The following is a 72089-nucleotide window of genomic DNA, read 5'->3' as shown; positions in this document are numbered from 1 at the left end:
AACTACTACCTTCATCCTGACACAACTACTACCTTCATCCTGACACAACTACTACCTTCATCCTGACACAACTACTACCTTCATCCTGACACAACTACTACCTTCATCCTGACACAACTACTACCACCTTCATCCTGACACTGACACAACTACTACCTTCATCCTGACACAACTACTACCTTCATCCTGACACTGACACAACTACTACCATCATCCTGACACAACTACTACCTTCATCCTGACACAACTACTACCTTCATCCTGACACAACTACTACCTTCATCCTGACACAACTACTACCTTCATCCTGACACAACTACTACCTTCATCCTGACACAACTACCACCTTCATCCTGACACAACTACCACCTTCATCCTGACACTGACACAACTACTACCTTCATCCTGACACAACTACTACCTTCATCCTGACACAACTACTACCTTCATCCTGACACAACTACTACCTTCATCCTGACACAACTACTACCTTCATCCTGACACAACTACTACCTTCATCCTGACACAACTACTACCTTCATCCTGACACAACTACTACCTTCATCCTGACACAACTACTACCTTCATCCTGACACAACTACCAACTTCATCCTGACACAACTACCACCTTCATCCTGACACTGACACAACTACTACCTTCATCCTGACACAACTACTACCTTCATCCTGACACAACTACTACCTTCATCCTGACACAACTACTACCTTCATCCTGACACAACTACTACCTTCATCCTGACACAACTACCACCTTCATCCTGACACAACTACTACCATCATCCTGACACAACTACCACCTTCATCCTGACACAACTACTACCATCATCCTGACACAACTACTACCATCATCCTGACACAACTACTACCTTCATCCTGACAGTGACACAACTACTACCTTCATCCTGACACAACTACTACCTTCATCCTGACACAACTACTACCTTCATCCTGACACAACTACTACCTTCATCCTGACACAACTACTACCTTCATCCTGACACAACTACCACCTTCATCCTGACACAACTACTACCTTCATCCTGACACAACTACTACCTTCATCCTGACACAACTACTACCTTCATTCTGACACAACTACCACCTTCATCCTGACACAACTACTACCTTCATCCTGACACAACTACTACCTTCATCCTGACACAACTACTACCATCATCCTGACACAACTACTACCTTCATCCTGACACTGACACAACTACTACCTTCATCCTGACACAACTACTACCTTCATCCTGACACTGACACAACTACTACCATCATCCTGACACAACTACTACCTTCATCCTGACACTGACACAACTACTACCTTCATCCTGACACAACTACTACCTTCATCCTGACACAACTACCACCTTCATCCTGACACAACTACTACCATCATCCTGACACAACTACTACCTTCATCCTGACACAACTACTACCTTCATCCTGACACAACTACTACCTTCATCCTGACACAACTACTACCATCATCCTGACACAACTACTACCTTCATCCTGACACTGACACAACTACTACCTTCATCCTGACACAACTACTACCTTCATCCTGACACTGACACAACTACTACCATCATCCTGACACAACTACTACCTTCATCCTGACACTGACACAACTACTACCTTCATCCTGACACAACTACTACCTTCATCCTGACACTGACACAACTACTACCTTCATCCTGACACAACTACTACCTTCATCCTGACACAACTACCACCTTCATCCTGACACAACTACTACCTTCATCCTGACACAACTACTACCTTCATCCTGACACAACTACTACCTTCATCCTGACACAACTACTACCTTCATCCTGACACAACTACTACCTTCATCCTGACACAACTACCACCTTCATCCTGACACAACTACTACCTTCATCCTGACACAACTACTACCTTCATCCTGACACAACTACTACCTTCATCCTGACACAACTACTACCTTCATCCTGACACAACTACTACCTTCATCCTGACACAACTACTACCTTCATCCTGACACAACTACTACCTTCATCCTGACACAACTACTACCTTCATCCTGACACAACTACTACCTTCATCCTGACACAACTACTACCTTCATCCTGACACTGACACAACTACTACCTTCATCCTGACCAGTGTTGGGACTAACGCGTTACAAAGTAACGCGTTACAGAAACGAAGTTACTTTTTGCCGCAACTAGTACTCTAACGCATTACTTTTGAAATTCAGTAACGCTACTTACGTTACTGAATGGTTCGTCACTGCGTTATTTGCGTTATATACGGCGTAGATTGATAGCGAGCGGTAGTGATTATTATTATTATCCTCATCCCCACCCGCGTAGAATGATACGAGGCGAGTCTGGCCACTGGCCAATCAGAAGTGCGCAAAAAATGCGGCTACGGAAAGAAATAGACCCTCTCTATTGTAAACAAAACAAACGCTCGCTATGAATCGACATAAAAAGAACGCAGTAACAAACTAACAAACCATTTAGCAACTACTTGGAGAGATAATTAATATACAACATGGAAACGAGATAAAGAACATGTTTGAGGCGCTGCTGGAGTCAACTGGACTAACGTAACGTTACTACATCTCAACCACCGCAGACTTTGGTGAGTCAGTGCAATGTGTTCACTGAAACTCAAGTTGATCAACGGATTTTGACTGTACGAAATCTGCCAGGGAATCTCATAATACTAATCAAACAATATAAATATAGTCCTTTCATGCACAATTGATATCCTAACTATTCTAACGTTGCAATGCTTTGATTGATATCTTAAACAACGTTGCAACTTGCAAGATGGTGAATGAATGAATGAATGAAAACTTTATTTAACAGATTGCAGAATGGGTACAATACAGTACGGCTCAATACATACAATTGTTAAGGGGATGCAGACCTGAGAAAGACGTTTGTCTTGTTTCCATCAGGGTCCCCCATTTTCAATTCATATAGACATTTATGACATACACAACATACATGACATTTATGGCATAGGGACATATAGGTATTTAGTACTGATACATTTGTGACATAAACGGTATTCAAATATACAGTACTGTTATGTTACCCCTAGCTTTGGGTAGGGCGTTCCACATTGTTGTGGCATAATTGCGAAACGTTAGTCCCTTGTTTGAGCCGAATCTGGGTTTTACATGATTTGTTGAGCTTCCTCTGGTGTAGTGGTTGTGGTATTCACTGACCTTTGGGAAGTATTTTGACATGTACATGGGTACCCCGGTCGTATAGTGTATCTTGTAGACCAGGCCCATTGCAAGTTGCTGTACTCTGTCGTCTACTCTAAGCCATCATAGGTTGTCAAAGTGGGCAGGGGTGAGGTGGGTTCTGGGGTTCAGGTCAAGTAGTAGTCTGACCAGTTTGTTTTGTGATGTTTGTAATTTTGTTTTAAGCGCCTTTGAGGTGCTTTGGTACCATGAGGTGCAAGCATAGTCGTAGTACCCTTGAATTATAATGGTTATAATGAAACGCTCCGGCGACATCAAGGCTGTTCCTTCAACCGGCGCACTTCTTATTATATGACTCGGGACAACATTTGTTTGTGTCAGATTTGTGTTTGTATCTAGACCACATTGCTTAGCAGAGTTCGGTGATGTGAATGGAAACTGTCAAGTTGATCAACCGATTTTGAGTACTATAGGGCATGGGACTCGGGAGCAATCTTTTTTTTTTATCTTTTTTTTTAAATAACTAAATAGTTACTTTTCACAGTAACTCATTACTTTTGGGTGTAAGTAACTAGTACAGTAACGAAGTTACTTTGAAATGAAGTAACTAGTAAAGTAACTGAGTTACTATTTTTCAGTAACTAGCACAACACTGATCCTGACACAACTACTACCTTCATCCTGACACAACTACTACCTTCATCCTGACACAACTACTACCTTCATCCTGACACAACTACTACCTTCATCCTGACACTGACACAACTACTACCTTCATCCTGACACTGACACAACTACTACCATCATCCTGACACAACTACTACCTTCATCCTGACACAACTACTACCTTCATCCTGACACAACTACCACCTTCATCCTGACACAACTACTACCTTCATCCTGACACAACTACTACCTTCATCCTGACACAACTACTACCTTCATCCTGACACAACTACTACCTTCATCCTGACACAACTACTACCTTCATCCTGACACAACTACTACCATCATCCTGACACAACTACTACCTTCATCCTGACACAACTACTACCTTCATCCTGACACAACTACTACCTTCATCCTGACACAACTACTACCTTCATCCTGACACAACTACTACCTTCATCCTGACACAACTACCACCTTCATCCTGACACAACTACTACCTTCATCCTGACACAACTACTACCTTCATCCTGACACAACTACTACCTTCATCCTGACACTGACACAACTACTACCTTCATCCTGACACTGACACAACTACTACCTTCATCCTGACACAACTACCACCTTCATCCTGACACAACTACTACCTTCATCCTGACACAACTACTACCTTCATCCTGACCAGTGTTGTGCTAGTTACTGAAAAATAGTAACTCAGTTACTTTACTAGTTACTTCATTTCAAAGTAACTTCGTTACTGTACTAGTTACTTACACCCAAAAGTAATGAGTTACTGTGAAAAGTAACTATTTAGTTATTTAAAAAAAAAGATAAAAAAAAAAGATTGCTCCCGAGTCCCATGCCCTATAGTACTCAAAATCGGTTGATCAACTTGACAGTTTCCATTCACATCACCGAACTCTGCTAAGCAATGTGGTCTAGATACAAACACAAATCTGACACAAACAAATGTTGTCCCGAGTCATATAATAAGAAGTGCGCCGGTTGAAGGAACAGCCTTGATGTCGCCGGAGCGTTTCATTATAACCATTATAATTCAAGGGTACTACGACTATGCTTGCACCTCATGGTACCAAAGCACCTCAAAGGCGCTTAAAACAAAATTACAAACATCACAAAACAAACTGGTCAGACTACTACTTGACCTGAACCCCAGAACCCACCTCACCCCTGCCCACTTTGACAACCTATGATGGCTTAGAGTAGACGACAGAGTACAGCAACTTGCAATGGGCCTGGTCTACAAGATACACTATACGACCGGGGTACCCATGTACATGTCAAAATACTTCCCAAAGGTCAGTGAATACCACAACCACTACACCAGAGGAAGCTCAACAAATCATGTAAAACCCAGATTCGGCTCAAACAAGGGACTAACGTTTCGCAATTATGCCACAACAATGTGGAACGCCCTACCCAAAGCTAGGGGTAACATAACAGTACTGTATATTTGAATACCGTTTATGTCACAAATGTATCAGTACTAAATACCTATATGTCCCTATGCCATAAATGTCATGTATGTTGTGTATGTCATAAATGTCTATATGAATTGAAAATGGGGGACCCTGATGGAAACAAGACAAACGTCTTTCTCAGGTCTGCATCCCCTTAACAATTGTATGTATTGAGCCGTACTGTATTGTACCCATTCTGCAATCTGTTAAATAAAGTTTTCATTCATTCATTCATTCACCATCTTGCAAGTTGCAACGTTGTTTAAGATATCAATCAAAGCATTGCAACGTTAGAATAGTTAGGATATCAATTGTGCATGAAAGGACTATATTTATATTGTTTGATTAGTATTATGAGATTCCCTGGCAGATTTCGTACAGTCAAAATCCGTTGATCAACTTGAGTTTCAGTGAACACATTGCACTGACTCACCAAAGTCTGCGGTGGTTGAGATGTAGTAACGTTACGTTAGTCCAGTTGACTCCAGCAGCGCCTCAAACATGTTCTTTATCTCGTTTCCATGTTGTATATTAATTATCTCTCCAAGTAGTTGCTAAATGGTTTGTTAGTTTGTTACTGCGTTCTTTTTATGTCGATTCATAGCGAGCGTTTGTTTTGTTTACAATAGAGAGGGTCTATTTCTTTCCGTAGCCGCATTTTTTGCGCACTTCTGATTGGCCAGTGGCCAGACTCGCCTCGTATCATTCTACGCGGGTGGGGATGAGGATAATAATAATAATCACTACCGCTCGCTATCAATCTACGCCGTATATAACGCAAATAACGCAGTGACGAACCATTCAGTAACGTAAGTAGCGTTACTGAATTTCAAAAGTAATGCGTTAGAGTACTAGTTGCGGCAAAAAGTAACTTCGTTTCTGTAACGCGTTACTTTGTAACGCGTTAGTCCCAACACTGATCCTGACACAACTACTACCTTCATCCTGACACAACTACTACCTTCATCCTGACACAACTACCACCTTCATCCTGACACAACTACCACCTTCATCCTGACACAACTACCACCTTCATCCTGACACAACTACTACCTTCATCCTGACACAACTATTACCTTCATCCTGACACTGACACAACTACTACCTTCATCCTGACACAACTACTACCTTCATCCTGACACTGACACAACTACTACCTTCATCCTGACACAACTACTACCTTCATCCTGACACAACTACTACCTTCATCCTGACACAACTACCACCTTCATCCTGACACAACTACTACCTTCATCCTGACACAACTACCACCTTCATCCTGACACAACTACTACCTTCATCCTGACACAACTACTACCTTCATCCTGACACAACTACCACCTTCATCCTGACACAACTACTACCTTCATCCTGACACAACTACTACCTTCATCCTGACACAATTACTACCTTCATCCTGACACAACTACCACCTTCATCCTGACACAACTACTACCTTCATCCTGACACAACTACTACCTTCATCCTGACACAACTACTACCTTCATCCTGACACAACTACCACCTTCATCCTGACACAACTACTACCTTCATCCTGACACAACTACCACCTTCATCCTGACACAACTACTACCTTCATCCTGACACAACTACTACCTTCATCCTGACACAACTACTACCTTCATCCTGACACAACTACTACCTTCACCCTGACACAACTACTACCTTCATCCTGACACAACTACTACCTTCATCCTGACACAACTACCACCTTCATCCTGACACTGACACAACTACTACCATCATCCTGACACAACTACTACCTTCATCCTGACACTGACACAACTACTACCTTCATCCTGACACAACTACTACCTTCATCCTGACACAACTACCACCTTCATCCTGACACAACTACTACCTTCATCCTGACACAACTACTACCTTCATCCTGACACAACTACTACCTTCATCCTGACACAACTACTACCTTCATCCTGACACAACTACTACCATCATCCTGACACAACTACTACCTTCATCCCTGACACAACTACTATCTTCATCCTGACACAACTACTACCTTCATCCTGACACAACTACCACCTTCATCCTGACACAACTACCACCTTCATCCTGACACAACTACCACCTTCATCCTGACACTGACACAACTACCACCTTCATCCTGACACAACTACCACCTTCATCCTGACACAACTACCACCTTCATCCTAACACAACTACTACCTTCATCCTGACACTGACACAACTACTACCTTCATCCTGACACAACTACTACCTTCATCCTGACACAACTACCACCTTCATCCTGACACAACTACTACCTTCATCCTGACACAACTACTACCTTCATCCTGACACAACTACTACCTTCATCCTGACACAACTACTACCTTCATCCTGATACAACTACCACCTTCATCCTGACACAACTACTACCTTCATCCTGACACAACTACTACCTTCATCCTGACACTGACACAACTACTACCTTCATCCTGACACAACTACTACCTTCATCCTGACACTGACACAACTACTACCATCATCCTGACACAACTACTACCTTCATCCTGACACAACTACCACCTTCATCCTGACACAACTACTACCTTCATCCTGACACAACTACTACCTTCATCCTGACACAACTACTACCTTCATCCTGACACAACTACTACCTTCATCCTGACACAACTACTACCATCATCCTGACACAACTACTACCTTCATCCTGACACAACTACTACCATCATCCTGACACAACTACTACCTTCATCCTGACACAACTACTACCATCATCCTGACACAACTACTACCTTCATCCTGACACAACTACTACCTTCATCCTGACACAACTACTACCATCATCCTGACACAACTACTACCTTCATCCTGACACAACTACTACCTTCATCCTGACACAACTACTACCTTCATCCTGACACAACTACTACCTTCATCCTGACACAACTACTACCTTCATCCTGACACAACTACTACCTTCATCCTGACACAACTACCACCTTCATCCTGACACAACTACTACCTTCATCCTGACACAACTACTACCTTCATCCTGACACAACTACTACCTTCATCCTGACACAACTACCACCTTCATCCTGACACTGACACAACTACCACCTTCATCCTGACACAACTACTACCTTCATCCTGACACTGACACAACTACCACCTTCATCCTGACACAACTACTACCTTCATCCTGACACAACTACTACCTTCATCCTGACACAACTACCACCTTCATCCTGACACAACTACTACCTTCATCCTGACACAACTACTACCTTCATCCTGACACAACTACTACCTTCATCCTGACACAACTACTACCTTCATCCTGACACTGACACAACTACCACCTTCATCCTGACACAACTACTACCTTCATCCTGACACAACTACTACCTTCATCCTGACACAACTACCACCTTCATCCTGACACAACTACTACCTTCATCCTGACACAACTACTACCTTCATCCTGACACAACTACTACCTTCATCCTGACACAACTACTACCTTCATCCTGACACAACTACCACCTTCATCCTGACACAACTACTACCTTCATCCTGACACAACTACTACCTTCATACTGACACAACTACTACCTTCATCCTGACACAACTACTACCTTCATCCTGACACAACTACTACCTTCATCCTGACACAACTACCACCTTCATCCTGACACAACTACTACCTTCATCCTGACACAACTACTACCTTCATCCTGACACAACTACTACCTTCATCCTGACACAACTACTACCATCATCCTGACACAACTACTACCTTCATCCTGACACAACTACTACCTTCATCCTGACACAACTACTACCTTCATCCTGACACAACTACTACCTTCATCCTGACACTGACACAACTACTACCTTCATCCTGACACAACTACTACCATCATCCTGACACAACTACTACCTTCATCCTGCCAGTGCAATGTGTGCAGATGGTGCTTAATGCCCATAGTGGCTACTAAATACAAATACAAACAAATGCAAAAAATAACAAATAATAACAATAATTATAAATAATCAAAGTAATAACCAACTAAATAGATGCTACATGCCCTTTTAAAGTGTATACTTCTTCCTACTCCTTTTTCGAACAAGGTAAACTATGATTTGTTTATGTTTCTCTTTTTGTTGTCTTTTTTATTATCTTTTGTATTATGTCAAATTAACAGATATATTTTAGTTATTATACTTGTTCGGGGAAAAAAAGCTTTCATTCATTCATGTATCTGATTCAAAGAGTGTGCATATGTCTTAATATTTACTCTCCCTCAAATACACACACACAGACACACAAACACACAGGACTGTAATATAATGCTGCAGTTTTCTGGAGACCTCCCACCTCTTTGTTTAGTCATTAGGAGCTGTGAGGCTGATGTGTGTTTACATATTTGCTCATCCCTCCTCTCTTTTCCAGTGACTATATGGCTGCTGGCTCGTGGTGTGCACCGGTGTGTGTTTCTGTATGTGTGTGTCTGTGTGTGCATCTGTGTGTGTGTGTGTGTGTGTGTGTGTGTGTGTGTTTGATTATGTCTTTGTGCATGTGTGTGTGTCTGTTTATGTCTTTGTGCATCTGTATGTGTGTGTGTCTTTGTGCATGTGTGTGTGCATGTGTGTCTTTGTGTTTGTGTATCTTTGTGCATATGTGTGTGTGTGTGTGTGTGTGTGTGTGTGGTATGTGTGTATGTGTGTGTGTGTGTGTGTGTGTGTGTGTGTGTGTGTGTGTGTGTGTGTGTGTGTGTGTGTGTGTGGTATGTGTGTGTGTGTGTGTGTGTGTGTGTGTGTGTGTGTGTGTGTGTGTGTGTGTGTGTGTGTGTGTGTGTGTGTGTGTGTGTGTGTGTGTGTGTGTGTGTGTGTGTGTGTGTTCTTCCCACTGCAGAGTTACACAACTCTTTCCACCAGAGGGTCTGAGAACTGGTCTGAGGCCACCTGATGATTTTATTGCTGCAACAGATATATTGAGCTGACTCTCTCTCTCTCTCCCTCTCTCTCTCTCTCTCTCTCTCTCTCTCTCTCTCTCTCTCTCTCTCTCTCTCTCTCTCAACCCCCCTCTCTCTCACGCCCTCTCTTTCTCAACCCCCTCTCTCTCTCTTTCTCAACCAACTCTCTCAACCCCCTCTTTCTCTCAACCCCTCTCTCTCACTTCTCCCTCCCCCTCTCCTCTCTCACCTCTCACCCTCAATCCCCCCTCTCATCTCTCTCTCACCTCTCCCTCTCTCCTCCTAGATCCCCCTTCTCTCTCTATCTTTCTCTCTTTCTCAACCCCCTCTCTCTCTCTTTCTCAACCCCCCTCTCTCACCCCCTCTCTTTCTCTCAACCCCACTCTCTCTCACTTTGCCCTCCCCCTCCTCTCTCTCACCTCTCCCTCTCCCCCTCAATCCCACCTCTCATCTCTCTCACCTCTCCCTCTCTCCCCCTAGATCCCTTCTCTCTCTCTCCCTCTCTCTCTCTCTCTCTCTCTCTCTCTCTCTCTCTCTCTCTCTCTCTCTCTCTCTCTCTCTCTCTCTCTCTCTCTCCCTCAACATCTGTTAATCTGCTCAGGGAATAGCAGTAGACAGAGTTTTCCAGCCCTCTGTGTTTACGTGTCACGCAATTCATCATTTGGTGAGTCTTGGAAGTGTGCAAAAACTCTGGGAGTTAAAGACACAAACCCAGAAATGGACCCCGAACCAGACTTGCTTTTCTCATCCAACAGCCAGCGGTTGGAAATAAATGCATTGCAGGTTGTGGGGTGGAGGTGGTTGGTAGGGGTGGTTGATGGAGGTGGTTGGTGGGGATGGTTGGTGGGGATGGTTGGTGGGGATGGTTGGTGGAGGTGGTTGGTGGAGGTGGTTGGTCATGGTGGTTGGTGGAGGTGGTTGGTGGAGGTGGTTGGTGGGGATGGTTGGTGGAGGTGGTTGGTGGAGGTGGTTGGTGGAGGTGGTTGGTGGGGATGGTTGGTGGAGGTGGTTAGTGGGGATGGTTGGTGGAGGTGGTTGGTGGAGGTGGTTGGTGGAGGTGGTTGGTGGAGGTGGTTGGTGGAGGTGGTTAGTGGGGATGGTTGGTGGAGGTGGTTGGTGGAGGTGGTTGGTGGAGGTGGTTGGTGGAGGTGGTTGATGGATGTGGTTGATGGAGGTGGTTGGTGGATGTGATTGGTGGGGATGGTTGGTGGAGGTGGTTGGTGGAGGTGGTTGATGGAGGTGGTTGGTGGAGGTGGTTAGTGGGGATGGTTGGTGGAGGTGGTTGGTGGAGGTGGTTAGTGGGGATGGTTGGTGGAGGTGGTTAGTGGGGATGGTTGGTGGAGGTGGTTGTTGTGGATGGTTGGTGGAGGTGGTTGGTGGAGGTGGTTGTTGTGGATGGTTGGTGGAGGTGGTTGGTGGAGGTGGTTGGTGGAGGTGGTTAGTGGGGATGGTTGGTGGAGGTGGTTAGTGGGGATGGTTGGTGGAGGTGGTTGGTGGAGGTGGTTGTTGTGGAGGTGGTTGGTGGAGGTGGTTAGTGGATGTGATTGGTGGGGATGGTTGGTGGAGGTGATTAGTGGGGATGGTTGGTGGAGGTGGTTGGTGGAGGTGGTTGTTGTGGATGGTTGGTGGAGGTGGTTGGTGGATGTGATTGGTGGGGATGGTTGGTGGAGGTGGTTGTTGTGGATGGTTGGTGGAGGTGGTTGTTGTGGATGGTTGGTCATGGTGGTCATCAGCTTCTACAAACCCCAGGCCTCAGAGGTTTCTTTCAGCTATTGATGAAAATGCAAAAAATATTCCATTGACTTCCCTTCGAATGCACTAAAACGCGTTGCCCAGTTCAGGGGGGAAAGAGGGTGGGCGGGGCCTGGGCAGAGTCAGTACTACTGGGCGTTTTAGGGCAGAGGCAAATGGGAGGGGGAACCGCGCAGGGAACGTAAGTGGACCTCATCGGCTAAATGGGACTGGATTTTCCTTGGGCAAAGTACAAGGTCGGTCATGCGTATGGTTGCTCTTTACCAGTTCAATGTGCTTGTTAGTACAGAGCTGTCTGTCCCCCTCCCTCCCCCCTCCCTCAGCTCTTATGAAACCAGCTCAGGGCCTTTGTGTTCCTGTCACGGTGCATCTCTGACTCGTCCTGACAGGAGGCGATGGCGAGCCCACAGCGAGGGGACATTCTCTGTGTCCAACCGTCAGTGTGAATTAACCCACATTAGCTTTAACTCTATCTATGTTCATTCACACCTATCGTCTATCCATCATGCCCGTTACAATTCAGTAAGACTTTCCCCCCCACCTCAGGTTTACTGTAAAATAATTTTTTACAACAAACAAAACACGTAAAGAGATTTCCGCACCTTATAGATAGTAACTGCCTGTTCTGGGAAAACTGTTAAAAGTGTGATCCCTGAGAGAGAAAAAAAAAAAGATGACCTCTGTATTCATGCGCCCAGAAAGAACGCAGGTAGGCCCAGAGGGACTCCAGTAAGCAAAGTCATGCTTGTGGAGAACCAAAACATAATGGAACAATATTGCCTTTTAAAGACGTCTGGTCAGGGTTTCTGAGGCTGTTATTAGGACTTTTCAGTGTAGTGGATTAGATGGTATAAAGTACTTATACTATCCCACACATTTCTTCTCCAACCCTGATCATTCAAAAATATGAGGTACAACAGAAGAGTCTTGTAAGTCCATACAAGTTGTACACCATCATGCCTTAAATAGTCTTTTTCAATTGTGTGCATCAAACTGTCGCACTGCTGCTTCTCGCTCACCTTGAATGTTACGGGTGCACTCATTAAGGTCAACCGCGTACACTTCATCTCTTTCTCAATGCTAGCTCACTTTACATAGTGTTCTTCTACCACTGCATTCGAGTACCATAGACCTCTCACTTCAGTGTTTTCCTTCCACTGCATTCGAGTACCATAGACCTCTCACTTTATATAGTGCTTTGGTCCCATTGTATTAGAGTACCATAGACCTCTAAAGTGTAAATAATTACGACACACGTGGCACTGGAAGAGTATGGTATGTTTTTTTCCCCCTTTACTCCACTTTCTAGAACATGCCGTCAGTTTATCTCGTCACTACAGTCCTCTCCAACAACTACAACTGCTCCATAACAGAAAGGGGTCGACACAGCGGCACGGTGGTGTAGTGGTTAACACTGTCGCCTCACAGCAAGAAGGTCCAGGGTTCGATTCCCGCTTGGGGACCAGGTTTATGCGCTGCCAGGCACCCAGGTGGGGGGTATCTCCCGGGCCTTTCTGTGTGGAGTTTGCATGTTCTCCCCCCCGTGCTCGCAAGGGTTCCCCCTCCCGAATAAGAGAAACCCAATGGAAAAACATGCACAACCAACAGATCGCTGCCGCTGTCGCGTCCTTGACGAAGACGGGCAGGAGCACTTGGATTGGTCCCCGGGCACGGCCCCTCGTGGACGCCCTGTCTGCTCCCGGCTGCCCTTAGGGGGGAAGGACGACGGGACGGGAGGGGTTAAGAGCAGAGACTCAATCGCATCGGCGACTGAGAAAAAGACAATGCGTGTGTGCCGCTCCCATTGCATGTCCAGTTCGTTGCATGCCGAATAAAGACCTCTAGTGAGGTCCTGCATTATTATTATTATTATTATTATTATTATTATTATTATTAATTATTATTATTATTATTATTATTATTATTATTATTATTATTATTATTATTATTATTATTATTATTATTATCATTATCATTATCATTATCATTATCATTATCATTATTATTATTATTATTATTATTATTATTATTATTATTATTATTATTATTATTATTATTATTATTATTATTATTATTATTATTATTATTATTATTATTATTATTATTATTATTATTATTATTATTATTATTATTATTATTATTATTATTATTATATGTCCAGCACAACAGCAGGTGTACAGCAGGAAACCCAGAGGCGTTTCAAAAGGAGACCAACTAAGTCGTTTTCACTTCCTGTAATGTGTCACATGAGTAGACCACACACACACACACACACAAACACGCACACTCACACCGCCATCCCCCTCTTAATTCTTCTCTCTCTTCATGTTCCATCAGGTTTCACACTGTAAAAGAGCACCAAAACAAACAATAAACGACGCGCAGGGAATGAAAGACCTCAGTGTTTTTTAAGGAGCACAAACACTGTAGACCTCCTGACTGCACTTAGAATTCCTTGTCAGCTGGCAGGAGTGGAGGTGGCTGTATAGTAGTGGTGTTGATGGGGCTCATATTCCCCTCAGTATGACGACTAACACTGTGGTATTACAAATTCCATTACACAACATTCCCGTTTGTTATCGTCGCCGTGAAGAAGTTAAATGCAGCGGAGAAAATACGTTTTACGCTGATAATCTGATACTATACTAGTCCTATACTGTAGGTTTTGATAGAGGTTTTTTATTTACTCTTTTTCTGTGTTATAAAGTGTTACAGAAGATCCTCAAGCACATGTTGTGTGACGACAGCAGCTCAAACTGAGTGTTACAGCAGCTCAAACATGTACAAAGAATTGCCCTGCGTTATTTAAACTCACAAGATAATCTATGTAACAATACCATAGTTTAATATAAAAAAAAGGGTTTTCCAACAAGGCTAATACAGATACACAATGTCATTTTTTTCACTATACAACACAAGCTGCATAACAGACCAAATCTGCTATTAATATGAAATAAATCATAACGGTTGTTCTTTTCCAGCATATTCTTTGATGTCCCAAAAAAATACATTTGAACCTCAAAAAGGAGATGAGATCACCCTCTTTTCCTCCTTAATAATCAAGCACCTTAGTCTAGTGGTTCTCAACCCGTTCGGTCTGTGACCCCTAAAAACAGAGGGATGCCTGTTCGCGAACCCCCCCCCCCCCCCCCCCCTACATAGTCGAGTATTGACAGAACGGTGAAATTTGACACACAACATAATGATTTTTTTTATTTGCCTTTTTGGCTATTTAATTTGATTAATGATCGATCGTATGAGTGCTTTAGACATCAAATATTCACCATTCTTTCACGAGGAATAAGTGAATAAAAAGTGAAAAATGTATAAAGTATATCTTTTTAACCCCCCCCCCCCCAATAAAATAAATAAAAGGAAATTATTTAAATAAAATAAAATTAAAATGGTGGCGGGGGGCTTGAGACCCAGGTTGAGAACCACTGCAAACACCTATTTCCTCTCTTCTGTAATCATTTGAACCTGTCTTCCCTGACAGGTTCAAATGACTGGCTTCCAGTGAAACGGTAGTAACTCCGGCACAGCGCTTCCCTCTTCCATACAGGTTACTTTCCTCTTCTTCTTCTTCTTCTTCTTCTTCAGTCCGTTCTCATAGAGGCAACCCGAGAAGAAGAGAAAAAGGTCACTGCTGCCGGCTCGGGCCAAGAGAGAGAGAGAGAGAAAAAGCTTGGCTCAACGTCTCTGCTCCTTCTCTTTCCATTGCAAATCCGACAGGCATTCTCTCAGCCCTCCGCTCCTCTGACCACAACTATGGCTTTGGATACAGCAGCGTGTCTGTCCTTTCTCTTTTGTGTTTGAAGATAATGCCCACTGTTTGAAGGGAAGAGATTGTGAGGCAGTTAAAAAAAATTAAAAAGAAGGAAAATCCAGCTTAAAGCTTAAAAAAATGCCCAATCACTGATCCAAACGTAAACAAATGGGTAGCTCTGCCACCAAAAATAGGAAATAGCAATACATGGAGACATATTTTCACTCTATGGTTGATTGACTGAGCTCTTGATACAAGGACTTACACTAAACAACAGGTAAAGAGGGATTTTTAAATAGTACTTGTAGTATTTTGTGGCTATAAAATGGTTTGTATAATGTTGGCAGTGTTTGACACTGGAGTAAAACAGAGCTACTTTATATTCAGGATTTTACAATGGCTTAAGAATGTTCCAAAGAATCTCTATCAAAGTCTTGATGTGTATGTCGTGAATACACCCCACATGCATCTATGTGGCAAAAACAAAATTGAGGATTTAACAGTTCAGGACAAATCAGTCTATAGATCTGTGTATGAGAACCAGTCTCTTCCCAGGCTAAACACGAGGAAAGTTATAGAACTCAATAACTTCCAATGGGCAGCAGTAGCCACTGTTACATTGTACCGTAATTAGAATGTTCAGTTGTCAAAATTCCATCTCACGTGTGACCACCGAAAGGTTTAACAACGTCAAAGAAACGTCTTGGGTCTTCCTCATCTCTGACCTTCAGGAGAGCCTTGTCCATGACACAAACTATTTGGGTTAAAGATCATTGAAATAACACAACTTCTGTTTTGGGATGGATTTGACCTTTTAGGAAAGGTCTAAAACAATATTACTTGGGGGGTAACAACACTTTACTTCAGGGGGCAAAATTACCAAGTACTTAGGAGGTATTGAGGAACTATCAAGTCTCAGACCTGATGTCTCAGAGCAGAGACCTCCTTCTGGGACGGTGTCTAACTTCGCCACATTCAGTACAGAACCATCTATTTGACTCTGCCCGTGTTCTACGTGTCCATTTATTGATCCACAACATGTGTTCCTGCTCTTCTTTAACACAGGGTTCCCACAGACATTGCAAAATGAAATTCAAGGACTTTCAAGTACCTTCCTAAGCACTATTTTTCATTTTAAACAGGCATTTCAAATTTCACTTTTAAATGCTGTTTTTTATAGAAAGAAAATGTTGTCCAATATTTATGGCTTAAAACCCATTTCCGGCAATTATTTACACTTTAAATAATAAAAAAATAATCTTGATTCAGAACAATTGTATCATGGATGAAAAAGACTTTCAATGTGAATGGTTGATTTGAATTTCAATTACTTTTTAAGCACCTTGTTAACAAATTTGCTGTTTTCAAGGAATTCCAGGCCTTGACTTTCTTTGGTAAAAAAAATCAAGCACTTTAAGCACTTCAAGGACCTTGTGTGAACCCTGTTAACACCATATAGTTCCTCATTAGCTCCTCTGTACATACTCATTATTTGTACCCCCTAAGATAAAGTGGTACCCTACTTGGCATCCTTAACTGAACAAATGGAAAAACAAGAAAAAGGGAGACCAAAGAAAAAAGAAATAGGAACCCCCCTCCCCAGACATCCTTAACAAAAACAGGGGGGGGGTCCTTTGGAGTGGTGTTGTTGAAATCTCAGCCGCATACGGCCACAAGGTCCGTTTTGAAATGGAAAAAATGGATCGGCGGGTGCGGTAATTGTCGGTAATCGGGGGTTCTGAGTCCAAAAGCGACACAAGCCAACTCTATTAGGCCCGTGGGCTCCGCCTCCCTCCCGAGTGTCCCGCCTCCTCCACCTGCTCTCCGCTCCACGCGGGGGTCCCCTCAGCTGCACTTGCAGGACTTGACGATCATGTTGGAGAGCTGCTCCACCTTGGGGGTGCGTCCGGAGTAGTACAGGATGGTGAGGGGCTCTAGGTCCTGCGGGACGCAGCAGGGGGAGGCGGACGCCTCTGGGTTCAGAGTGTTGTACAGACTCAGCAGCTGGACGGGGAGGAAGAAGAAAGGGACAACGTTTTATTTATGATTTCATTAGAATATTCCCATTAGCTGGTGCAGAACATCAGCCGCTCTTCTTGGGGTCAAACGCATAACATTGTAAACATGACAATAGGTGAGACGTTTACAGATCGAGCAGCCAAGTGGTATTAAAATCAGAAAATTACAATTATACTCATTGTCATTTTACTATATTACATATAAAACATATTACTATACATACCATATTCTTAATCATGTGGAATCATACATAGTACAATATTATGTTTGTGATGGATCCATGCAGCCCTAACCCAGCCCTGGTGTATACCGGTCCTCCCTACCTGGCTGTGTGTGTTTTGTGATGGATCCATGCAGCCCTAACCCAGCCCTGGTGTATACCGGTCCTCCCTACCTGGCTGTGTGTGTTTTGTGATGGATCCATGCAGCCCTAACCCAGCCCTGGTGTATACCGGTCCTCCCTACCTGGCTGTGTGTGTTTTGTGATGGATCCATGCAGCCCTAACCCAGCCCTGGTGTATACCGGTCCTCCCTACCTGGCTGTGTGTGTTTTGTGATGGATCCATGCAGCCCTAACCCAGCCCTGGTGTATATACCGGTCCTCCCTACCTGGCTGTGTGTGTTTTGTGATGGATCCATGCAGCCCTAACCCAGCCCTGGTGTATACCGGTCCTCCCTACCTGGCTGTGTGTGGTGTCGGAGCTCCTCAGGTAAGGGCAGGGCCCGGAGCAGTAGTTGGCGAAGTAACCCTTAGGCTCATGTATCCACTTCCAGTCAAGGTCACGACGGAAATCAATGTAGAGCTGGCGGACACAGCAGTTCTCCTCCATGTTCCTGTTGGCGAGGGAACACAACACGAGTCTCCGTCAGTACCCTCCGACACAAAGTGTCAAGACTCGAAGGTTTCATCTTGCAGATGGATGTGTTCATCTTTACATAATGTTTCTATTATTCAAAGAGTTCACAAGATCCATGATCTTCAAGTGCCAGTTGAGACATAGCAAAGGGTTTTGCATTCTGTTTCATCAGGCTCATCGGCGAGGTTGAAGGTTGAAAGGGGTTATTATTAATAAAGTTGTGAAATGTAAAAAATGGGGAAATGTTCAAACCCGGCACATCAGCTATTGGTTGAAGCTGTGCACCAGTGCCATTGGTTTGATAAGTAATGACGATGCTGAAACCTGGGTTAAAGGCAAAACCGCCAAAGCGCAAACATAAGCACATCGCAGAGCCCTCTGTTGTAAGTGGGACTCCCTAAAAACTTGGTATGTGAGGTATAGACCTTACCTTAACTCTAACCTTAACCTCAGTGGACCTCACAGCCCTTACCTTAACTCTAACCTTAACCTCAGTGGACCTCATGTCCCTTACCTTAACTCTAAGTCGAGTTAGACCGCGCTCACAATGTCTGACACTGGGTGCTGAAATCCCGAAGATTAAGTAGAAGAAAGCAGGAAGCCGGACCAGCACTCTCAGATTCAAAGTTTTAATTGCAGCCTGGAACATGTTTCGGAACCAATGTGTTCCTTCGTCAGTGTTGATGGCTAGCTGTGGACCTCACGCCCCTTACCTTAACTCTAACCTTAACCCCAGTGGACCTCACGGCCCTTACCTTAACTCTAACCTTAACCCCAGTGGACCTCACGGCCCTTACCTTAACTCTAACCTTAACCCCAGGGGACCTCACGCCCCTTACCTTAACTCTAACCTTAACCCCAGTAGACCTCACGCCCCTTACCTTAACTCTAACCTTAACCCCAGTGGACCTCACGCCCCTTACCTTAACTCTAACCTTAACCCCAGTGGACCTCACGCCCCTTACCTTAACTCTAACCTTAACCCCAGTGGACCTCACGCCCCTTACCTTAACTCTAACCTTAACCCCAGTGGACCTCACGGCCCTTACCTTAACTCTAACCTTAACCCCAGTGGACCTCACGGCCCTTACCTTAACTCTAACCTTAACCCCAGGGGACCTCACGCCCCTTACCTTAACTCTAACCTTAACCCCAGTAGACCTCACGCCCCTTACCTTAACTCTAACCTTAACCCCAGTGGACCTCACGCCCCTTACCTTAACTCTAACCTTGACCCCAGTGGACCTCACAGCCCTTACCTTAACTCTAACCTTGACCCCAGTGGACCTCACGCCCCTTACCTTAACTCTAACCTTGACCCCAGTGGACCTCACGCCCCTTACCTTAACTCTAACCTTAACCCCAGTGGACCTCACGCCCCTTACCTTAACTCTAACCTTGACCCCAGTGGACCTCACGCCCCTTACCTTAACTCTAACCTTGACCCCAGTGGACCTCACGGCCCTTACCTTAACCCTAACCTTAACCCCAGTGGACCTCACGCCCCTTACCTTAACTCTAACCTTAACCCCAGTGGACCTCACGCCCCTTACCTTAACTCTAACCTTGACCCCAGTGGACCTCGCGGCCCTTACCTTAACTCTAACCCTAACCCCAGTGGACCTCACGGCCCTTACCTTAACTCTAACCCTAACCCCAGTGGACCTCACGCCCCTTACCTTAACTCTAACCTTAACCCCAGTGGACCTCACGGCCCTTACCTTAACTCTAACCTTAACCCCAGTGGACCTCACACCCCTTACCTTAACTCTAACCTTAACCCCAGTGGACCTCACGCCCCTTACCTTAACTCTAACCTTGACCCCAGTGGACCTCACGGCCCTTACCTTAACCCTAACCTTAACCCCAGTGGACCTCACGGCCCTTACCTTAACTCTAACCTTGACCCCAGTGGACCTCACGCCCCTTACCTTAACTCTAACCTTGACCCCAGTGGACCTCGCGGCCCTTACCTTAACTCTAACCTTAACCCCAGTGACCTCACGGCCCTTACCTTAACTCTAACCTTGACCCCAGTGGACCTCACGGCCCTTACCTTAACTCTAACCTTAACCCCAGTGGACCTCACGGCCCACCTGCACCACCCACTGGACATGACATGATGATATACCATGTTTTTAGTGAGTCCTTTGACTTTTGAGACTTTGAGCTCTGAGCCTTGACTTTGTGCCTTCATCTTATCTTCATACCAGTGCTCGTATTCCTATGCTTTTTTCTTCTTAGCTCCATTTTATTTATTTTAAAATGTTCTTACAGTATGTACTTTAGATACTATTGCTACCATGTGAATTTCATTACATGTATATATACATACCAATTATTCGCTTGTTCTATTCTCCATCCATCTATCATCCACAGCAACACTATATCACCTACATCCTGATGGGGGGGGATCCCCTTTGAACAGCCCCACTGAGGGTGCTCTCCACTACAGCGCCGGTGGTGTTATTGTTTTCTCCTATTGCTAGGTGTTAGTGAGTCGTTCCTCATCTTGATTGGGGAAAGTCTGGGAGTGTTGCCTATGTGGATTTTATGGTGGTTTTTGTTCTGGATCTATTGTGATGTTTCTTCTTGACCTGTAAAGTCCATGGGGGAAATTCCTTGTGATTGTGGGCTATACAAATACATTTGAAACAATAGTTAGTGTCTAGTGCCTTACGAGAAACAGTAGTTTGTGTCTAGTGCGTTATAAGAAACAGTAGTTAGTGTCTAGTGCCTTACGAGAAACAGTAGTCTGTGTCTAGTGCCTTACGAGAAACAGTAGTTTGTGTCTAGTGCGTTATAAGAAACAGTAGTTAGTGTCTAGTGCCTTACGAGAAACAGTAGTCTGTGTCTAGTGCCTTTACGAGAAACAGTAGTTAGTGTCTAGTGCCTTACGAGAAACAGTAGTTAGTGTCTAGTGCCTTACGAGAAACAGTAGTTAGTGTCTAGTGCCTTACGAGAAACAGTAGTCTGTGTCTAGTGCCTTACGAGAAACAGTAGTTAGTGTCTAGTGCCTTACGAGAAACAGTAGTTAGTGTCTAGTGCCTTACGAGAAACAGTAGTTAGTGTCGAGTGCCTTACGAGAAACAGTAGTTAGTGTCTAGTGCCTTACGAGCAGTGTTGGGCAAGTTACTTTAAAAAAGTAACTAGTTACAGTTACTAGTTACTTCTTCCAAAAAGTAACTAAATTACTTACTCAGTTACAAATTATAAAAGTAACTAGTTACTTCAGAAAGTAACTATTGCGTTACTTTCAAGTTTTTTTTTTTTACATAAACAATCAAATGCCATGTATGTAGATATTATAATTACTATGTTTATATAGTGGATCATACAAATACAAACAGAATAGATGTTTTGGAACTTTTGATATGTATTGCCCCTCAACAGGCCACAACTGGGCAACATTAAATTATGCTTGTTAGGCACTATACCAAAAATAAATAACAAATATATACTGATTGATTGAACATTTTAATTAACAGATTGCAGAATGGGTACAATACAGTACGGCTCAATACACACAATTGTTAAGGGGATGCAGACCAGAGAAAGAGTTTCGTCTTGTTTACATCAGGGTCCCCCATTTTCAATTCATGACATTTATGACGAAAGTCTTTCTCTGATCTGCATCCCCTTAACAATTGTATGTATTGAGCTGTACTGTACTGTACCCATTCTGCAATCTGTTAATAAACTTTTCAATCAATCAATCAATGACATACACAACATACAGATATAAGAATCTAATCGAATCATCTAAACTAATCTAATCATGACATTTAAGACATGCATGACATACAGAGGTATATATATCTCTGAGCACCTGAAGCCTGTGCTATTAAACCAGGAAGTGCAGCACTGTTGATAAGGCTGTCGGCACTGCAGTAGAGCCACTCAGTGCCCTGCGCTGCAAAGAGTGAACACAAAACGCTCATGGACCCGCGGTCTCATGTTGACTGAGTCGCTTGTGTTGTTCGTTGGATTCGTTTTGGATTATTTGGGCTCAAAACGTACACTACACGGACCGCGGTCTCATGCTGACTGATCAGTGATCGATTGTCTTGTCGCGCTGTGTGTCAGACTCTGGATGCTTTAGACACCCGCCCACCTCCACCTCTGATTGGCTTACCATGACATTTTATTCAACCTCAGCCAATCGTCAGCATGTATGCTTGGCTCGCGCACTGCCCACTAAACAAGGAAGAACATATTATTGCCTCTCGGCGCAGAGATCTGTCTGATGAAAGAAACAGGTTAATTCATAGTAACGCGCCGCATTTTTTTGCAGTAACGCTAACGGCGTTATTAAGATTGGAAGAGTAATCCGTTAGATTACTCGTTACTGAAAAAACGAATGCCGTTAGTAACGCCATTACTTATAGCGCCGTTATTCCCATCACTGCTTACGAGAAACAGTAGTTTGTGTCGAGTGCCTTACGAGAAACAATAGTTAGTGTCGAGTGCCTTACGAGAAACAGTAGTTAGTGTCGAGTGCCTTACGAGAAACAGTAGTTTGTGTCGAGTGCCTTACGAGAAACAATAGTTAGTGTCGAGTGCCTTACGAGAAACAGTAGTTTGTGTCGAGTGCCTTACGAGAAACAATAGTTAGTGTCGAGTGCCTTACGAGAAACAATAGTTAGTGTCTAATGCCTTATGAGAAACAGTAGTTAGTGTCGAGTGCCTTATGAGAAACAGTAGTTTGTGTCGAGTGCCTTACGAGAAACAATAGTTAGTGTCGAGTGCCTTACGAGAAACAGTAGTTAGTGTCGAGTGCCTTACGAGAAACAGTAGTTTGTGTCTAGTGCCTTACAAGAAACAGTAGTTTGTGTCGAGTGCCTTACGAGAAACAATAGTTAGTGTCGAGTGCCTTATGAGAAACAGTAGTTTGTGTCGAGTGCCTTACGAGAAACAATAGTTAGTGTCGAGTGCCTTACGAGAAACAGTAGTTAGTGTCGAGTGCCTTACGAGAAACACTTTAGTGTCGAGTGCCTTATGAGAAACAGTAGTTTGTGTCGAGTGCCTTACGAGAAACAGTAGTTTGTGTCGAGTGCCTTACGAGAAACAGTAGTTAGTGTCGAGTGCCTTACGAGAAACACTTTAGTGTCTAGTGCCTTATGAGAAACAGTAGTTTGTGTCGAGTGCCTTACGAGAAACAATAGTTAGTGTCGAGTGCCTTACGAGAAACAGTAGTTAGTGTCGAGTGCCTTACGAGAAACAGTAGTTAGTGTCGAGTGCCTTACGAGAAACAGTAGTTAGTGTCGAGTGCCTTACGAGAAACAGTAGTTAGTGTCGAGTGCCTTACGAGAAACAATAGTTAGTGTCTAGTGCCTTACGAGAAACAGTAGTTAGTGTCGAGTGCCTTACGAGAAACAGTAGTTAGTGTCGAGTGCCTTACGAGAAACAATAGTTAGTGTCTAATGCCTTATGAGAAACAGTAGTTAGTGTCTAGTGCCTTACGAGAAACAATAGTTAGTGTCTAGTGCCTTATGAGAAACAGTAGTTAGTGTCGAGTGCCTTACGAGAAACAGTAGTTAGTGTCGAGTGCTTTACGAGAAACACTTTAGTGTCGAGTGCCTTATGAGAAACAGTAGTTAGTGTCGAGTGCCTTACGAGAAACAGTAGTTAGTGTCGAGTGCCTTACGAGAAACAATAGTTTGTGTCGAGTGCCTTACGAGAAACACTTTAGTGTCGAGTGCCTTACGAGAAACAGTAGTTAGTGTCGAGTGCCTTACGAGAAACAGTAGTTTGTGTCGAGTGCCTTACGAGAAACAATAGTTCGTGTCGAGTGCCTTACGAGAAACAGTAGTTAGTGTCGAGTGCCTTACGAGAAACAATAGTTAGTGTCGAGTGCCTTACGAGAAACAGTAGTTAGTGTCGAGTGCCTTACGAGAAACAGTAGTTAGTGTCGAGTGCCTTACGAGAAACAGTAGTTAGTGTCGAGTGCCTTACGAGAAACAGTAGTTAGTGTCGAGTGCCTTACGAGAAACAGTAGTTTGTGTCGAGTGCCTTACGAGAAACAATAGTTAGTGTCTAGTGCCTTACGAGAAACAGTAGTTTGTGTCGAGTGCCTTACGAGAAACAGTAGTTAGTGTCGAGTGCCTTACGAGAAACAGTAGTTTGTGTCGAGTGCCTTACGAGAAACAGTAGTTAGTGTCGAGTGCCTTATGACTATAGTGTCTAGTGCCTTACGAGAAACAGTAGAACGTGTCGAGTGCCTTACGAGAAACAGTAGTTAGTGTCTAGCGCTCTCTTGCGTCGGCGTGTGTACGCGGTGTCCAGGCGGTGGGGCGGTATCATCATTAGGATGAGGTGGGGCAGGTACTGATCCTTCTGCTTCTTCAGATGACCCAGATCCCAGCGACTGTGCTCCTCGTAATCTCCCTCCACACCTGCAGGGACACATCGAAAGGTCGGGTGGTCAAATATTGTGTGGTCATGGTCATGGACTACATGGACTTTATGAAGGTATTTTTGAAAAAGGTTAACATTTTGGTTTAAATTCTCTCTCATAAGGATAGGCGTGACACCAGATGTCTCAAAATCTGGTACCTTTTTGTACCAAAAAATATTTCACTATCACGGTAATGAAAGAAATCCTAAACGTTGGTACCATTTAATTCGTAGCAATCATTTGGTTGTTCCACCTGAACCGTTACATCTATGCACACAAAGACAACAGACAAGAGCAATTGACCATTATTCACAGCCATTTTGCTCTTATGTTATGCTGGGGATTTGGGATTAGTTAGGATTCCTAACTAATGCAGTGCCCGTTCGGAGCGCGTGCCCGTTCAGAATGGGCTTGGCCCCCAGAAGTGCTGCTTGCAGCTCTGTGGACTGGAGACCTGTGGTATGGCTGCTTGCAGCTCTGTGGAGACCTGTGGTATGGCTGCTTGCAGTGTTCACACTCGACACTGCACTCCCATGGGTCGTCAGCAATACACCCGGCAAACATAAGGTTTATTGTTATAGCGCCACCATCTGGCCAAATAGTACCAAATTCAACACTGTACTCCCCTAGGTCCTCAGGAATACACCCAGCATGAGCATGAGCAAGTAGATCGGATGAACGGTTCTTGATATATGCAAAAGAAATGCACACAGATATTCCTTCCTTCATAGTTATAAAAGATGGGTGAACTGAGTTTAGGTGGGTTTACGCTCCACCACATCCCTAGATGATATTAAAAAGATGGTGAACTGAGTTCAGGTGGGTTTACCCTCCACTACATCCCTGTGTAATATCTCACCTTTGAACTTGACCTCCAGGACCTCATTCACATTGTCGATGATGTCACCGTTTGGGTTAAAGGTGTGACAGGGACAGTGTACACTGACCTCCAAACCCAAGTTGGTTCCTGGTGGAAACGAACGGAAGAAAGAAAGAAAGAAAAGAAGACAGAGATGGAAAGAAAGAAAGAAAAAAGAAACAAATCCCTTTGCTTTAATATCTGACTGTTTGACATGGGATCTGATTTTCATACGTGGGAAATTCTCTGCTGTGATAACTATAGCCTGACTGATACTGTATTTTTGGGGGCGATACCGGTATTGGGGAGTAAAATATTCCAATATCGATATACCGGCTGATATTCTTCATATATACAGTATGTTTTGTTTTACATGTAGTCCCACACAATAACTAACTGAATTATATTTGAGCTGGAACCAAACTAGTTGCATGTTCTATTCTATATTCTATTTGAAATAGCTTAATCTTCATTAATGATGAATTTATCTGTATTGTTACGTAAAACTTTTCGAATAGATTTATCATTTCTAAATGACCCACAATTCTTTTTTAAAAGATATATATCGGCACCTATTGGCAAATATATCAGCCAATACGTCTGTGATAGGTCAATATCGGCCAATTTAATCGGCCGCCCAATTAATCAGTCAGGATTTATTGATAATCTATTTAAGCATGGTATCACCCTGATATCCGATAACAGTATCTGTGCATATCCCTACTTACAGTAGTATGGACGGTTTCAACTTGACAACATCCACATTCTAAATGCCTACATTCAATGTGTCAGCAAAAACGGATCCTCCTACAGAAAGAGTTGGACAACGTTCCACTGTCTGCCCAAAGAAAAAAGTTAACTAGCCGTTGCTACCTACACACTTATTATTTCCCCTTAACATATTGAATAAATATTATTATATTATTGTTCGCTCTCTTTTATGAATAAGAACTGAAAGAGTTTAAAAAAAAAGTTAAATAATTTGATTTCACTGTGTCCGTGCAACGTTGTTTATTCACTGTGTTGTTTCTTCACAAATGACGATAAACGCAGCCATAAAGGTATGGTTTCCTTACACAGAAAAGACATAGAACTATAGTCTGTTTACTTTTCTGATAACTACATCACTGCTTAACTCATATATGTTTACACAAGCTTAAATTGTGTTTATTTGGCTCTGTTTACACCCAATTCAACATTAAAGCTGCATTTTCTTTCAAACTAATTTGATCACGGATGTCTGGATTTGGGACAGATTTAGTCTCTTTGGGCAGAAGTGGTTTAGCAAGCTGTGGCTTACAGTCATAGAGACAGTGCTGCGTAGGAGTGTGGCACAATTCTAAAACAGGACCTGCAGTCCAAGCTGTTCCCTAGCAACACAATTCCACTGAAACTGTCTATTAAGTAGATAAGATTAAACAGATATATATATATATATTTTTTTATCTACTTTTTCTCCCCCTTTTTCCGTATTTTTCTCCCATCCTAATTTAGTCGTTATGCCAATTCCCTTCCTGGCCGTTGCACGCTTTTGCCCCCTACTGCCCCCTATTGTCGATACATGTGGAGTCAGCCAGCCGCTTCTTTTCACCTGACAGCGAGGACTCTCACCGGGGGAGTGTAACGCGTGGGAGGATCACACTATCTCCTTCCCAGCCCTTCCCAGAGACAGTCGCATTTCTCTCCTCTCCCCAGGCTCCTCAAGGCCGTTCCTACCGCCGCCTCTACTGCTCCATGGAGCCCGACGCTGCTATGCTCTGCTTCGTGCCGGTTGCCGGACTATACTCAAATCAACTCTAAATGGATCTAATCAGTGGATTGCATATTTTCTTCAAGAAGCAGAATAAGGCTAACCCTGTCTGCCTATTGGGACATCATAATCGGGCTACCAACTTGAAGACGTGGTCATTTTTGGATTATCGAAGCTTTTGGACTGCAATAAGAAGATTTTTGGATCTGTTTACCGCGCACAGGACCTTCCAAAATGAACTGATTAAGACACTTGGACACTTGGACTAATAATGCATTCAGTCATTTGGACGGAGTTGTTAAAACTCATTCCACTCAAATCAATAGAGTTATATTTCACTCTATTCAAATCAAATTTAAAGTGACGTGGCTGGGATAAATGTGCCAGTCAGTCAGCCAAAACAAATTCCTGGACCAAGGTCGAAACAGGGAGCTGCTGGAGTCGAAGGCCCTCTGGGAGATAAGAGTGGCAAGCGGCTTCCCCCACCCCAACTCCCTACCCAATCACCCCTCCCGCGTGTACGCCCGGCGCCACTCCCACGTGATGGTGACGGCAGCCGACTAGTATGCGCGCTGGAGGGGGGGAGCCTAAATGACTGTCTCATCACCAAAGCCCGATCCCCACCGTCCCTGCCCCCTCCCGCTGGACAATCTTTCCACCCTCCCTCCCGCCACCTGGCGCAACGACACCCCGGTGTTGTCGCAGCCGACTATCGCATATGGTGTCTCAGGCATTCTGTAGTCGTGTCAACAAATGTACATGTCTGTTTGAATTTATGTTGTGCCGTTGTTACTGTAAAAATGTAATGATTGTGATATGTTGTTGTTAATGAGACGATGAGCTGTATGTGTGTGTCACTGGAATTTCCCCAAGGGGATCAATAAAGGAATATCTTATCTCTTCAGATCCCTCCCCTGCTGAACAGGCGCCCCGACCGACCAGTAGGAGTCGCTGTTTACAACGACCAGGATACATACCCCACCGGCTTCCCACCCGCTAATACTGCCAATTGTGTTAGTAGGGACGACTGACCAAGCCGGAGGTACCGCTGACAGCTGGATTCGATCCCAGAGTCTCTGCGGTGGTAGGCGAGCATTTAGTCCACTGCGCTACCCAGCCGCCCCTGATTAAACAGATATTTGTTTATAAAAAAAGCAGCAGTTATTTCAGTCTCACCTCTGTTCGTCAACCACTCCCGTACCGCCTCCGTCACGTCAAAGGAGACCCATTCCGGGGTACCTCTGGTCAGCAAGTTTTTGGCTCCGATGTAGCGCTGCTTTGCAATGTGTTCATTTGGCCTCAGGATCTGAAAATCAACAATGAACTTGTCACATTGACAGAATGAACCAAAGCTACTATCTAATGCCTCTTTTCCATTGCATAGTACCTACTCGACTCTACCCTACTCTACTCTACTTGCTTTAGGTACCTGGTACTTCGTTCGTTTTCCACTGCAAGTAGTACTCCGTTTCATCTCCGTGTGGGGAGGCGGGGCCGCTGGCGTACATCATGAAAGCTCCGTGAGCATAGCTATGTCCGTGAGGGCTTGGAGCAAGCCAGAGTAAACACAGTTTCAATCAATCAATCCTTAACAACATTAACCAGACTCTGGTTGTGTCTATTCTGCTAACGTTACCTCTCGTGTCTATTCTACTAGCGTATCCTTTTTTGTTTATTGCACTTGTTCCTGCTGCAAACAAATAAGAAATCCTACGCAAGGCTAAATAAAGATGGCGGTGTTGTGTTTTGTGCAGGACGCTCCAACGTGTGACGCTTCTTTCTTCTGACCAATCAGTGGTCTGCAGTGTTTCACGTCACTTTTCTGGTACCACTTCTAACCGATTGGAACCTCGAAAAAGCCGGTACTAAAAAAGTACCCAAAAAGTACCTGGTACCAGGTATTTTGGCAATGGAAAACCGAAAAGGCAGAGTAGAGTAGAGTAGAGTAGAGTAGAGTCGAGTAGGTACTGTACCATGCAGTGGAAAAGGGGCATAAGTCAAGTAACTTAAAGGTGCTATAGATAATATTTAGCCACTAGATGTCACACTAGACTCGAGCACCAGCATGTCATTTATCCAATCAGTTGCATTCCACGTGGGGGAAATTGGAAGTAGGCAGGGCTTGCAACATGTAAACAACAACATACATTTTTTAAATTATTCGTTCATTCATCAATAATTATTTGGAGGGAAAAGCAATACTTTTATTCTGCACCTTTATAAATGTTCTGTGGGTGTATTCTTTTTTGCTCTACATAAAAAATGCATCTATAGCACATTTAAGTCATGTTTTCACATAGTATGCGGTAAAAAAACATATTTCTGTCATTCGGAGTGTAGTCCTACACTATGGTTAATATGAATGGAATTGACCAAATACGAGGTCTGAAGGTCTGAAGAGACATTCACACAACACACTAGTTTATTTCTTAAATTTTTTACTTTACAAGTTAAACAAGTTAAAAATACATCCGCTCATGTACAATGTCACACTCAGGACTTGACATTAACTTTTTGGCTCACCAGTCACTGTGGCTAGTGGTTTTAAGTCACTAGACACTCAGCATTTTCACCAGCCAAAAATCACTCTCTCTCACACACACACACACACACACACACACACACACACACACACACACACACACACACACACACACACACACACACACACACACACACACACACACACACACACACACACAGTGTCTATATGTAATGTATATATTATTATAGTTATAGTATATATTATAGTGTAAAGTTTGGCTACTTGAGACAGAGAGAGAGAAAGAGAGAGACTCTCATTACGCGTGACGCAAGTACGCGTGCACTGTGTTCCAAGAGAGAGAGAGAGAGAGAGAGAGAGAGAGAGAGAGAGAGAGAGAGAGAGAGAGAGAGAGAGAGAGAGAGAGAGAGAGAGAGAGAGAGAGAAAGAGACTCTCATTACGCGTGATGCAAGTACGCGTGCACTGTGTTCCAAGAGAGAAAGAGAGAGAGATAGAGAGAGAGAGAGAGAGAGAGAGAGAGAGAGAGAGAGAGAGAGAGAGAGAGAGAGAGAGAGAGACTCTCATTACGCGTGACGCAAGTACGCGTGCACTGTGTTCCAAGAGAGAGAGAGAGAGAGAGAGAGAGAGAGAGAGAGAGAGAGAGAGAGAGAGAGAGAGAGAGAAAGAGACTCTCATTACGCGTGACGCAAGTACGCGTGCACTGTGTTCCAAGAGAGAGAGAGAGAGAGAGAGAGAGAGAGAGAGAGAGAGAGAGAGAGAGAGAGAGAGAAGAGACTCTCATTACGCGTGACGCAAGTACGCATGCACTGTGTTCCAAGAGAGAAAGAGAGAGAGAGAGAGAGAGAGAGAGAGAGAGAGAGAGAGGAGAGAGAGAGAGACTCTCATTACGCGTGACGCAAGTACGCGTGCACTGTGTTCCAAGAGAGAGAGAGAGAGAGAGAGAGAGATAGAGAGAGAGAGAGAGAAAGAGACTCTTCACTACGACTCTAACACGGTGACGCTGCACGTCTACCCGCCAAAGTGGCTGGTAAGAGTGACAGAGTTACACGCCACTGCCGAATTCTACCCGCATTTGGCGGGTGTCAATTAACCCTTTCACTGCCACACGACAGCCTGTTAACCCTTTCACTGTGACAATACAGAAGGTTCGCCGTCGGTTGTGTGATAGTAAAGGGTTAACCTTCTGTCGTGTGGCAGTGAAAGGGTTCATGTCAAGCCCTGGTTACACCCATTCCTAAAACACAGCAATACGAGCAGCAAATGGCAGTGCGGCACACACAGAAAATAGCCTCCACAGTATTTCTGATGAAGCTGCTTCCACTGGTGTATCCTGCCTTCAAACTGTGGCTACAGGTGGGAAGCCAGGTCTCTACTGTATGTTACCATCTCTTCTGTCCAAGGTAAATTAACCTGTATGCTGCAGTTTAATCCAGTGGTCATACATAGCAACTTGCTGGTTATAGTCAATTGGGCAAATTAGAGATTTGTAATAATGAATTACATGCCATTAGCCTACATTATGAGCATGACGTCATATGGGAAAGAATGTCTCTGAGCTTTGCTAAATAAGATTTAGGTTGCCTGCTCACCCATGTCAGAGTCAGAGAGAGTCAGAGATTTTATTTGCCATGTTTGGACGAATCCACATTGGAATACAGGTACAGAGCAAACACTGTGTGTCTACAACTGATCCAATACAGGAGCAGAGTAGAAACAGTACAGGAAAAATATGTAAAAAACACAGACAGTATAAAAGGACAAATGCTAAAATTGATATCAACATCCCCTAAAGTGCATGGTGTAGTGACTACAGTATTGGTTTGTGTTCTCCTCTGACTGGTTGTGTAGTGGGAGGGAACGAATGATCTGGCACCGTGGCCAGAGGGGACATCTATTGCGGTTGCACTCGCTGTTATTCATTGATTCATGTGCTCTTGTGTTCTTGTTTACTGGCGTGGCTTTGTATAATAAACAAGCATTACGTTACCTCCGTTTATTCCTCTTTCCTCCGGCACTATAATAGCATAGTAAAGTGCATAATGCATAGAGGCACAAATTACAGTAAAAGTGCATATGATCAAAGTGCAGAAGAAAGGAGAAGAAAATATCATAAAATACAGAATGCTCATAAATGCTGGTTGGTTCTCATCCGTTATCTCTGTGATGTCGTTCATAAAGGCTGGTTGGTTCTCATCTCTTATCTCTGTGATATCATTCATAATCATAAAGCTTGGTTGGTTACTGTCCCTTATCTCTGCAATATTATTCAGATCATGCCAAGATACTTTCCAAGGTGATATAGTCTGGCATTCGCTTGCTCGTAGAACGTATAGGAACAGGTGTTACACTGAAAGCTAACTTTACAGCCTACAAAATTACATCAGACTGTATATTGCAATGCTTTTATAAGCTACTTGTGAAATGTTATTCCTCGTCATTAAATACTATTATATCCAATGACACTTTTGACCACTGTAAATTAATTTGGTGCTAATGAGCAACAGGCCCAAAACAAGGCATTGAAAGCTGTACGCATGAAGTTGCATAGAACATAATGCTGCACCTAGTGGTGACTCGCATGCACTGCACTTTGTGTAAGACCAGTTCAATCTATTATGAGAATGCTTTGCATCCATTACACTGCGTGTCCATGTTCGGTGATTGCTGTATATGTAGCTTGACTGGATTCAGACCCTTTTTCTTCATCTTGTAGATATGATTCCAAGAATCGCCTTCGGCACCAGGGTGCGATCCACGGGGGAGCTGGGGCAGCCATGGCTCCCTTAGATCAGACATCAGCATTTGTGATTTTTTGGGGGGTCTCTAAATTACTGAAAATAAATGCTACTTTTGCCATGCATTTCTAATTTTTCTGTAATTTTCTGTATCATCATCGTGTATAATAATAAACGTATGCTATTTTGGATGTATGATTAATGATTTGCGCACTAATTCACACACATATTATGGCAACATGCATGCTATTCTTGCAATTACCATTCGGAGCGCGGCGGCGCTGCAGCCTGCACGCACAGCACAAATCAAACTTGACCCGCACGTTGTAACCTGTGACTTGTTGAACTTGACAGTGATAGTATTGACAGGTAAATAAGGTCACTCAGGAATGGATAATGTCTAAACGAAAAATGCAACAAGTAAGCCTAACCAATTTTGGTTTCACGATGAAAGTGAAGCAGTCAATGGACTTGACAGCAGCAGGAGGCGGGATCATCTACAGGCGACACCGTTACACCCATAGATATACTATAGATATCTATGGTTACACCTGCTGCTGCTGCGGTGGGGACTTCTGACAACGCCCGGTGACCGTGCCGGCGCCTGCTGCGGTCGTATCAGAACAGGAGTCTGAGAGATATCACGAGATACTGTAGACAGTGTTGGATCTATCATCTATCTAACTAAATGGATACTTTTTTTTATCATGGAATGTGCTGTGCAGACGGCCGGACCACAACTACATCAACAAGTGAGTTGTTGTCTATTATGTGTTCTGTAGTTATTGAAACTGATTGAATATATGACAGGATTCAAGAGGTTTATTTGTCACATACATACATACACAACACAAGGCCTACTAAAGGCTACAGTAACGTCTGCGATCACAGTCCGACTCCTCCCTGCGCGGCGCACAGGCTCACCCAAAGACCATGCTATGGTTCGCACACTGTTCGGCACTCCTTAGTAATGAAAAGTTTTGAACAAATCGTGACGAGGAGTTTACCGGCCATGACACTGAATGCCAATTGACCCATTCCAGTTTGGTTATCAAGCCAGGAAGGGGGTGGAGGATGCTACAGCAACATTGCTGGATCTTGTTGCTGGGCACCTGGAGGGCAATAAGACTCATGTACATTTATGTTTTGTTGACTTCTCGTCAGCTTTTAACTGAATGCAGCCTCATATTCTAGCTGGTAGATTGTCTGAAAGGTTTAGCATTGACCGTGCCACACTGTGCCACTATATGTTGGTTAGTAGACTTCCTTACAATGAGATGATCACAGAGAACCCGAGTTAATGACACTCTGTCTGATACTCTGATCTGTTCTACAGGATCACCCCAAGGGTGTGTTTTGTCCCCCCTGTTATTCATGCTCTACACTAATGACTGTCGGAGCACGTTTCAGTCAAGATCTATAATTAAGTTGGCTGATGACTCTGTAATAGTCAGCCTCCTGCAGAACCACGAGGTGGATCATGGTCCTGTTCTGGACAATTTTGTCAAATGGTGTGACGATTCTCACTTAAAGGGGAACTATCTTATAAATGGCCTTTTTCAGTGTTTAGCATTGTTTCCTAGCTATGTGGACTTATATTAATAGGATCTATGTCTCTAATTCTCATATTGGCGTATTCTTCCAATTCTCCTCTCACAATATTCACCCTCACTGAACTGAGTCATCTGAAAATGTGCATATCTGTGATGTCAGAGATTTCTCAGCTGCATAATAATGTGACAGTTGATGTGGCAGTTGGCACCAGGCCACACAGTGGTTGGAGCCCAGCCTCAAAACGGCTTAAGATCTTGAGGTAGAAAAATGCTGTTTTTGAGTACTTGATTAGAAATACAAAACAATGAATTTCTTTGAAAAAAAAACTTACAGAGGTGTTCCATAGACTCACAGGAATTGTGTAAAAGTGCCCAAATAGTGAAAGAAATAGTAAAATAGTTCCCCTTTAAAAATCAACGTCTCCAAAACAAAAGAGATGCATATTGACTTTTGCCGAAACCCTCTTGTCACTCTTATTGATGGTATAGCCGTGGAGACTGTAAGTCAATATAAATACCTGGCCACCATTTTAGATGACAAAAGGACTTTTGATGCCAACACTGATCACATCTGTAAAAAGGCCAACCAGAGATAATCTTTTCTAAGAAAGTTGAGGGGCTTCCATGTCGATAGGTCACTGATGAAAATTTTCTATTCTTCTTTTATTGAGTCTATTTTAACTTTTGCAATGATTTTTTGGTTTGGCAACCTCAGCGTGGCTAATAAAAATGGGCTGGGAAGTATCGTTAAAGTGTGCCGGAAGACCATCTGCATTAACCTGAATGATCTCAGTCATGTTTATCAAGTGAGAGCCACTCAGAAGGCAGAGGCCACTCTAGCGGCCCCTCAGCACCCACTCTATGCAGAGTTTCTCCTCTTGCCTTCAGGACAGAGGTATACTTCCCATAGGAGGGCCAAGTCAAATAGGTATTTGAGAATTTGTTCCGTCAGCTGTTGGATTTTTAAATAAGATTTTTAAATAAGCTTTAGGCTTAGCTGCTACTCTATAGACACTTTAACAAATATGTACTCTGTGTTCTTATTTTACACCGGATTGCAGTTGTATGATGATCTATTGTATTTTTTTATGTATTTATTTGCATGTGTACTGGTTGTGCTGTTGCAAACCAAATTGCCCCTTGGGGATCATAAAGACTATCCAATCCAATCCGAAATAATACCCACTTAGAATGCACACAAATCCAAGTATTCTTATCAGAAAAACTCAGTAAGGATATCTTTCAGTAAGCTACTCTTTTATTCCCCACGCATGCTGTAACTTGGTCCTGTACCATATGTTGGCCTGAACTTATACAATGCCAAATATGTACTGTACACATCAGAAGAAATGCTAGTTGAAGTCCAGAACAAATATAATTGTGGCTAAGACCATGTGTGAGTCACCGGCCATCGGGAGAGGTATACACTACACTATAAGTGTAATCATTTCATCATTCACCTTGCAGTTTACGGCCCATTTATAACAACATAATGAACCCACTATATTTAAAGCCTAAGTGTGGTTTCATACTGTATTTGAATTCCCTAGTGAAGTTTGATAATAAATAGATACATAAAATAAAATAAGTCCCAAGAGAATAGATAACTATAAGAGAGGTGTTATATAATCATAATCCGGTTTCTGATTAGTTTTTGTTTAAGGTAAGGTAAGGTAAGATAACCTCTGCAAGGGAAAGTGGGCAGTTGTCAAACATCACACAATATGATTGTCAAATAAGAACCTAAGATTAAGAGGTATAAGATAGAAGAGTCTTGACAGTGGCTGATGCTGCACTACCATTACGTCTGTGCAGGTTCTGAAAACATTTGACTAGACCGGCAAGCTTTTTGGATTGGGGTCTGGTCGCTTACACCCCTTACAACTACAACCTGGCTCCTTGCCCAACTCTATTGCTCAGTCTCGCTTAAATCAAAAAGTGATATTCTCATTCGAAATATTCGTTCACAAGCACGCCTGGCATTACGATGCCTTCGCCCTGGCAACAATGACTGCTGTCATGATAACCTGAGACGCTGGCAATGAAAACCCTTTATAAATGCGCTTATAGTTACCACCAAATCTCTGAAGACGGAAATAGCGTTGCTTTTAACTGCATGTGGCAATTAGTGCCAATCTTTGTGAATTGGAGTGTTTTTGTGATGAGGCTCATTTGCATAGAAAGGGGCACACGTTCCGCCCATATTACCTAATTTAAATACCCGCAAATAGCACCGACACACAGAGACGCAATGCTGATGGCAATGCAATTAGCACCGTATTTTGCGCAAGCTTTGTGAATAGCAAACTGTGTTTCAGAGCTATTTGCACAGGTATAGTGTCCGAAAAAGCCATGCAATGCCTTTTATGAATTCGCCCCATAGTAAGGTCATTTAACCTCAAAGTTACCTAGAGTTATTTAAGGTAGGCTACTAAGTCAGTGTTGCTGACTTTGGCTAGATATCACCTTTACGGAAAAAGAATCATGGTATCATGGTAGTTTGATGGTAATTTCAGTTTTACAATGGTACTGGCCATTGTGTAAATAATTGACCAAGGTACTGCCATAGTAAAAATGATGTATCACCATGGTACCTCTATTGTACTTAAAGGTGACCAAGAAATGACGGAAATACCATGATACTTCTTCGTAAGGGTACTAACTGGACTTGGTATAAGGACGTGAAAACGGTACCTTTACACACCTGGTAGAGCTCAATCCGCTGTTCGTTCCTCTTAGCGCCTGAGTTGGGGACCCTCAGGGCACGAAACTCTGCCCGGAACAGGTTGGTTGCGTTTCTCTCCATGGCCGAGACGTTGAAGCGGAAGACCTTTGAGGTGATCCCCTTCGGACAATAGGGCAGGTCATCTGCAACAGGGTACAAAACACACATGTTTTTATGAAGTGGGATACCCGTGTGTCATGGTGGTACTGCTTGTTCATAATAATAATAATAATAATAGTACATCTATTTTATATAGCGCTTTTCCAGGTGCTCAAAGACGCTTTATTTATTTATTTATTATTTACTGAGAGAACAGGAATGATAAGGCAACATCAGCTCGAGGGACTCCAGCAAGCTGAACCAGCTGGTGAAGAAGGCTAGCTCCGTAGTGGGTGGTGAGCTGGATAATCTAGAGGTGGTGGCTGAGAGGAGGATGAGGAAAAAGCTAGAAGCCATCCTGGAGAACCCCTCCCACCCCCTCTATGAGGAGCTAGCCAGAATGAAGAGCCCGTTCAGCCAAAGACTCATCCCCCCCGACACACCACAAACCGCCTGGGCCGGTCCTTTATACCGGCAGCCATCAGGCTCTACAACAAAGGGCTTGGCCGGCCGGCTCTGCGGTCAGGAGGAGAACTATCACTATCATTGTCAGAACTCGGGACATGAGAACTCAAGACTCATCCACATTAACTCACTGGACTATCTTGTTTTTTGTACTTTTTATATTGCATTTGTATTTATATTTTAGATTATATCTATATAGTGTATATAGATACTAAGAAGAGGGGATAAGTGTTGAGTTTATTTGGAGGATGCCATCCCATAGCAGCAGCGATCATACTGGTAAAGGGCTTGTAAAGGAGGTAGAGCAGTCTTCTGGTAATTTGAATGTTCCCGGTTCAATTCCCTCTCCTCTTGGCAGCATATCAAAGTGTCCTTGAGCAAGACATCTTGTATGGTTGCCTCTGCCGTCGGTGTGTGAATGTGTGAGTGAATGGGTGAATGTAAGGCATGAGTTGTGAAGTGCTTTGGATAAAAGCGTTATATAAATATAGATTCCTCCACTGCTAGACCAATCAAGTACAGGAACTTTGACAAATTTACTGTAAGAGGCAACATCTTTGTTTACATTTACATTTAGTCATTTAGCTGACGCTTTATCCAAAGTGACTTACAAGTTCAGGTCAGCAGGAAGGGTGCAACTCTGGCAGCTAAGTAACAATGTGCGTCAAGCAGTGTTGAACAGTGTTTAAATTTAAGAATTACCACTATATATATTTGAACCCTTTCACTACCACACGACAGACAGTCTGTAGTGTAGTAGTGAAAGGGTTAACCCTTTGTCATGTGGTAGTGAAAGGGTTAACCTTCTGTATTGTCGCAGTGAAAGGGTTAACCCTTTGGTAGTGTGGTAGTGAAAGGGTTAAACAGAGGTATGTATGCAAGTATTAATTTTGTGCCCCTAAATCATATGCACAGTACACAATTCTTCATGGTGACTGGCATGGAATGTGGTTCAACTGTCGGCTAATGTTGAAAGGCTACCCCGACCCTCCCTCCTCCTTTTGAATAATGTTATTGGGGGTGGAAACGGGACATTTTCTAAGTGAAATTGCATCTCTGTTCAAGTTTAAATGACTTCACCTCCCTGGCATCTGCGTATCAGAAACCTTGCTGTCCACAGTCCCGCTGACCACTTCCCAGACCCGCTGAAACCGCCCTGACCGTGATGGCTTCTCCACAACCCCTAAACTCAATCCCTCACTACCGTATGCCAGATACGCGTACCATTCTATAAAAGGAAACCCTTTCGACGTTTCACGCCAACCCAAATCTCCCCATACAGCAATTTGCCTCTCTGCCTACAGCTTTCTGCTCCATTTGCACCTGTCAGGGATTCATGGCGGGTCGGGAGAATTACTTCAGATCCGCCAAAGGTCAACAATATACCTAACTGTTTTCAGCAGGGCTGTCAAGAGTGAATTTGTATTTGCACAGTAACCGGGGGAAAGGAGTGATGATGTCATTGGCTTCAAGTCAAAACTTTTATTCCACAAAGCCAGCCTTCTGGACCTGTTATGCCAAGAGGGGCAACACCTTAAGGTTGGTGTGTCTTCGTAAACCGATGGCATGGTACTTTCTCCACCCCAGGTTTTAACAGCTGTTCCTCTCCTCACCTCGACTGCTCGTGGGCAGTGCCGTCTGTACAAACACAGGAAGCTGATCCCCTCGGTTTCTCACCTTCTTTTTTTTCACAGGCACTCTGGGCAAAGCCTTTGAACTATGCTGTAGGAGTGAGATGTGTACATTTCAGAGAACTTGGTGTGTACACACTGGTGTGTACTCAAACCTTCATGTTTATTTTATAGTGTGCGTTTGACTTCGACTTGAGATCTGTTCGGGGTAGCGGAAAGTAGTGACATTTTTCCTCAAAAGGAAATAGTTGTTCCCTCGTCATTTTGTCGTTTCATTCATTTCAAAGTTACCGTTGCCTCTATTCTCATATCTATACGTCTCCTTACAGCTGGCAAGGCTCTCTTTTTGCTCTAGTCTAGATAACATTCAGCCACTAGATGTTGCACTGGAGCACCAGCATGTCATTCATCCAATCGGGTGGCGTCTATGCTTTTACCAACGCGTTCGTGTTTCCGGGTTCCCGTTTTGCGCTCTGATTGGCCACTGACCTACGCTAGTACGCCCCCCTCGCTATATGAGCGTGTGTCTGTGTGCTATTGTTTATTATTATCCGGCCACAGTGTGGGTTCCCTGGTCGGTGATGATGAGCTCAAATAGGTTATTATAATAAACACTGAATGGAGCAATATAGCCTTGTTGTTAGTTAGACTTACCGGACAATTCAGTACAGCAGGCTATACGGTCTTCTTCAGTTGAGTTACACTTTGAAACATTTATAGCGAGTCTTGCTCTAGAGATGCATCATCACAACAACACGGGCGTCTCTACAACAACAATGGCTTATTTATCTATAAAGAAGACAATCCCATCGCTGACAACAAGTACTATAGTCACACACAGGCCTGCCGTATTTTATGAATGAAGTAGATTTTCATTTAATCACCTTTGGGGACATGAGGTTATTATAGGATGATGCGCGTCTGGTCTATTCTCCTGGTCACAATTCACTGAATTGAAAATGGGGGACCCTGATGTAAACAAGACAAACGTCTTTCTCTGGTCTGCATCCCCTTAACAATTGTGTGTATTGAGCCGTACTGTATTGTACCCATTCTGCAATCTGTTAAATAAAGTTTTCATTCATTCATTCATTCTCCTCCCGATGTGTTCGTTCAACTCGCGTCTCTGCGACCAGCCGCTCTATCGGAGATAGGATCACATTGTGTCATGTTTTGCTAGAGGGGCGTATTATTCCGAATAGATCTACACGGGCTTATAGCCTATAATACGTGACATTTGAAGCAGGCACCACTGCTGTTGTAATTGTCTGGTAATAGCTGTTTCGAGTGTTTATTATTGGGTTGTTGTTGCAGACTCACTGCATGTTCAATTTGCGGCTCGTATGGTACTTCCTTCCTATACCCAGTTAAATCTGTCTTCAGGGGATTTGCGAGGGGGGCGTACTAGCGTAGGTCAGTGGCCAATCAGAGCGCAAAACGGGAACCCGGAAACAGGAACGCGTTGGTAAAAGCATAGACACAATCGGGTGCATTCCATGTGGGGAAATGGGAAGTAGGGAGGGGATTACATGCCTACAACATGTAAACAACAACATTCATTTTGGACCGGCCAACAATTTTTTAAATGATAAATGAATTAATCAATAATTATTTGGGAGGGAAAAGCAATACTTTTATTCTGCAATTTTTTTTATATTTTTTATAGTCTTTTTCCCCCTTCTTTTTTTCCGTTTTTCTCCCATCCCAATGTTAGTTGTTATGCCAATTCCCAATCCCCTTCCTGGTCGCTTGTATCCTTTCGGCAAGCAACAAGCCCTTCCGCGTTGCTCTGATTGGCCGAGCGCGCGCATGCGCCGCGACAAGCTCCTCAGCCAGGCAGGAATACTAAGCTCCGCTTAACGCAATTTATACAAATGGAAGTATTGATTTCGCCGTAATGAATCATTAAAAAAATATACCGTTAACTGGAATATGTTGTTTCTTTACACATATGTTGGATTATGTAAACAGCGTTGCTGTTTAACGCGTCCGTGTCCAGTCTTTTCAATTAGCCCCACCGTTCATTGTAAACAATGATGCATGTAGTTACTGTGTGTTGTTGTAGCCACCGGTTAATTCGCGATTTTTTATTGGTTTGTCATGACAAACCAATTACATAATCCAACATATGTGTAAAGAAACAACATATTCCAGTTAACGGTATATTTTTTTAATAATTCGTTACGACTAAATCAATACTTCCATTTGTATAAATTGCGTTAAGCGGAGCTTAGTATTCCTGCCTGGCTGAGTGGCTTGTCGCGGCTCATGCGCATGCGCGTGTAGCAGAGTGAAGTTGTTATGCTAGAATCATGGACAGAAACTGTTACCTTTTATCTTAAATAAGTAGGTCAAAACGAGAACACTCTTACTTTGAAGGAACAAAGTGGAACAACGTGGATCGAGCCCACTTTAGTGTTATGGAGGGGTGTCCTGGTTACTACGTTATATTAATTTCCTCACATTGAGTTACCAATCCTCCAAACGAAATCCCTTTTGGGCCTTTTATAATGGGTTTAGAGAAGATAGGATATCTTTCCATTGAATAATTGTTGTATTGTAAATACGTTCAACTAAAGTACACAATGGTTTGGCCGGTTTGTCGACGAGAGACACGCCGGTGGGAGGTGCTCGCTCTCTTTGTGTTTGTTGAGAACGGAGAGCAGAGGTGGAGTGCACTTTGATGACGGTCGCTAACGCCGCCATGTGTTGTGTACGTGCTGTTTTGATTAACAGGATTGCCAAATAAACAACCACCAAATGGGTACCATTGTCTGAGTGTCTACGTCCACCTCACACCAGACACCACGCAGAATTCATCACGCTACAACTGGTGCCGAGACAACCGGATCAACTGGTCAGCAGAGGCCGACCACCGGTGTAGCTGGAGAGACGTGGAGGCTTCAGGGGCGGCCTAGACGCGTGGATGCTGCTGGCGCGACCTAGTCACGGGGACGCTGCATTCGCCGCCTGGTCCTGAGGTCTGTTCCTGAGGAGGCTGGAGAGCACTGAATCCTTTGAAAAAGATAGTCTCTAATCAAGTTTATTGATTTCGAGTGTGTTACCCAAAACACACTGAAGAGTAAAACGGTAAAAGTACCATTTGATATTGAAAATGACTTTGAATGAAGGAAACACTCCTACAAGGGACTTGAATGTGGGGAGAGGGAGAGGGGTTCTCGATTACACACCGGTTATGCAGTCTACTCCGGGGAGTCAAGGTGGCTCAGGTTCCTCTAGTCCTGAAAGGAGGAGTGTAGAGGGTCACTTAGAGGGAAATGCCCAATCGTTACTTTTCACTCCGGTTGTTCCCTCACCTGGTGAAATCAACAACACTAGTGTTGAAACATCCCCCAGTCAAATGGCCAATTTGATAAGATCCATTGGGTCAGAAATAGGGGAAGCTATTAGGATGACGTTAATGCAGAACACAATCACGGGGATTTCACCTGTATTAGCTTCTCAAAATCCCCAACAGACGTTCCAACCTGACCAATGTGGGAATACTGTGATTGATGCATCCAAAATGAACCTTGTGTTACGTTCAGATGCAAATGCCCCACCCTATTTTAGAGGGGACAGCACGGATAAGTGTTCTGTTTTTGAGTGGGAGGAACTCATGAGGACGTATCTCAGAAAGAAAAATAACTGTACTGGAACTGAACAAGTTGAGGAGGTTATGAACAAGCTAATGGGGAGGGCCCGGGACGTTACCAAAGTATGGCTGCGTAGTAACTCAACTGTCAGTGAGGTGGGTGTTATTTTTAGCATTTTGAGACAACATTTTGGGGATATTATTCACTCAGATCTTCCATTAGCTGACTTTTATGCAGTCAAAGCATATACAAGCGAGAATCCTCTTGACTATTGGATTAGGCTTAACAAAGCAGCAGAAGCCACAGAGCAGTGTCTTCTTAGTAAGGGGGAATCTCAGACTAGCCTGAGCAAGCATCTAGTTCTCATGTTCATCCGTAACTGCCCCGATAAGGAGTTGTCCTTAGTGTTCAAGAGTAAGCCATCTCGTGAGTGGACAGCAGGTGAGGTGCAGGGACATTTGGATGAATATTTGAGAGAACATAGAGCGAGTCGAGGTCGGTTGACACAACAAGTGGTTGCCATTGAGTCATCACAGGAGAGGGTGGTTGTTAATCACGAACAAAGCGCGTCCCCTGTGGCTGTCAGTAGTCCAGAGCTAGAGCAGCTGACGCCTGTAGCTGAGAATAACACAATGGATAGGGTTCTGAGAGTGTTAGAAATGGCGTTAGGCAACAACACTCAGTCTGTACAAAATGGTCCTTATGTACAAAATGGCCCCCATAGACAGCTCCCCAGACCTTCTCAAGAATGTCAGGTTTGTGGCAGTTCGGAGCACGATACTAGGACACATTGCAGGACGCACAGGCTGTGTTTCAAGTGTCTGAGTCCAGAGCATATTGGTATCTATTGTGGGCAAACCACTCCTAGACAGCCCCCTGGTCAGAGACAGGCTGGTCCTCCCCAGGGAAACTAGCCGGCCCTCGTTCAAAGGAGGACAATGTGGGCCCCTATGGTTTTTCCTCCAATTGCAATGATGATATCCAGTCTGTATATACGTCCGTTTGTGAAGCAGCACCCAAAGACAAGACAGTAATTATGCAGAATGTGACCAGAACATCCCAAAGTGACAGTTTATTTTTCACCACCGTATTGACAGGAGACAAGGTTGAGTTACAGGGGATGTTAGATAGTGGATCCATGGCTACTTCTCTGCGCGCTGATGTGGTTCCTCGGCTGAGGGAGGCAGGAGTAGTGACGGGTGATCTAATCTCGACCACCAATGTTGTTCTTGTGGGGTGTGGTGGGAAACAAACTAGCCCGGTGGGAACGTGTGAGCTGAAACTTAAGCTTTACGGTTTTGAATACATAGTACCAGTCTTAATAGTGGAGGGTCAGGTAGATGAGCTCATTATAGGCACCAATGTGATGAAGCCCTTAATTAGGCAGTTCAAATCCACGGAGGCCTACTGGCGCATACTGGGAAAAGCTGAGTCACCATGTCAGGACGAAAACAGTCAGTTTATCAGGTTCATGGCCAATCTTGAGAGATGGAGGGGGGAGGAAATTCCTGACAAAGTGGGAACAGTCAAGTTGAAACAGGCCGTAACACTTGAACCAATGAGTGAGCATGTAGTGTGGGGTCGTCTCCCACCCAAGACAAAACTGTCTATGGGAAGTACTGTTATCGTTGAGCCCAGCGCCTCTCGTTGTGTGCACCGTAACATACTAGTTGGCAGGGTAGTTACACCTCTCTGGGGGGATGGGTGGCTTCCTGTCAAGATTATAAATCCGACTAACAAGGCTATCACCTTGAGAAGAAATGCAAAAGTGGCTGACGTATATCCATGCATTGCATTAGAAGATTTTGACAATGATACAGACACTTCAGTCCACCAGAATGCCGGTAGAGTGAGTAGTGGCAGCTCTCACGGCAGTCTGACAGCTAGGAGTTGTGATAGCAACAATGTAGCTAGGGGGAACGATAGACTGGCTAGTCTAGGGCTCCAGAACCTGTCAGTTGATGACTGTCAGGTCTCACCAGTCTGGAAAGAGAGACTGACTGATTTAATTGAGAACTATGAGGATGTGTTTTCTAGACACCGGTTGGATTGTGGTGAGGCTGGTGGCTTTTGTCACCGTATCCGACTGACTGACGATCGGCCCTTCCGGTTACCTTACCGGAGGCTCTCCCCCGCCCATTACCAAAAGTTGAGAGAGACTCTGGACGAGATGGAGGACAGGGAGATAATTAGGAAGTCGAGTAGTGAGTATGCCTCCCCCCTTGTTCTTTGTTGGAAAAAGAATGGGGAATTGAGATTGTGCACAGATTTCAGGTGGTTAAACGCTCGTACCGTGAAAGATGCACATCCATTACCTCATCAAGCAGATGTACTTGCAGCGTTGGGAGGCAATGCCTTTTTCAGTTCCATGGATTTGACATCCGGGTATTACAATGTCCCACTGCATGAGGATGATAAGAAATACACTGCGTTTTCCTCTCCTCTCGGTTTACATGAATATAACCGTATGCCCCAGGGGCTGTGTAACAGTCCAGCTACGTTCATGAGAATGATGCTCACAATCTTTGGTGATCAGAACTCACTGAGTCTTCTTTGTTACTTAGATGACCTGCTGGTCTTTGGCAAGTCGGAAGAAGAGAGCTTGCAGAGGCTGGAGATGGTATTTCAGCGTTTACGAGAGCACAACCTGAAGTTGTCTCCATCTAAGTGTCAGTTTCTGAGAAAGTCACTGAAGTTTTTGGGACACATTGTTTCTCGGGAGGGGATAGCCACAGACCCCGATAAGGTGCAGGCGATAGTGGGTGTGACGGAGAGCGATATTATGGAGTCGGATGGGGTCACCCCGTCTGCCAATAAGATCCGGTCATTTTTAGGAATGATGGTGTATTATCAGCATTACATTGAGAACTGCTCTGTAATTGCAAGACCACTGTTTCAGTTGACCACGGGTGTGAAAAAGCCACGGAGAGGCAAAGTAAAAAGCAAGAGGGCTGCCCCCCTTCGTAGGCTTAGTGCAGCAGACTGGACTGTGGAGTGTAGGGAGGCCTTTGAGGCGTTAAAAGCCGCATTGGTGGGACAAACTCTGTTGGCTCACCCTGACTTTTCTCAGCCATTTTTATTGTCTGTAGATGCATCCACTAGTGGACTGGGAGCTGTGCTTTCACAAGTGCAGGAAGGGTGTAGCACAGCCAGGCCCATAGCTTTTGCTAGTAAATCTTTGAATCATGCTCAGTCTAAATATCCCGCTCATAGGCTTGAGTTTCTCGCCATGAAATGGGCTATACACGACAAGTTTAGCCATTGGCTGCGAGGACATAAATTTACAGTGTGGACAGACAATAATCCCCTTAAGTACATCCTCACAAAGCCAAAACTCGATGCATGCGAGCAGAGATGGGTGGCTAAGCTGGCACCTTTTGATTTTGACATTCAGTACATCCCTGGGCCTAAAAATACAGTAGCTGATGCACTGAGCAGGGAGCCGTTTGCTAAACCTAGGGTGATGCACAGGCTGACAAGGACCTCGTATGATGTCTTGTTGAGGGAGGCTAGAGGTTTAGAGGTGGATGACGTGCAGAACATGTTCCGTCTTACCTGTGAGGAACCAGAGGTGAGGAGGAAGGGCCTAGGATTGTCCATTCAGAGTTCCCTTAAGGCCAGTGGTGAGGTGGGTAGTGACAGTGGGAGCATATCTCGTGAAGAGGTATCTGCTGTACTCCACACACATCGCTGTTGGGAGGATGGCGCAGCTATGAGAGCAGTCTCTCACGTGCAGCAGCTAGAAAGGTTGGTGTCCATGGGACAGAGCCCATTGCCTGTCCTCACTCATGAGGAATTGTACGACAAACAGTGCCAGGACCCTGTCACTGGTAGAGTCAAATTCTTTGTAGATAGAGGCCGCCGCCCATCTCGAAGAGAGAGAGTTCATGAGTCGAAAGAAACAAACCGCACACTGAGACAGTGGGGAAAACTCACAACAAAATTGGGAGTGTTGTACCGTGTTTCAAAACACGTTGTGAGTGGGAAGAAGGTCTTTCAATATGTTGTACCGAGCGCTCTGAGAGGACAGGCGCTGCAAGGGGTACATGATGAGGCCGGGCACCAGGGCCAGCAGCGCACATTGTGGCTCACTAGACAACGTTTCTATTGGGACTCCATGGAAAAGGATGTCAAAGAATATGTGAGTCATTGTAAGAGGTGTGTACTGAGCAAAGCACCTGAGCCCGAGGCTAGGGCTCCGCTGGTATCTATAGTCACCACTGCACCACTGGAGTTGGTGTGTATTGACTTTTGGTCGGCTGAGGATGCCAATAACAAGTCCATTGATGTGCTTGTTATAACTGACCATTTTACCAAACTAGCGTGTGCTTATCTGTGTCCCAATCAAACTGCAAAGACGGTGGCCAGAGTGCTCTGGAATAACTTTTTTTCTGTTTATGGTTTTGCAGCCTGCATTCATAGCGACAGAGGAGCTAATTTTGAGAGTGCACTCATAGCAGAAATGCTTCAGATAGCAGGGGTTGAAAAATCCCATACCACGCCATACCATCCTATGGGAAATGGACAAGTAGAATGTCTAAACCGCACTTTAGGTAGTATGATCCGTGCTTTGCCACCTCGTTCCAAGGTGAAATTGCCTCAGATGTTGAACACTTTGACGTTTGCTTATAATTGCACAGTGCATGAGACCACGGGGGTCCCACCCTTCTTTTTGATGTTTGGTCGCACTCCAAGATTACCTGTCGATGTCATGTTTCAGAGTGTCCTTTTGGATGGAGATACGGTGGATGTGGATAAGTATGTCCAGTCACTGGGAAAGGATCTAAGGGAAGCAATGGCACTTGCTCAAAAGCATGCGGAGAAGCAACAGACCAGGCAAGCTGAGGTGTATAACAGACAGTTAAAGGGACATGCGGTAGAGAAGGGGGATCGGGTCTTACTGGAAAATAAGGGGGAGCGAGGCAAGAAAAAGCTAGCTGACCGCTGGGAGAGTGCCGTCTATACTGTAGTGTGTAAAAACAGTGGGCTGAATGTATACAGTATCCGTCATCCTGTCACAGGGAGGATTAAGACTGTTCATAGGAACTTGATTATGCCCGTCAATTTCCTGCCTCTGCCGTCATGGGATGAGCCAGAGATTGAGGTGTCTATTCCTGGCACTGTTCCGAGTGAGGAAATGACAGATGATTCTGATCAGGGTGAGCTGAGAACTGCCCGGTGGGTTGCTCATCTTCCTGAGTCCAGTGTGGAGGGGGTAGTAGATACCACGACAGGGATGGGTGTATCAGAGCCAGCAGAGGAGCAGGTGGGGAGCATGAGTAGTGATCAACATCATAGAATTACACTTGAGTCACATAATGGTGAGGAGCAGGAGTGTAAACTGAAGAAACCACGCCACTTTTGGATGGAGGGACCAGATGCAGATGTTGAATCAGAGGAGTCGTACTCTGTAATTGTTTATCAGGATAGTGATCAGTCGTCAGACACGACAACTGTGGAATCATTTACTGGAGACATGATTGCTTTGGAGGAGGCCCCTTGTAGCGCATCCTTATTTGTACCAGTGAGTGAACCTGAATCGGCCATTGTCGATGTCACACCGAGTGTAGTTGAGGTACCTCAAGGGGTTTACACTAGGCGGGGGAGACTAATCAGGCCAGTTAACAGGCTCATTCAGACGATGGCTGTACAAGTCAGGGCTCTGCTGTCATCCTAAAAGATGACACAATCTTTTTTTGTTTTCTTTTGAGTAATTATTTTTATTACTGGAATTTTTTTTTTCTTTTCTTTCATTGATTTTGCTGTTTGATTTTCTTTGAGTCATACGGTTACGGTTGTCTATTGCATTAGACATGATTTGGTAATTTTGGTGTATTCCATGGTATGAATATGTACATGGCATGTTTTTTTGCCTGTGGTTAGATGAGGGGCTCGCTACCCTTTATTTTTCCCGATCCTTTATCGGATAGCTTTTGAGCTGGTCAACCTATTTTCTAGGTTTAGAATTAAGGGAATACACTGAGTTACATGTGACGCGTTGATTCATTGTGAATTTTTTTATTATTTTCTGTTTCTTTGGTTTATACTTACGCTGTTGAGTTGATTGAAGGGACGCTGTCCATGATCTGGCATAAGTCAGTAGGGGAGTATGTAGCAGAGTGAAGTTGTTATGCTAGAATCATGGACAGAAACTGTTACCTTTTATCTTAAATAAGTAGGTCAAAACGAGAACACTCTTACTTTGAAGGAACAAAGTGGAACAACGTGGATCGAGCCCACTTTAGTGTTATGGAGGGGTGTCCTGGTTACTACGTTATATTAATTTCCTCACATTGAGTTACCAATCCTCCAAACGAAATCCCTTTTGGGCCTTTTATAATGGGTTTAGAGAAGATAGGATATCTTTCCATTGAATAATTGTTGTATTGTAAATACGTTCAACTAAAGTACACAATGGTTTGGCCGGTTTGTCGACGAGAGACACGCCGGTGGGAGGTGCTCGCTCTCTTTGTGTTTGTTGAGAACGGAGAGCAGAGGTGGAGTGCACTTTGATGACGGTCGCTAACGCCGCCATGTGTTGTGTACGTGCTGTTTTGATTAACAGGATTGCCAAATAAACAACCACCAAATGGGTACCATTGTCTGAGTGTCTACGTCCACCTCACACCAGACACAACGCAGAATTCATCACGCTACACGCGCGCTCGCGCTCGGCCAATCAGAGCAATGCGGAAGGGCTTGTTGCTTGCCGAAAGGATACAAGCTTCCTGGTCGTTGCGCACTCTACCGCCTACCGTCGGTCTGGGAGGGCGGAGACCATCGCATGCTTCCTCCGACACATGTGTAGCCAGCCCACTGCTTCTTTTCACCTGGCAGCGCGGACTCTCACTGGGAGAGTGTAACGTGTGGAAGGTCACACTACCTCTCCTAGATCATACCCTCGCCGTGCTGGCGCCCCGACCGAACTGTAGGAGTCGTTGTTTACAACGACCAGGACCCACCCACGCCGGCTTCCCACCCGCTAACACCGCCAATTGTGTCAGCGCGGACGGTCGACCAAGCCAGAGGCACCACAGCCGGATCCGATCCCACTGGCTCTGTGGTGGTAGACCGACGATTAGTCCGCTGCGCTACCCGGCCGCCCTCTGCACGTTTCTAACAGCTCTGTGGATGTATTATAAAAAGAAAAAAATTATTACTCTACATAACAATTTTATCTACAGCACCTTTAGGGCGAGAACTCTCGGAAGTCAAGTGGATTCAGCTGAGGTAACAGAAAGCCTGTAGCCTGTCCAGGCAGAAGAAAGAGGAATCAGAAAGTGAATTGTTGAAATTATTCACCTTCCCTGCCGCAGTGTACCATAATATGCTAAATCCATTAGTCAAGTCTAGATTACCTGGATATACAGTACATTATTTTAACCCTTTCACAACCACACTACAGAAGGTTGTGAAAGGCTTAACCATTTGTTGTGTGGCAGTGAAAGGTTTAACCCTTTGGTAGTGTGGTAGTGAAAGGGTTAACCTCTCCACGAGATAGAGATAGATAGATAGATAGATAGATAGATAGATGGAGATAGATAGATAGATAGATAGATAGATAGATAGATAGATAGATAGATAGATAGATAGATAGATAGATAGATAGATAGATAGATAGATAGATAGATAGATAGATAGATAGATAGATAGATAGATAGATAGATAGATAGATAGATAGATAGATAGATAGATAGATAGATAGATAGATAGATAGATAGATAGATAGATAGATAGATAGATAGATAGATAGATAGATAGATAGATAGATAGATAGATAGATAGATAGATAGATAGATAGATAGATAGATAGATAGATAGATAGATAGATAGATAGATAGATAGATAGATAGATAGATAGATAGATAGATAGATAGATAGATAGATAGATAGATAGATAGATAGATAGATAGATAGATAGATAGATAGATAGATAGATAGATAGATAGATAGATAGATAGATAGATAGATAGATAGATAGATAGATAGATAGATAGATAGATAGATAGATAGATAGATAGATAGATAGATAGATAGATAGATAGATAGATAGATAGATAGATAGATAGATAGATAGATAGATAGATAGATAGATAGATAGATAGATAGATAGATAGATAGATAGATAGATAGATAGATAGATAGATAGATAGATAGATAGATAGATAGATAGATAGATAGATAGATAGATAGATAGATAGATAGATAGATAGATAGATAGATAGATAGATAGATAGATAGATAGATAGATAGATAGATAGATAGATAGATAGATAGATAGATAGATAGATAGATAGATAGATAGATAGATAGATAGATAGATAGATAGATAGATAGATAGATAGATAGATAGATAGATAGATAGATAGATAGATAGATAGATAGATAGATAGATAGATAGATAGATAGATAGATAGATAGATAGATAGATAGATAGATAGATAGATAGATAGATAGATAGATAGATAGATAGATAGATAGATAGATAGATAGATAGATAGATAGATAGATAGATAGATAGATAGATAGATAGATAGATAGATAGATAGATAGATAGATAGATAGATAGATAGATAGATAGATAGATAGATAGATAGATAGATAGATAGATAGATAGATAGATAGATAGATAGATAGATAGATAGATAGATAGATAGATAGATAGATAGATAGATAGATAGATAGATAGATAGATAGATAGATAGATAGATAGATAGATAGATAGATAGATAGATAGATAGATAGATAGATAGATAGATAGATAGATAGATAGATAGATAGATAGATAGATAGATAGATAGATAGATAGATAGATAGATTGAACTGTCCCGGGGAACAGGAAGAACGTAGTGACTGAACTGTCCCGGGACACAGGATGGGTGGTGTTCCCCTTCAACCACCGCACCGTCTCAGGTGATTTGTCAAAATCCCTTTGTGAGATTCAGAAGAGAGGGAGTAGCTGAGGGAGAGAGCAGGTCTTTACAGAAACACCTGTTGATTTCAAAGGGACAGTGATGCAATGCACTTGGCTGTGGCCCATTAAGGCCCTCCTCCAATTCTTACACGCACACACACACACTTGCGCGCACTGACTGACGCACGCACGCACGCACGCACGCACGCACGCACGCACGCACGCACGCACACACACACACACACACACACACACACACACACACACACACACTCACACACTCACAACATTAATCATTTTCCACTTCTCAGAACTCATGACTCAGTCGTACCACATCTTGTATGAATTCCCCCCAAAGTACTGACATGTGTCCATATCAAGGCAGGTCTCAGAGAACCCATTCGGAAGTATAGTCAAGACCATGCTCAAGCATTCTGAGGTTTTTTTGGGGGGGGGGGGGGGGGGGGGGGTAGCAAACTGAAATGTATATATATATGTAAAGAAAAGACATAGAAAACACTGTCTATGAAGACATTTTCTGTACAGCAGGGCAGAGGGACAGGAAGCCCCATGTGGACCCTATCTGTGCATGTGCCTGGCGGAGTAAAAGAGTGGTTTACTAAATAAAATAAAAACAGGACAGTTATCATTTATCGGCTAAATGAATCTAGTAATGGGATCATTCTGGTTTTAACGGACATTAGGTTCAGTGCCACACGTTACCACTCATCTATGTGGAGACATTGGCACAGCTGTCTATTTGTGGGACGTTGATGTGTATTTTTTTAAGTGATGTTATTTTTCCCTGTTGTGTGTAATTTTATATAGGTTGTGTATGTTTTATTTTTGTATCTGGACCATGAGTCTGTATTAAAGTTTTAATTGAATTGAATTTAATTTAATTTAATTTAATTATCATAACATGAGTCTGGCTCTCACAAGCTCACAGTCAATATTTTAACTCAATCAGCGCCAGAGGTTGCTGTTTACCGTGTGGTAAGAAGGCCACCGCTTTAAAGAATAGGGATACATGGCGGTGTTTGCAGGGCTCAAATTATATTTTATATCATAGCTATGGATATAAAACGATTGCCCATTTGACATCGAGTATCTATCGTTCAATTTGTGAAAAATAAATAATTTTTTTCATCCATACATTCCCGTTTTATACTGTGGTGAATATGAGTATAGTTTTAGAGTAATCCTGTCTAATCCCAGAAAACGCAGCTATGCAGCGTTTAGTGCATTTAAAAAAAATGGCGTTTCTCGCCTGTATCAACAATCAATCTGAAATCAATGCTATATTATCGGTATTATGTTTCATCATGAATGCATGAAAGGGTGGGGGGGGGTCGTTTTTCTATGCTTCGATCGTCACCAACGGAATACGTTACACACACACATTATACACAAACGTTCGGATCGCGGGGAAGGGATTCTTCGATCAACGCAAGATTGATACCATATAGCCCTTACCTTGACTAGGATGAGCTCCAAAAAGAATATTCCAATTATCTGATCGCCATTCCAAGTATTGATGTCGATCGTGTTGCCAACATAATCCACCAAAGAACATGAACTGGGAGTGCTTGATTCTCCTCAATCCATGTGTTATAAATGCTTGCAAGGCGGCAGGTGGCGGTATTGAACGTTTGTGATCTCAGACTCATTCCCAATGATAACACAGGCTCCCTCGATGGATTATGAATGGGAATATCGACTAAAAGAAATAATGATAGAAAACCAGACTTTTCTCGGGTTTGGCGCCCAAGCGTTGGCGAGTTAACCCGACTTATTTCGGGTCTGGCGTCCAATGAGTTTAATGGAGTTACACGTGTCAAACAAAGTTATCTCAACTTCTAATTTCAAGTAATACTTTTGCATTGCTATTTTTTGTTGTTGAATCAAATAATCATGCATTGAATCAACTAAACAGGAGTGATGTCATCTTGATATTAATTTCATTACAAAGGAACACAAATCGTATGGAGTGATCCTTTCATTTGAGGTCCTGCATGTCCTGAGCCAGCTGTGTAAATAATGTGTGTAGTACATGTGAACCTTTCCTGTCTGATGTGCCAGCAGCACTGAATGATCAGGTCAAATTCCATTCTGCTTTCGCTGTATACTTGAATAAAACAGATTTGATTCCATTTCTGAGGTAAGCTATACCTTGTTGCCAGTGCCATTCAAACACACGTAGAAAGAATGTAGAGTGAGCTCTCACCTCCATAGCCATGAAGTGCTTTGAGAAGCTAGTGAAGGGCTACATCTGTTCCTCCCTCCCCAACAACATGGACCCTCTGCAATTTGCATATCGCCCCAACAGGTCCACGGAGGACGCCATAGCCCATGTTCTGCACACAGCAGCATCACACCTGGACGCGTGTACCACTTCCGCAACGGATTTGATTTCCGGAGTTGGCCTGATTGGCCGCGACGGCCACGTGACGCGCGTGGCACGCCCCCGCGGCAGCCGCAGTGGCAAGCGCGCTACTGCTGGAGTTCACTTCGCCTTTCACATCGCTGCTGTTTAATAATATTGTCGCATTGGCGAAAGCAGGATGAGAGAGCGTAGATTTCGCTGTGTATCATTTAATCATTTATCATTTAACATTTGAAAGGCATACATTGTTGTCATACAGAAGTACAGAATACTTTTATCCAAAATGCTTCTTACTGTTACACTGTTAGAGACTGTGCTAGTAAGCACTGCTTATATGCTTATTATGTCTGCAGGGTACAGTAAACGTTTCTCCCGGTACATTCTGAAGAGCACACCGCTGTATGTTGGAGAACCAGCGGTCTTCCGCTCCTCCTCACTCGAGGTGGCGGCACCTCGGCACTGCTCAGCCCTGTGTGAGACGCGAGCAGGAAGGAGGAGATGGGAGTCCTTCCAATCGGAATATGTTGTTTCTTTACACATATGTTGGATTATGAATATGTCTTTATAGCTACAAATGAATGACTAATTCGGTCAGAAAGCAGTAACACAACAGTTGCAATGTTGTGTTACTGCTTCTCGGCATAAGCCCCAATAAGACCGTCACCAGAGCTCAGCGATGCCGCTCGCGTGAGCATATTCTCCCCGCTGGTGATCGCAGCACGGAGGGTCGTGGACCAGCCTGGCAGCATAGCTATAAAGACATATTCATAATCCAACATATGTGTAAAGAAACAACATATTCCGATTGGAAGGACTCCCATCTCCTCCTTCCTGCTCGCGTCTCACACAGGGCTGAGCTGTGCCGAGGTGCCGCCACCTCGATTGAGGAGGAGCGGAAGACCGCTGGTTCTCCAACATACAGCAGTGTGCTCTTCAGAATGTACCGGAAGAAACGTTTACTGTACCCTGCAGACATAATAAGCATATAAGCAGTGCTTACTAGCACAGTCTCTAACAGTGTAACAGTAAGAAGCATTTTGGATAAAAGTATTCTGTACTTCTGTATGACAACAATGTATGTCTTTCAAATGTTAAATGATAAATGATTAAATGATACACAGCGAAATCTACGCTCTCTCATCCTGCTTTCGCCAACGGCAGCGCGCTTGCGGCTGCGGCTGCCGCGGGGGCGTGCCACGCGCGTCACATGGCCGTCGCGGCCAATCAGGCCAACCCCGGAAATCAAATCCGTTGCGGAAGTGGTACACGCCACCTGGACAAGAGGCAGGGGAACTATGTGAGAATGCTATTCATCGACTACAGCTCAGCATTCAATACCATAGTCCCCTCCAAACTCATAGCCAAGCTCAGTGACCTGGGCTTGAACTATGACCTCTGCCAGTGGGTCTTGGACTTCCTGACGGGAAGACCCCAGGTGGTGAGCACAGGCAACTGCACCTCCTCATCCATCACCCTCAACACAGGGGCCCCCCAGGGCTGTGTTCTGAGTCCCCTCCTCTACTCGCTGTACACACATGACTGCGTTTGCTGACGACACAGTAGTGGTGGGCCTGATCTCTGCAAACTACAAGAGGGCCTACCTGGAAGAGGTAGAGGATCTGGTGTGGTGGTGTCAGGAGAACAGCCTCTCCCTGAACGTCAGCGAAATTAAAGAGATGATTGTGGACTTTAGGAGATCGAGGGCCAGGGACTACAGCCCCCTCAGCATCGACGGGGCACCGGTTGAGAGAGTGAACAGTTTTAAGTACCTCGGAGTCCACATATCCAAGGACTTGACATGGACCACACACATTGACAGTGTAGTGAAGAAGGCATGGCAGCGCCTCTACTTCTTTAGGCGTCTAAGGAAGTTCAAAGTGCTCAAGAGCCTCAAGAGCTTCTACGCATGCACAATAGAGAGCATCCTGACTGGTAACATCACCTCCTGGTTTGGGAATAGCACCAAACAAGACCGTAGCAGACTACAGAGAGTGGCCCGTTCAGCCGAACGCACAATTGGAGGTGGGCTTCCCACTCTCCAGGACATTTACAACAAGCGTTGCAGGGGCAAGGCTAAGAGAATAATCAAAGACTCTAGTCACCCAAACAACTGCCTCTTTGAACTGCTGCGGTCAGGCAAGCGATACCGGAGTCTCATGGCAAGCACAGAGAGACTCAGAAGGAGCTTCTATCCCCAGGCCATCAAGATGCTCAACGACAATGACACTATGTAACAACCCATCATCTACACTCACAGCACACACATTCACATGTACACACTCACTTTAAATAAAAACTCACCGTAACACCCACTTTACTCACTTTAGACACTTTAACACACTTTATATTTATTAGTAAAGAGATTTGCACTACAATTCATACCTCATTGCACCTTACCCTAAGTTGTACCTCATCTCATTTCTGCATTGTACCTCACTTTTACTCTTTTTACTCTGTATTGTATATTGTATATATGTATATTGACTGAACACTTTTTGTCTACGTACTTTTGACTTTTCTATTTTATACTTTTTATCTATTTTTATCTAGACACTCCCAAGAGCTCCCAGGAGCTCATACAGAAAAAAGCATTTCATGGAAAAGTATTCTGTATTTTACTATGACAACTAATAAACAAACTTGAATTTGAACTTGAACTTGAATGGTTGTGTCTAGATCCCATCCCTGGGAAGGATGTTGGCTGTAATCTGGAAGGGGGTCATCACTTGTTAGTAGGGGTGTAACGATGCGACCTCACAATGATTCATTTTGATTACGATTATTCAGGCAACGATTCAATGCATCATGAAATCTCTTCATTTGACCACGAATCGATTCGATTCGATTAATTTTCTATACATTTTCTATCAGTTAATTCCCCCAAAAAAAATTTATACACAAATGTAGCTGGGGGAACTGATTCACTCAGCATGAATGGACTATAGGTCAATAAAAATAATACACACAAAAAGAAATTCTAAGATATTCAAATCGATGCATCGTTACACCCATACTTGTTAGCCATGCTGCAAATCTGTAACTCAATTTTCAACTAAAATGTTTCTTTTTAAATCTATCCCTAACCTTAAAGGGACATGCATTATAAATGGCTTTTTCTGTGTTTAGCATGGTTTTATAGTAATAGGGGTTAGTATCAATGGGTCTGTGTCTCTAATTACCATATTGACTCATCAGTCTAGTCTCGAGTTCACGAGATCCTCCCTCACTCAACTAAGCTGTTCTGATTTGACGGTTTTGCTGACGTTAATATAGCACTGATTTGCAGTAACGCCCCCTCTATGGTTGTAGTGCAGTGTAACCCGACACTTCCTCAAACGGGTTTTCACAGGCAGAGAACGAGCGAGAGGGAGAAAGAGAGAAGAGAGAGAGAGAGAGAGAGAGAGAGAGAGAGAGAGAGAGAGAGAGAGAGAGAGAGAGAGAGAGAGAGAGAGAGAGAGAAGAGAGAGAGAGATGGAGAGAGAGAGAGAGAGAGGCCCTGTCCACACGAACGCGGGGTGTTATATAACCGAGCCTTAATGTTCGTCCACACGCAACCGGGTTTTTGGAAAACTGCAACCGTGTTCTTTTACAACCGGAGTCCAGGTTGAAGTTTTGCGCGCATCACGGTTGCAGTGGTTGCGTGTGGACATAGTAACCGAGGTTATTTCCCGTGTTTTTTTGGTCTGTGTGATATATGGTACTCGGGTTCGATTAAGAGTACTGTGTTGAAGAGTGTTGTGATCGACTGATGATGTCTGTTGTCGCATTCCTGACCTGACGTTCAGAGTAAACCTGAAGCTACGGCTACCAACTAAGCTCATGTGTGTTGTCAAGTTATTGTTATAAGGAACCCAGTCCAAACTACAACAGTCTGCATCCCCTTAACAATTGTTTGTATTGAGCCGTACTGTATTGTACCCATTCTGCAATCTGTTAAATAACGTTTTCATCCATTCATTCTACGAGCGTTAACGTTACTACAAATCCCAATCACGTTAGCACATAAGCTAACAAAATTGGCAATATTTTCTCCGCTCTTGGTGGTAAATTGTGTTGATGTTGGTTTTGTTTCATCAACAAATGAGGCAGAACACACAGTGAATGTATCCTTTTTTGTTTATTGCACGTTGTTCTAGCTGCAAACTATAGAATGTTCGGCTGTGAGCAAGGAGGGATGTTTGTGTTCCAGGCTTCAGTTCAGTTTCCGGTATTAACGCTAAACCCTTCTGATTGGTTGAAATTGCCTTCATGTTTGAACTTACATCGCCACCTATTGCTTTGGCATTGTACTACATGTATATGACGTCACTCGGTAGCAGCTTTTCCAGTTGCGTGAGGACGCGGTTATTTTTTTAAACCACCCGTGTATACGGAGGAATATTTTCTTTTAAAACCTCTGTGTCAAAAATACCCGTGATCGTGTGGACTGGGCCAGAGAGAGAGGGACGGCGGGAGGGACTGCAGAAGTGTGTGTAAATGTGTGTGCGCCATCTCTCTCCCTCATCGGGGACACACACACACAAACTTGACTGCGTGTGTGTCGGGGACGTAGGCATAGTGTAACCCGACACTTCCTCAAACGGGGTTTGACAGGCAGAGAACGAGCGAGGAGAGGGAGGGAGAGAGAGAGATAGAGAGAGAGAGAGAGAGAGAGAGAGAGGGACTGCAGAAGTGTGTGTAAATGTGTGCGCGCCATCTCTCTCCCTCGTCGGGGACACACACACAAACTTGACTGCGTGTGTGTCGGGACGCATCTTTCCTCTCTCTCTCTCCCTCGTCGGAGCATTACACACAAACTTGACTGCGTGTGTGTCGGGGACGCATCTCTCCTCTCTCTCCCTCTCTCTCTCTCCCCCGCTTGCTCGTTCTCTCTCTCGCTCTCTCTCGTATGTATCACGCTGTGTGGGTGACTGTCACTGAAAGCACTTATGGGCGGAACCCATCCAATAACAGGCTGAAATCCTGAGGCTGGAAAATTATGCTTTTGAGTACTCCATTAGAAATATAAAACAATGATTTTTTTTTTTAAATAAACCTTACAGATGTATTCAATAGACTCACAGGAATTGTGTAAAGTTGCCCAAATAGTGCAAGGAATAGCAATGCATGTCCCCTTTAACACATTGGGTGCCATACCCCCTTCCAGGAAGTGCATAGGCCTTGCCGCCCGTTAACCCCATGACACTCACTTATGTAAACACTCACCTTGTTTGTAGAGCTAAACCTATATTTTATATTATAGCTATGGATCTAATAACGCTGTCGATTGTCAGTGGGTTTCTTCTGGTCATTTCCGTTTTATCCCGTGGTGAATATGAGTATAGTGGTAGAGTGCTCCTGTGTAATTCCAGGGAACTCCGTCAAAACAGCCCTTTAGTCAAATCCACTTATCACGTTGCCATTTTTTGCCTGATTATCAAATCATCCTGAAATCAACGCTAGATTATTGGTATTATGTCTCATCGTGCATACATGAAAGGGGGGTTGGAGCGGGCGCACCTCCGTGCTGTGATCACTGCCAACGGGACACAGCACACACACACACACACACAGACACAGAGCAATCGCGGGGAAGAAAATATCAGATCAACACAAGATCGGTAATATAGAGTCCTTACCTTGTCTCTGATGTAATGCAAAAAAAATAATCCAATTATTTGATCGCCATTCCAGATATCCACAGCGATCCTGTCTCCGACGTTATCGGGCATTGCACATGAACGGGCGGGCGGGGTCAGTTGTCCAAGCCATCCCTACAAGCGCTTGTTTTGCCGGAGTGTTTAGGACCCGCCCCCACGCCACAAGTCGGTAGAGAAAAGAAACTACATTGTTTCAAATGGAGTGCAATAGCGGCCGCAATACGGTAGGCGGCGGTATTGACCGTCTGCGATCTCAGACACATTCAGTACAGCATGCACAGGCTGCCCCGATGAATTATGAATGGCAATAGCGAATAAAAGAAATACCTAAACAGAAACGTAGATCTACGTTTCAAGCGCTGGTCCACAGAAACGTAGATCTCCGTTTTCGGCAACCAAAGGGTTAACCTTCTGTATTGTGGCAGTAAAAGGGTTAACCCTTTGTCGTGCGGTAGTGAAAGGGTTAACCTTCCGTATTGTCACAGTGAAAGGGTTAACCCTTTGATAGTGTGACAGTGAAAGGGTTAAAGGTCCTGTATATAACAGGTTTATGTAGAGTTTTTTTTTAATAATACATCCACAGAGCTTTTAGAAAGGTGCGGAATGAAAGTATTGCTATCCCCCCAAAAATGTGCATTAATTCATTAATAATTAAAGAAAATTTGGCAGGTTGTTGCATGCATCCCAGCTTCTCATTTCCCCACGTGGAATGCACCCGATTGGATAACATGCTGGTGCTCTAGTGCGACATCTAGTGGCTGAATGTTATCTATAACACCTTAAAGTGGAGATGAAGCAGTGAACAATGTGATCCTAGTTTGTTTGTTGTGTACCTTGTGTAAGACAGGGTTCTATAATCAAATGTGAAATCTATCTTATTTGTCTGAAAAATCAAATATAATATCCCTGTTTTCAACATGGGCGCCGCCATTTTGTTGCTGACGTCATGGCTGACGTCATGGGGCTGGTTTGGTGTATACACTGCTGGTTAGCTGCCTATAGTGAATGGGTCAGTCAGTAAATAAAATGTTGCCTACAAAACAACGGGACCGCGGTGGTTCTGTTTGTATTGCTCCTGGCTGTTCAAACTAATTTTACCATGTGAAAGAGAGGAAAGTTGGTTAATTTCCACAAACTACCAGTGAAAAAAACAGTGTTGTTGGCACGTTGGCTCAGGCTGGCTGCACTCAGGCGGCGGGACCAGCCTGTTGGACAGGGAAGGAGGATCTGCAGCGAACACTTCATTGCCTCGGATTATGTTGTTGGGGGTGGAAGGTTTGTCCAGAAGACCACTAATCAGCTGAAGCCGGACGCGGTTACCTCAGTCTTCGACAGACAGACCGGCCCAGGCAGTTCAGCGTCGCGGAGCATTCAGCCTGCTGGCTACCTAGATCCACTTCAACCAGCGTCGCGGAGCATTCAGCCTGCTGGCTACATAGCTCCACTTCAACCAGCCGAGCGTCGGGAGCTCCAGCAGCTTGTCGATGTGCTAATAGCCTGGAGCCAGCTACCGTTAGCTTGCCGAGGCTATTAGCACACGACAAGCTGTGTAGCCAGCTACCGTTAGCTTGCCGAGGCTATTCGCACACCGACAAGCTGTGTAGCCAGCTACCGTTAGCTTGCCGAGGCTATTCGCACACCGACAAGCTGTGTAGCCAGCTACCGTTAGCTTGCCGAGGCTATTAGCACACCGACAAGCTGTGTAGCCAGCTACCGTTAGCTTGCCGAGGCTATTAGCACATCGACAAGCTGTGTAGCCAGCTACCATTAGCTTGCCGAGGCTATTCGCACACCGACAAGCTGTGTAGCCAGCTACCGTTAGCTTGCCGAGGCTATTAGCACATCGACAAGCTGTGTAGCCAGCTACCGTTAGCTTGCCGAGGCTATTCGCACACCGACAAGCTGTGTAGCCAGCTACCGTTAGCTTGCCGAGGCTATTCGCACACCGACAAGCTGTGTAGCCAGCTACCGTTAGCTTGCCGAGGCTATTAGCACACCGACAAGCTGTGTAGCCAGCTACCGTTAGCTTGCCGAGGCTATTAGCACATCGACAAGCTGCTGGAGCTCCCGACGCTCGGCTGGTTGAAGTGGATCTAGGTAGCCAGCAGGCTGAATGCTCCGCGACGCTGAACTGCCTGGGCCGGTCTGTCTGTCAAAGACCGAGGGAACCGCGTCCGGCTTCAGCTGATTAGTGGTCTTCTGGACAAACATCCCACCCCAACAACATAATCCGAGGCAATGAAGTGTTCGCTGCAGATCCTCCTTCCCTGTCCAACAGGCTGGTCGCGCCGCCTGAGTGCAGCCAGCCTGAGCCAACGTGCCAACAACACTGTTTTTTTCACTGGTAGTTTGTGGAAATTAACCAACTTTCCTCTCTCTCACACGGTAAAATTAGTTTGAACAGCCAGGAGCAATACAAACAGAACCACCGCGGTCCCGTTGTTTTGTAGGCAACATTTTATTTACTGACTGACCCATTCACTATAGGCAGCTAACCAGCAGTGTATACACCAAACCAGCCCAATGACGTCAGCAACAAAATGGCCGCGCCCATAATGATAAATGCTTCAAAAATGCACATAACAAATCGTTTTTTCTTAGAAACTGCTTATTTTTATAACGTGATTTTTTCTGTGGCTTATCTAAATACTAATGTGATGCTATGAATATGTATTTATCGCTATGCTTCATCTCCACTTTAAACTGTTCCTGCTGCCTACGAATATGAATACAAAATACATTTAAAATGTCCTTCCGGGGGATGGGATTTAGACACCACCATGCAGCATCATTGTAGTCCTGGGCTATAGAATCATAAGAACAGGATGGGTCACAGCCTCAACCTTCTCACGGAAGTCCTTCAACAGTGGGAGACAGCGCTATTACTTGCTTACAATGCAATTTTTCTCCCATTGGTAACGGGGGAAGCCATTTTTTTGTATATTTCCATGACAACGCTGACCCGTGCTCTTCTTATGTTTGACCTATTTCAAGCCCTGCCCTCTTTTCTTGATCCAATCACAACTGTTGCTTCCTTTGTCAGAGGGAAGCAACAGTGTGATAGGTCAATTCTAGTTTTAGGGGGGATGGGCATAGATATATATAGAACACTAGATAGCTTAAGGCGGAGTCACCAGCGTCACTGAACCGCCGCCATCTCGCTCGAGTCAGCCTTGAGTGAGAGTGAGTGAGCTGCACAGACAAAAATACTCATAATTCGCTGAAATATTGACGGATTTACAAACGGTTTGGTTTATTACAAGCATTATTAACGTGGCTATGATTCAAGCGGTTTGTAAAAAAAAACATCTTTAAAAAAAAACATTTTTATAAGTATGCAGTATCATAAAGACATCTTTGATGTTTATAGCAAACCAACCCGTTTGTAAATCCGTCAATATTTCAGCGAGTTATGAGTATTTTTGTCTGTGCAGATCACTCACTCTCACTCAAGGCTGACTCGAGCAAGATGGCGGCCCTACGACAACGTCGCTCTCCATTGGCCGGCAGCGCGGGTAAGCTATCTAGTGTTCTATATATATCTATGGGGATGGGGATCAGAATCGTAGAGCTCAGCAGGAAGTGATGTCATGCTCTTTCCAGTGGATCTAGTAGTTTCAATATATATATCTATGGTTTCAATGTCTTTTCCACTGAGAAGGAATTCACTGGCCAGCGCAGGGCGCACTTTTAAAGGCCCAATCAGCGATCCAAACATAAACAACTAGATAGCCTCACCACTAAAACATATGAACAGAGCAGGTTTTCACTCTCTAGTCTTCCAAATAGCATTATTCTACATATCTACAGATAAAAGCCACCCCCATCCATCCTGCTCACTGACAGACAACAGACCAGGGGTGCAGTCGTGCACACACGCGGTTACACGGCGAGTTATTAGTAGTCACTCAGGGCAGAAGTGCGCACGCAATGATAAGTACCCGGCCGTTGTAGAAAGCTACCCGGCCGGCGGCCGGCACTTGTCACCTAGACTTTGCATAATAATAAGAACCTACGAGAAGGTGGGGGGCTGCTTGATCTCCATTGTTATGCATAATAATCATCTGTTCTGTGCGCAACTGAGGGAACATGTATGCGCGTGCGCGGGAGCGCGCGTGCACGTGGCGTGTAACCAGTTCCCATATTACGACTGCACCACTGCAACAGACAGTGTATAGTGCAGGGAGGCAGGGAGAGAGAGAGAGAGAGAGAGAGAGAGAGAGAGAGAGAGAGAGAGAGAGAGAGAGAGAGAGAGAGAGAGAGAGAGAGAGAGAGAGAGCTCCAGCCTAGTCTACCTCTGTTAAATGTCCCTATTCCTTCCACTGAAGGCACCCCCACCCAGGCCGGTGTCCGTCTCGCTAGTGCCTGGCTGGAACGGAAATGGGAACATCTGGGGAGAGCGACAGGATCCATGGAGGGATCCGGAGGAGAGATACTTTTCTGGAATACTGGCCTTACAAAAAGAGTATCATGGTATTTCCATAATTTTTTGTATCACTACCATCAAGGTAGTGACCAGAGAATGATGCCATGTACTATTGGTATCGTGGTTTAAAGTGGATCATACTCATATTAAGTGGTACCATGACAATCCATGACTTATACAATGTTTCATGGTAAAACTGAAATGACCATGAAACTATACAATTTTTTGTGAAGGATAAACCTTCCATCTGTACATACTACATACCCTTGACACAATGCCTCTTGGAAAGCGATTGCTCATCAAGAGACAACTCAAGAGATACCAACTGTTTACATCTCTCAAGCGAAAAATACTGGTTTACTACGTGATCATAGAAACGTATATTATATTACGCAAGTGCAACAAACCAAAAACTCCCTGATGAAGCTGTTGCTATACACTGTTTGAACAAATTCCCATTTCAATTAGAATAATACCACAATGAACACTACTTGTAACTCTTAGGATGTTGCGGCAGCAATCAGTCATTTGCCACACACACACTGCATTCATTAATGTCGCGCGTAATTACGCAGCGCACAAACTAGGGTTCACCGCTATTATAGACCCCGTTTACACATAGCATTAGCATACGTTTTTTCATGATCAAGATAAGATATCCAGATACAGGTCGCGTGTTAATACCAGGTGCAAATGGGGTCTATATATAGCAGTAAAACATAGTTTGTGCGCTGCGTAATTACGCGCGACATAAATGAATGCAAGGTGTGTGCCATTGATTGATTGATTGAAAACTTTATTAACAGATTGCAGAATGGGTACAGTACAGTACAGCTCAATACATACAATTGTTAAGGGGATCCAGACCAGAGAAAGACTTTCGTCTTGTTTACATCAGGGTCCCCCATTTTCAATTCATCATAAATCAAATGACGGATTGCTGCTGCAACAAACATCCTAAAAGTTGTTCGTCGGGAGATTATTCGTAGTTGTTATAATAACACGTGGCGAAAATAAACAATTTGTACGTGATGGGGTTACTTACTGTTCTCTGGCGGCCCGTAGACCATGTTGAATTTGTAGATCTCCTTGGCATAGTACTCGGTCTCCGTGTTGTCTTGGCCGCAGCTCTGCTGCCGCTCCTTGGCCAGCTCCTCCAGCAGCTCCCGGGTGCTGTTGTACAACGCGTGCAGCTGATAGGGGACCTGACTCGGGCCGAGGGAGTGCGGTGGACTGGTCAGCCGGAGCTTACTCAAGATCTGGCCCCGTATGGCCTCGACCCTCTTCCGTTTCACATGGTCAATGTCCACCGTGGCGCAGGTCGACAGGGATGAACTCAGAGTGGCGCAGTTAAGGAGGAGGACAAACAGAAACGCTTTACCCAAATACATCTTTGGATCCTCTCCCCGCATTTGGTTCGACCGGAGATCTAGAGAGAGAGAGAGAGAGGGGCGATTCACGGGCGGATAGACGCTCCCCGGCCGAGACACAGTGTCAATTAGTCTGTTACCCCTCCTTTGCTGCTGCTAAGTGCTAATTTAATTATAAGATATTCTCCACTTAATTCTCTCTCGCGCGGCGATCGATCCCCGTTCCTCTCTGTTACTATCAGGAGAAATCCAGTCACGTATTCGCTCATTAGACATTATTCAATTAAATGTCCAGCTGGGCAGAAACTCCACCGCGTCGTCGTCATCATCATCATCATCATCATCATCATCATCATCATCATCATCATCATCATCACCATCACGCGAAATGTAACGGTATTATCCATCCTGATGTTGACGTGTTGTGCGCCTCTACTACAGACACCTTTCTCGCGCATTCTTGTAAACAATCCGATATACTTTTTTTTTTTTTCTTTTCTTTTTTAGTTCGTCTCACAACATGACATGTTTTTTTTTTCTTTTCTTTCTCAGAAACGCTGCCAGTTTAAGTATGCAATAATAATAATAACACCCCTCAACGTTGACTGTACTGTACAGTCTGGTATGATGATGAGATTGTGAGCAGCGAGTCTGTACGGTCTCTCTGTTTGTTTTATACCCCAAAGTCCTCCTGACGTGTCGGGTGGAGGAGGGACCCCAGGCGCCCCCCCGCGGAGCCGCTCTGATGCAACAGGCGCTCGAGCCAAGGGGGCTACCGTTTTATTCTCTGACCACATGAATTCCGCGAGCGAGTGTGCAGTTGGAAAGTTTTCGTGTAGATATAGGATTGTTCATAATTCCCATGGCAGTTTCCATGATTTATTCACGAGCCCCGTAGTGCAATAAATATGTTTTAATGTGGGATATACACAAGCATAGTTTATTTGTTTGGACCCGAGGAAAGATCGTACAGTAACAATAAATCACACAGTTTTATCATTTTATCATTTACCATAATCTCGATGATAATACCACTTTAGCCCCGTCTCATTATTCTTACAAATAGGCTAATATATTGAGTAGCACCCCCTCTAGTGGTAATATATGCTCATTGTTTTCTGCAGACCTGAGACAACCCTGTATTTAGATTCGTTACACACTCCTGATATTGTATTGTGTGTCGCATTGAAATGTTGTTGGACTTGAATTGCTGTTGTTGTTAATGTAGCCTACTACCGCTGAAAGCCAATGGCCCTTATACCTTTCCTCTCTCTACTTGGTAGTAGCCTAGCCCTAGTCCTTCCCTTGAGTAGAAACAAGCTGTTTCTACTCAAGTCCTCATATCCATTGATAAGAGAAGAACATAAACACGTTACAATGGAATCACATTTAGATCAACGACTGAATCAAATTCATTGGATTGCATTTGTTGTCAATACATTGTTTTCTTTTAAATAAAGCAGTTGGATGAGCTACTGTTTTGTGCCTCAGATTACCATTGACCAGTGGTGCGTTATTGAAATGATCTGTGGTTGCACGCACCACGTGCACGCGCGCTCCCGGCGCGTGCGCGCGCTCCCGCGAATGCGCATTTAATGTCCCCTCGCTTGAGCACAGACTAAAGACAGTGCCTAATTGCCTCTACGAATGGAATGTAACACATGTCTTCACAACAAGTTAGGTGTGAATGTATCTGAGAACGTATTTAACACACCTGACGACCGGCGCTATTGATATGCAAATAGCGAGTACTTATCTGCAACCCCGTCCCATGAAGAACGCATATGCCTGCCATTGACCTCATCCTGACCTCTGACAAGTCCAAGATCTCCAATAAAGGGGTTATAGCATGTGGGTTAAGTGATCATTATATGATATTCTGTACCCGCAAAAAGCTAAAACAAAAAACCGGCTGCCACAAAACAGTCACATCTAGAGACCTCAAAACCTACTCTAGCGAGGCCTTTAACCTTGAACTGGAGAGCCTGGACTGGTCAGATGAGCTCAATGGTACACTGGTTGAAGAAACATGGCTTGGTTTCAAAACCAAATTTTCAACAATACTAAACGACATGGCCCCCCTAAGAACCACCAGGATAAAAAATCGCGCTGAGCCGCGGATGCACTGCATAATATTGGCTGCTATGAAAACCGTACGAGTTTCGTAAAAGTCAGTCAAGGCTTACCAAAAGCACGAGCAGTGAACTCCAAGCCCACGTGACTGAACTCAAACTGGAAAGAAACAGACTAAGAAATGACGTAAACTCCACGATCAAAACTGCAAAAAAGAATTTCATCAATGACAAAACTGAGGAAAACAAAAACAAACCATGTGAACTTTGGAAATTACTCAATAATCAACTAGGCGGCAGTAAAAAACTCAAAACCAGATGTTCAAACATAAACATAAAGACGGACAACATACTCATCACAGACAAGCTGGATGTAGCCAATTACTTAAACATTTTCTTCACAAACATAGCCACAACACTGGTAAACAAACTACCTTCCCACTCAGGGCATTTTGGGGTAGAACACATCATAGCCTACTACAATAACCTAGGAGTCCGCAAAGACGATTTCAAACTAGAAATGGTAACAACAGCTGAGGTACTCAAAAAACTGAGCGCCCTCCAACCGAACAAGGCCACTGGCCATGACAACATCCCCTCCAAATTCCTCAGAGACTCAGCAGCCGCCATCACCCCAGTCATCACACACATAATAAACCTCTCCATAAAACAGGGACACGTACCCAAATACTTCAAAATTGCGAGAGTAACACCCCTGCACAAAAATGGCAGCAAATTAGACCCAGGCAACTACCGCCCTGTTTCTATCCTTACCTCCATCTCGAAAGTCATGGAAAAAATAGTATACGAACAGGTTGAAAATGACCTTGCGGAAAAAAATCTAATCTACGAATTCCAATCTGGCTTCAGAACATCCCACTCCACTGACACATGCCTTCTCTATTTAAACAACCACATCAAACAAGAGGTGGACGCGGGCAAATACTGCAGGCAAATACTGCGGGCAAATGGTCATGCTGGACCTACAAAAGGCCTTCGACACTGTCAATCACTCCATTCTGATTGACAAGCTAAAATCAATTGGTTTTGATAGTCTATCAGTGAGCTGGATGCAATCCTACCTGGAGGGGAAAGAACAGATGGTGGAGGTAAACGGTACCCTATCCCCCCCCCCCTCACAGTGAGCTGTGGAGTTCCACAAGGAAGCATACTAGGACCGCTACTGTTCCTAATTTATGCAAATGACATGCCGTCAGCTTGTGACTGCAACTTGTTCCTGTTCGCGGACGACTCAGCCCTGCTGGTCTCTGACAAGAACAAGTTACAGGTTGAAAAAACCCTCAGCTCGGAACTAGGCAAAATCTGCATCTGGCTCGCTGATAACAAACTATCATTACACCTGGGTAAAACAGAGTCCATTCTCTTCGGTTCAAATAACAAACTCAGCAAGACCAACGGCTCCTCAGTTACAGTGGGTGACAATATTGTCACAAGGAGAGATGCAATTACATACCGCTGCTGGCGGGACAAAACCTCATAACTCCAAAAACCCAACTTTTCAGCAGATGAAAAAAACGAACACAGATTTGAGGGCGAATAGAGTTACGAGGTTTAGACAGATGATTGGTTTAATGCTTTCCCATTGTGTAGACTTTGTAAAACCACACACACATGGAGGATGATCTACTGAGTTGATAAAAAATATTAAAAATAAAATAAAAAAAATATGGAGTTAGGAGGTTTTGTCCCGCCAGCAGCGATACCTAGGTTCCATCCTAGAGGCAAATCTTTCCTGTGACAAAATGGCATCCAATGTAATAAAAAAAGTCAACCAACAAACTCGATTCTTGTACTGGATCTCCTCTCTGGTAAACAAGAATACCCTGAAGACTCTGACAGGAGCACTCATTCAAGGGTACTACGACTATGCTTGCACCTCATGGTACCAAAGCACCTCAAAGGCGCTAAAAACAAAATTACAAACATCTCAAAACAAACTGGTCAGACTACTGCTTGACCTTACTCCTAGAACCCACCTCACCCCTGCCCACTTTGACAACCTAGGATGGCTTAGAGTAGACAACAGAGTACAGCAACTTGCAATGGGCCTGGTCTACAAGATACACTACACGACTAAGGTACCCATGTACATGTCAAAATACTTCCCAAAGGTCAGTGAATATCACGACCACAACACCAGAGGGAGCTCCACAAATCATGTTAAACCCAGATTCGGCTCAAACAAGGGACTAAACACATTTCGCAATTATGCCACATCAATGTGGAACGCCCTACCCACAGCTGTAAAGGAATGTGAATCACTACCCACTTTCAAAACCACTCTCAAAGAGCACCTACGAGAGACTGCAATTCGAAACTGGCCCCTGTAAATGTCCTAACGCAACCCCCTCCAATGTACAATAAATGTCCTATTAAACCCAATAATACACGAGACCCTCTTCTTGGAACCAAGTAATGTTTCGTGGATAATCCAATGTACAGTTTACCCCACCCCGCCTACCCAACCCCCACCACCTCCAATGTACAGTTTCCCCCCCACCCCACCCCACCTACCCAACCCCCCCTCCACCCCTCCTACCAACCTCCTACCTACCAACCTCCTCCAATGTACAGTTTCTTCGTCAAATGTATATACTCTCTTTTTTAGACTCTTCTTGTATCAAAAACAGTACTGTATTTGTAAATCTGGTATGTCATAAATGTATAGATGTAGCAGTACTGTCTATCTGTATGTCATGTATGTCATATATGTTATGATGCATTGAAAATGGGGGACCCTGATGTAAACAAGATGAAAGTCTTTCTCTGGTCTGCATCCCCTTAACAATTGTGTTTATTGAGCTGTACTGTATTGTACCCATTCTGAAATCTGTTAATAAAATGTTCAATCAATCAATCAATCAATCAATCAAAGTCAGAGCAGACTGGAATCACAGTAAACAACATACAACTTCATTCAGTGGTTCTCAATGTGGGGTCTGAGGACCCCAAGGGATCCTGGAGGGTCTGCATACAATTGGGGAATAGTTTAATTACAATATAAAGGAAAGGAAAAGGTTGAGTATTAATCTGCATACAGTATTTTACCTTTTAATTAAGAAAGGGACTTACATTTGACTGTTACTGCCGCAACATCCTAAGAGTTACAAGTAGTGTTCATTGTGGTATTATTCACAATAGGCATTTGTCAAACAGTGTATAGCAACGACTTCATCAGGGAGTTTTTGGTTTGTTTCACTTGCATAATATAATGTATACGTTTCTATGATCACGTTGTAAACCACTTCAGTATTTTCGCTTGAGAGATGTAAACAGTTGGTATCTCTTGAGCTGTCTCTTGATGAGCAATCGCTTTCCAAGAGGCATTATGTCAAGGGTATGTACAGGGGAAAGGTTTATCCTTCACAAAAAACGAACATTCGTACGGAAGCGTATTGCTGTCACACCAGAAACAGAAAAAAAAGGTCAGTATCACTTTATAACGTGATAACTTATTGTTATAATGTTGTTTTATGTTAAAACATTTACATTATACATTATACATTATAATTTATGTTATAACGTGAAACGTTTTATGTTAAAACAATAAGTTATCACTTTATAACGTGATACTGATCTTTTTTTCTGTTTCTGGTGTGACAGCAATACGCTTCCATACATTCCGAGTATATAAGGAAAAAAGCAAAACATACTTCAATCTCAAAAGATATTATTTGATTGTCTATGTGAAAAACAGCATCAGTTGCAAATTACATGACAATATTCCATCAACTCAACTGATAAGTCAAATATTAAAGTTTTTCTTCTATACATTTTTTTATTCTTGCCTTTGTATTCTGAACAGCTAATTTCAGATCAAATAATTCAAAGCTGAGTTTTTTTGTCTACTCTTCTACTCCCACCCACATAATAATGGTGATGGTCTACATCCCATAGCCCAGATCAAGACATGTCCATGGGAATCGTCCCATAGCCCAGATCTAGACATGTCCATGGGAATCGTCCCATAGCCCAGATCTAGACATGTCCATGGGAATCGTCCCATAGCCCAGATCTAGACATGTCCATGGGAATCGTCCCATAGCCCAGATCTAGACATGTCCATGGGAATCGTCCCATAGCCCAGATCTAGACATGTCCATGGGAATCGTCCCATAGCCCAGATCTAGACATGTCCATGGGAATCGTCCCATAGCCCAGATCTAGACATGTC

General features: G+C 43.9%; 1 protein-coding gene across 1 annotated transcript; it reads right to left on the bottom strand.

Annotated features, from left to right (window-relative positions):
* Window positions 1-15383: 15383 nt before the first annotated feature.
* Window positions 15384-66460, bottom strand: LOC311229124 (transforming growth factor beta-3 proprotein-like). Its single transcript, XM_084315145.1, has 7 exons — window positions 65498-66460; window positions 37276-37439; window positions 28956-29085; window positions 26030-26137; window positions 25000-25168; window positions 18597-18750; window positions 15384-17901 (listed from the first exon to the last, which is right to left on the bottom strand). Exons 1-7 carry the CDS (start codon window positions 65862-65864, stop codon window positions 17743-17745), a joined length of 1251 nt encoding a protein of 416 aa, XP_084171271.1. The 5' UTR covers window positions 65865-66460; the 3' UTR covers window positions 15384-17742.
* Between the last annotated feature and the right edge of the window lie 5629 nt (window positions 66461-72089).

The sequence above is a fragment of the Notolepis coatsorum genome (genome assembly GCF_963971535.1).
Source record: "Notolepis coatsorum genome assembly, chromosome: 5".
Classification (NCBI taxonomy): Eukaryota; Metazoa; Chordata; class Actinopteri; order Aulopiformes; family Paralepididae; genus Notolepis; species Notolepis coatsorum.
The sequence above is the reverse complement of the archived record's forward strand: the minus strand, read 5'-3'. Positions and strand labels throughout refer to the sequence as shown.

Coding starts and splice junctions, on each gene's coding strand:
- LOC311229124 (XM_084315145.1), bottom strand. CDS start 65,864: ATGCGGGGAGAGGATCCAAAGATGTATTTGGGTAAAGCGTTTCTGTTT. Junction 25,169..26,029: donor CCTGGAGGTCAAGTTCAAAG/GTGAGATATTAC, acceptor GTGTCCCTGCAG/GTGTGGAGGGAGATTACGAG. Junction 17,902..18,596: donor CCGACACCACACACAGCCAG/GTAGGGAGGACC, acceptor CTCCCCGTCCAG/CTGCTGAGTCTGTACAACAC.